General features: G+C 40.1%; 3 protein-coding genes across 3 annotated transcripts; all 3 read right to left on the minus strand.

The window, feature by feature from the left end:
• Positions 1–16,809: 16,809 nt before the first annotated feature.
• LOC148877275 (uncharacterized) lies at positions 16,810–17,838 on the minus strand. The gene has a single exon (XM_088984081.1). It carries the CDS (start codon positions 17,836–17,838, stop codon positions 17,629–17,631), a length of 210 nt encoding a protein of 69 aa, XP_088840207.1. The 3' UTR covers positions 16,810–17,628.
• On the minus strand, positions 16,810–19,321 carry LOC148877274 (carbohydrate esterase, putative (DUF303)). Its single transcript, XM_088984067.1, has 2 exons — positions 18,610–19,321; positions 16,810–18,451 (listed from the first exon to the last, which is right to left on the minus strand). The coding sequence occupies exons 1-2, from the start codon at positions 19,169–19,171 to the stop codon at positions 18,255–18,257; spliced, it is 759 nt and encodes a 252-aa protein (XP_088840193.1). The 5' UTR covers positions 19,172–19,321; the 3' UTR covers positions 16,810–18,254.
• Positions 19,322–34,939: 15,618 nt separating this feature from the next.
• EB1C (end binding protein 1C) lies at positions 34,940–37,605 on the minus strand. The gene is made up of 7 exons (XM_088984025.1): positions 37,403–37,605; positions 37,032–37,187; positions 36,817–36,920; positions 36,002–36,221; positions 35,811–35,924; positions 35,526–35,708; positions 34,940–35,454 (listed from the first exon to the last, which is right to left on the minus strand). Exons 1-7 carry the CDS (start codon positions 37,508–37,510, stop codon positions 35,335–35,337), a joined length of 1,005 nt encoding a protein of 334 aa, XP_088840151.1. The 5' UTR covers positions 37,511–37,605; the 3' UTR covers positions 34,940–35,334.
• Between the last annotated feature and the right edge of the window lie 13,318 nt (positions 37,606–50,923).

Here is a 50,923-nt window from a genome sequence, read left to right on the forward strand (position 1 = left end):
CTAACAGCTCGACCTCCATCCATTTTGTGAGGTAATCGACTACCACAACCAAGAACCTCCTTCGCCCTACCGTAGGTGGAAAGGGACCGAGAATATCAATCCTCCATTGTGCGAAAGGCCATCGGTTGGTAAGGTATCTCAGCTCGGTTGTGGGCTAGTGCAAGATGGTGTGCAGTTGACACTTATCACACTTGTGTACCAACTCGATTGCGTCCACTTTCAATGTGGGCCAATAGTAGCCTTGTTGTAGTGCCTTTTGGGCAAGTTTCTTGCCCCTAGGTGTTCTTCGTAGGGACCTCCGTGGATCTCACATAGCACCAGGTCCACTTTAGGTCGGCGTAGGCGGTGCAGATAGGGGAGCATGAATGACTTGCGATACAAGTGCTCGCCAATGATTACATAGTGAGCTGAACATCACTCTACCCTTTTGAGATGCACTACGTCCTTTTGGTAAGGTGTTATGGCACAGAAAATCGACGAGTGGGTCTATCCAACTTGGTTCTACCACTAGGGCAAGGGTAACCTCTTTTGCTACCCTTTCTATAGTAGGGCATGGCAGGTCTTCTATGTAGGCTGTCCTTTTTGTGGAGTATGTTGCATTGGCTAGCTTTGAGAGCGTGTTAGCCTTAGTGTTTTGGGACCTCAGAACCTACTAGATATACCAAGAGTGAAACTTAGGCAAGAGTTCTCTAACCTTGGCCAAATAGGCCAACATGGTAGGCTCTCGAGCCTGATACTGTCAATTCACTTGGTTAACGACTAGCTGGGAGACGCTACACACCACAAGATGCTTTGCGCCGACCTTCCTTGCTAGCGACAGTCGGACCATTATTGCCTCATATTTGGCTACATTATTCAATGCTCAGAACAAGAACCAAAGTGCATATTCTAGCTTTACCTCACTAGGTCCATAGAGGATCAGTCTAGCCCCGCTTCCGCTCGGGTTAGGTGAGTTGTCTGCATGAAGGATTTAGAGCTCCTTATCCCAAGCTGAAATTTCCTTGGCTGGGACGGGTGTCACACTGGCTGACGCCTTCGAAGTGGTCACTAGCTCGGAAACTTTAGGGGCTGGCATGCTAAACATACACTTAGCGACAAAGTCAGCCAAAACTTGCGCATTGATTGCTGGTCCCAACTCAAACCAGATTCGTATTCGCTGAGCTCAATTGCCCACTTTGTCAATCTACCTAAGAGCTCAAGCTTATGAAGAATCTACCTAAGAGGTTGGTTAGTTAAAGACCACGACAATGTGAGCTTGGAAATAAGGTCTTCATTTTTTAGCTGCTAACACTAGTGAGAAGGCCAGCTTTTCAATGTTTAGGTACTTAGCCTCAGTGATGTGTATGACTTTGCTCAGATAATATATGGGTCGTTGGATTTTTTCCACTTCTCTAATGAGGACCAAGCTGACTACCTCATCACTCGCAGAGAGGTAGAGTTTGAACTCATCCTTGGGTTCCAGCCTAGTCAACATTGAAGGTGAATTGAGGTACCTCTTGAGGTCGTCAAAGGCGAGCTGGCATTCTTCAATCCACTCAAAAGTCCTAAGTCTTTTCTATGGCCTCAAAGAATGGGAGATACCGTCCAATCGACTTAGACATAAATCGGTTTAGGGTGGTTACTCAGCCTGTTAAATTTTGTACTTCTTTAACTTATTTGGGTGATTCTATATCTAGGATGCCCTAGATTTTGTCTAGGTTGGCTTCAATGCCACACCGGTTAACTATGTACCTAAGGAACTTACCTGATGTGACACCGAAGACGCATTTGTCTGTGTTGAGTTTCATGTTATATTTCCTCAAAATGTTGAAAACATAGTTTAGGTTGGCAATTAGATAATTTGAAAACTCAATTTTTACAACCATGCCATCTACATAACATTCCATTTTATTTCCAATTAAGTCAGAGAAAATTTTGTTTGCAAGGCGTTGGAAGGTCACCCTAATGTTTTTTAGACCAAAGGGCATGACTTTGTTACATTATAAGCCTATCTCAATTACAAAAGCGATTTTTTCTTCGTCTGCCAAATTCATCGAGTTCTAGTTGTACCTAGAGTATTTATCCATGAAACTCAATAGTTTGAACCCTAAGGTTGCATCTGCCAGGCGATCAATTCTGGGAAGCAAAAAGCCATCCTTTGGGTAGGCTCTGTTAAGGTCTGTGTGATCAACGCACATGCGCCATTTGCCATTGGCCTTTTTGACGAGTATTGGGTTTGCAATCCAACTCGGGTATTGGACCTCTCTAACAAAGTCTGCCACAAAGAGCTTCCCTACTTCCTCATTTACCATCTTCCACTTTTCCTATGCGAGGTTCCTTTTCCTCTACCTGGCTGGTCTGACTAAGGGGTCAATGTTTAGTTTGTGAGTTATAATAGAAGGGTCTATGCTGGGCAATTCTAATGCTGACCAAGCAAAAACATCTAAATTTTCAATTAAAAACTTACCAAATTGGAGTGCAATGGTTCAGTAAGACGAGATCCGATCTGCACTATCTTCTCTACCTCGGCTTTTGAGATCGACACTAGGACAGTGTCTTCCATCGGGCGAGCTGCTCATCTGTGTTTTTCGGGGGCAGCTCCAAGTCGATGTCGATAGCTTGTTTACCTTTTCCCTTTAGTGCGACCACGCAACATTTACGAGCCTCAAGCTGATTGCCTCGCATGACTCTGACTCCGTTAGATGTTGAAAACTTTATCGCCAAATGATAGGTTGATACCATAGCTCAGAGTGCATGTAAGATAAGCCAACCCAGAATGGCGTTGTAGGGCAAGGGGGTCGTGACCACTAGGAAGTCGTGATCGAATCAAACTGAGTTGGGTGCTGAGCCCGCTACAACTAGGACCCTCACCTAGCCTAAGGGTCGAATTACTTCTCCATTGAAGCCAAACAAGGAGACATTGGTTGGCTATAAATCCTTCTTGGTGAGTTCCATTCGTTCATATGCATCAAAAAATATAATATCAGTCAAGCTGCCTAAATCGACCAGAATTCTTTTCACTTCAAAGACATTTATTGTTAGCTTTACCACAAGGGCGTCATCATGTGGGTATTCGATCCCGCAAGTGTCATCCTCGGTAAAGTAAATCACCTCTTCTCTTCGTGGGCACTTTGGGAGGTTCTCATTGTCATGCTCAAGGTTGCAGACTGAACTTCTACTTATTGAAGTGGTACATCCTACCACTATCAACCCAACCCACCTATGATCATGTTGATGACACCTTGAATGGGTCGCTTTGTTGGGGATGGATTTCTAAGAGGTTGGTCTCTATCTTGATCCCGACTCGACTATGGTGCGTCTCAAGGTAGCTCGGTAGGTCAGCCTCTGTCTTCTCTTTTGATGAACTGTCTTAGATAACCTCGACGGATCAACTCCTCGATCTCGTCATTTAGGTTTCTACAGTTCTTAGTTTCGTTGCCTATATCACGATGGAAATGGAAATATTTATTAGGGTTTCTATTGGCAGTGTCGCCTCTCATCCTAGGCGGCCATCTTACGTACTCTGTTGTTTTTATTTGCATTAAAAGTTCCCCTCTTGGTATTGAGGGTGGTGTAATTCCTCTAAACTAGTGGGATTCTATATCGTTAACCCAATCTAGATAGCTTTATTATGGGGTGGCTGGATTCTCTTCGATAACTTACTCCTTCATCGGTTCCTACTGCTCCCCGCTTCTTCTACTCGCTTTCTCTTTCTGGATAGATCTAACCGGGACCCTAGCGCCTCCTTTGCCTTTGTGAATTTGTTAGCCTGGGTGAGGAACTCCTCCGTAGAAGTTGGGGGGTTCAACTCAACTTCCCAATGTAAGTCGAGGTTGCGGAAACTGTTCACAACTATGGTAAGTTGTACTGCTAGGTCGAGGTTGGGAATTTGGAGACATTCTAGATTAAATCTTTTGATGTAGTCAGAGTGTTTCATTTAGCCATTGAACAACATGTAATAAGTAGGTCACGGTCACCTCGTACTAGTGGCGAATTGCGTGGTGAATAGGTTAGCAAATTGGTTCCAACTTCTTATGGAGCCTATGGCCAATTCCGAGTACCACATCTAAGTTGTGCCTCGAAAAGTCATCGGGAAGGCCATGCACAAACTCACGTCATTAGCCCCGTGTAACTACATTAAGGCTTGAAAACTGTCAATATGGTCAATGGGGTCCATTGTTCCATCGTAGGTTTCTAGACTAGGGGCCTTAAAATCTTTAGGCCATGGGGCTGCAAGGATCTCGGCAATGAGCAGTGAGGTGCAAGATACCTGTTGTGCTGGCAAGTTTCCAATCTAGCTTACCTCCTTCTCATGTTTCCTATCCACCTCGTTCACAAATGGGATGAGGTAACTATGTCTTAAAGCATAGTGTGTATGCCTACGACACCTCCTTCGGGATCCATTAGTCGAGCTAGTAGCTTTAGTTCCGATGGGCGTTGTAGCTCGGCTCTGTCCTTCCACCAAGGCCTAGTTCAAGTTTTGATCAGAAACTTGGTTAGTAACCTAGTTGGGAACCTGATTAGGAACCTAGTTAGGGTTTAGCCCGGTGTTCTGCTGTTATTGTTGTTGTTGCTACTGTTGTTGGTGCTATTGCTATTTTACCCCTTGCAAGGCGGAGAACCAATCTTCCCATGCTTGCATTTGCGAGTTCATTCCCCATACACATTGCACCAATTCATAGAAATGACACTCATCGATTCCAGTAGGAGCCAGCGAGGGCTCAACTATAGGAAGAGGCACGTTCACCTGAGGTGGTGGAAAAGTTGGGTTCGGCACAAGAGGAGCGCCTAGTGGAGTCATGGGCACAATGATTTATCCGATGGTCACTAAGGGGATTACATGTTGATCCTACCCCCCTGTGACCTGATTGTTGTTTGCAAGTTGGTTGCTTGATGAAGCCATTGTTACTATCGTGATGTTTGATGAAAAGGTGAGAACTTAGCTTTTTGTTCTGAATTCTCACAGACAGTGCCAATTGATGGTGCGCGATCTAGACGTTGCTCACTAGAAAGTGACTCGGATGTTGAGTTGGAGATTTCCCTATAAGAAGATGACTCAAAATCCAAGCTAAGTAGGATCGAGTTAGAGATAGCTCGGATGCCAAGCTATGTAGTGGCGAGTTATCTAGTCTTATTAGTAAACCTGCAAGGGAACAATATTAGAGTGCCAAGGTTACTTTACTCAGGGTGGGCACTCTGATACTTAAGTTAGTGATTTGGGAGCCTTTAGAGAGTATTGGAATGCTAGAAGCTTTGAGTATGCGAAAGCTAATTCATGTGTACCTTGTTTGAAGAGAATCATATCTTTATATAGGTGTAAGGGACTTGAGGTACCTCGTAACGAGTCTGAGATTCTCGGGAAGCCATTTTTTCTTAGCTAGGAGAGAATGCCTCTATCAGTTACATAATCCACGTAGAGAGTTGAGGTCCATCTAATTGACTCTGATGCGGGTGATGCAGGTAGGCAGACTCAACGACCAAGTGTCGTTACCTCGAAGAACTCAACCATAATAGTGGAGCTATGGGTAGGTTAGCGAGCATGCCTTGTAGGTTGCCACTTGTACCCATGCTAGCTTGGTTGGTCCCTGGAGGAGGTTGCTCCTTATTCGCAAGTACCTTAGCTCAACCAAGTTGAAGTACTTTAGGTCGACCTTAGACAAAGTGCTATTAGCCGATCTATCGAGGTTATCTACTTACTCAACGTTGAGGTGTCGTCTAATTGTCTGATGCTGCCGCGTGTCATGACATTATTGGGAGAACCAAATTATCCCTCATCACACTCCATCCAAATGCCAACAAAACCAAATCGACATAAACTTTTACATCATTATTGATTTACACCAATTCCAAAACCGGAAAAAAAAGAAAAAAAAAATTCAAGCCAATAAAGCCAAAGGACCACGCACATAACAAAAGAGAAACCATGCCTACATGCTTGGAAAATCTAGCCAATTTCAAATTCATCTAACCACCACAACCAATAATCTCAACGAGCCCATTAAGTATATGATGGATTTAATTAATTGAGCTTAGCCTGAGATTGTTAATTCAGGGGTATTTTCGACCTTAGAGTAGTTAAATTGTGTCTTTTTCCTAGTTAATTTCAATGTTGTGACCTTTGAGGGTTCTTGTGCAAATTTTGTGCAAAATTGGGAAGTTTTCATGGCTGAAATGCAGATTTTGGGAAGCGAGTGTGAAGTCCAGCTGAGAGAGGGGGTGTTTTTGTAAAAAATTGAAAGTAGGAAGTGCCTCCTAGCTGCTAAACCCAGTTTGGCACCCCTCCTACTGTATTAGCATGCTCCCCACGCCTTAGCAAACCCTAGGGCGCCTTTTATCCCATTCTTTTCACTCTTAACAAACCCTAGCCACCCCTAACTACTAAATCCTCACCTTCCATCCCTTCTAATCTCCACCATCCATTCTAGGGCACCCTCTTTTTAGCATTCCAACCTTAGGAACCACCTAACTTCTAATCCTCATCATTCAACTCCCCACCATTAAATCTCAGCCATTCCTTCCATCTTATATCCTAACCATTCAATCTTTGGCACCACCTAATATTTTAATCTTATCCCTTCAACCCTAGATGTTCTGATCTACACCCTCCATTTTTGGGCGCCCAAATCTTAGCCCTACATAATATTGGGTGCCTTCTCTTTTTATTTTCAATCATAGGATCACCCTAAAACCATCTTAGCCATCCATTAGAAACCCTAGGGCACCCATATTTTTGCTAAAACCCAGCTATTTTCCCCTCTTTCTCTCTAATTCTAGTTATATCCACCATTCTCAATAAAAAGAACCCCTAAGGCCCTAGAGAAGGGGTTAGTCAATTCACCCATTTAACAAGGCTAAAGTTTCTTGAGGAGTTCAAGGGTTGTAGAAGGGGATGACGTCCAGTTCTTGTTAGGAGGGGTGCCCCCAAGTTGTTCAACCATTCTGCAATTACCGCCACTAGATCTGATCAACCATTCTTTTCTTTTCTTTTCTGTTATTTTTATTTATGCAATCTTTTAGATTTAATTCTTATTCGTTTCTCTATTTTGCAGATCTGAATTCGTTCAGTTCAAGGCTAAGGTGTCTCGAGGGGTTTGAGGGTTGTAGAAAGAACATACGCTCGGTTCTTATCAGGAGGGATTTCTATAAGTTGTTTGGCTGATCTGCAACTACCGCTATTGGATCCGGATTCTAGATCATTTTTTTTATTTCTTTTATTTTCCTTGTTGATTCCCATACTTTATTAAATTTTGATTTTTATTTATTGTCTTATTTAAATTCGAAACATTTAATTTCAGCAATAATAGATTTTATTTTTGTATTTTCTACCATTCCCGATTGCATTCTCTTATCCAGATCTAAGTATATATATATATATATATATATATATATATATTAATTTTTCACTTGCTTCCCTGTGGATATGACCCGTTCTCACCCATTTACTACGTTAGTAGTTGTTTGAGAAATGGAAAAAATTACAAATAATTAAACTAGTGTTTCGAAGTGCTTAACGACACGCTTTCGGACACACTAGTGAGCCCAATGGCATCCCTGAGTTGAGCTGGGCAAAACTAAGCAACCAGCCACCTGGGTTAGTCTCGATTGCACCCTTTATTAGATGATCCAGTGAGAATATCATGAAAGGTTGAGCATAATGTATGAAAAGGGGTTTTTAAACTGCAAACGAGTCATTAAGAAATCTGAAAGATTTGGGGATCACCAGCGTGGCAATACATAAGGTGAGATAAGGTATATTTGGATTGAACCGGTCAACTCTTGTTGTCAAGTAGGACTAGTATTTTAGTCCATGTGGATTGTGGCCATGGCGGGGCCTGAATGTTTTTCGCATAGCAATTTTTTTAGAAACTTGAAGTATATTATTATAGAAGCCTACAACACTTGTAATTGGCAATATATAGGAATTGGGTGGTGATTCACAAAATTGGGATCTGAGTACATTGACCAAACGTGAAAAGGCTGCAACTTGGGCTGGGTTGGCCCAAACCCAACCCCAAACCAACCTATCGAATTGATGTTTGGGTTAGGGTTAGGGTTTAAATTTAGGAATTCAACTTTACTTTGGGTTGGGTTAGGGTTGACCGCTTGGGCAACCCGAACCCAACCCAAACTCAACTCTATAGTACATGTTGTATATAAATATATATCCCCCATTACATGCTATCTTGTCTTTCTTTTAAGATAATCACTTCACTTAGTTATAATAAAAAATACTAAAAACTTAATAACATAATTTTTGTTTTTTGAATATTTTATTCTATCTCTTCTCTATTTTTTTTCACTGATAACTTGCTGCCCATAAAAGATCTATCATAAGTCACAACTCATAATAAACTAAAGTCATTTCAAACACTTATTTTTCTGAATTTTGTAATAAAAGAACCAATAAAAACATCAACAAACAAATACTAATAAAACATAGGATTAATATATGTAATAAAAGTTGAGCTAAGATATGAGAATGAGATTGAGAAGTTTTACAAGATTTTAAGAGATGGGAAGAAGGTTGGGTTGGACCCAACCCAAGCCTAGTCCAACCCAAAGTTGACTTTCGGGTTGAGTTGGGTTAGGGTTAGGGTTAGGGTTAAAGGAATTTAGTTAGGGTTAGAGTTAGGTTGGGCAGGTCGGGTTGAAGGTTGGGTTGGGGTTGGGCTAGGGTTTGCCTCAGCCCAACCTAACCCGGCCCACTTGCAGCCCTAAAACATAAGAACTTGGGTGATAGAATAGAATATTGGAATTAAGGGTGGAAATTTCCAAACCAACCCATTGAACCCGTCCATTTATTAATGGGTGGGGTTGTATCTTTTTATGTTGGGTCAGTAGCGAGTTGGTTAACCAAATAAAATGAGAATTAATGGATTGGGTGAGTTGGGTCACGGGTATCCAATGGGTATCCATTAAGAAATTAAGAATTCGTTTTTTTATTTTCTTATTTTTTCCTTCTTTTCTGCTTCTTTTTCGTTCACCCCCCCCCCCTCTCTCTCTCTCTCTCCTCTTGGAACCCTCATCCATTGTTGAAGATCTCAACGAGTGGTTTTCTAACCCTACCTCTCTCTCTCTCTCTCTCCAAATCCAAACCCTAACCGATGCTAACTCAGCAGTGGTGATCCCTCCATACGTGAAACAAAGCTACTACAACAATGACACAGAGCTCGTTCATTTATTTCTGTTATGCTCTGTTTCACATTTTATAGCTTCGTTCAACTGCAACAATATGGACAAGGGAGTGCAGAGTTTGCCATAGTTTATCAAAAGCAAAAGGGGGTCCCCAAACAGAGTGTGATGTGCTTCAAACATACGGAAGCTATTACTTTTTAACCTGCAAATTAATGTTTGGATTAATTTTACAAAGTAGTCATGAACTCACAAAACTACCTGCAAGGCATCCTTCCATGAATCTAGAGTTATTTCTTCAAGTTCACCGGCAAAACCAAAGGTGATGTCATGACATTAGTTGGCGCTAGCTAGTAAAAGAAGATAGTCATTTTCAATGATGCTAATAAAATCCAGAAGACCAGAGCCCATCGTTTCTCTATGCATATTTCATAATCCCTTTCTAAATGTAATAAAAGTTCTATCTTTCTATAATTTCTGTTATATTTTAATATTGTTTATACTTTCTTATAATTTTTTTTTAATTTTTTGTAATTTTTATATATTCTGAAATTTATATATACACTTTTGTAATTTCCTTTTTTTTCTTTGTTTTTCTATAATTTTTGTTATATTTTCTTTTGCAACTTCTGTTATCTATTGTGCTGAAATGTTTTGCAGTAAATTTTGTAATTTTTTCACATTTCTATGTTTTCTCTATAATTTTTTTTTTCTTTATACAATTTATGTTATTTTAGTGGATTTCTATATTTTCTGTAATTTTTATAATTTTCTTCATTTTTCATGTTTCTACAATTTATGTTTTCTGGTTTTTCTTTATGTTTTGGTAATTTATATTGATTTTTTTTCTTTTTTTTGTGTTTTTTGTAATTCTAACTATATTTTTTTGCAATTTTAATTATCTTCCATATTTATATTCTCCTGATTTTTTTTTGCATGTTCTATGTTTTTTAATTTCTGTATTTTCTACAATTTATGCTTGTGTTGTTTAATAAGTAAAAGATTCATGGGTTGGGTCAGTTGGGTTGGGTTAAGGCGGGTTTGGGTTCAACCCAACCCATTTAGTTTTACACAAATGGTCATTAATGGGTAGGGTGAGCATTCAGTTTATTCGGTGAACCAAATAAACTGAAATTTTTAAAACCAAAATAACTGAACCAAATTTTTTGTTTCGGTTTTCAATTATTTCGGTAAAACCAAATTTAATTAATATATATAATATTATAAATTATAACCTATAATATATTATTATTATTATTATTATTATTATTATTATTATTATGAAATTTAATTTCATTATAATACATTATATATAATATATTAATATATAAATATATAGTATACTATACATTAAATGTTATATATTGTATATTATATAATGAATTTTATTTAATTCGGTTTTTTTTTGTTAACCAAATTTTTAAATCTAAAAACCGAAACCGAAAACCAAAATTGATAAAAACCAAAATAACCCAACTGAATTACATAAAAACCAAAAAAACTGAAACCAAAATTTTCGATTCGGTATTTCAATTTTAACTAAATAATGCTCACCCCTATTAATGGGTTGGCAGGTTAGATGAATTGGGTTGAAGCTTGACCCAAACCCAACTCACCCAAACCCATCCGATTGCCACCCCTAATTGTAATTGTACATGAAGACAATAATTATATTGTATATCTAAAGCAGCATACCATTTTTACAAGGCCCATTTAATCGGTCCCAAACACACCATGAAAGATGAGTACTGGTGATAGGGATTAGGGATGGGTCCTGGCAAAGTTTTATGAAAGGCTTCAGAAAATTCTTGTAAGTTCCCCAAGCCCTTTAGAGTAAGTATATTGCACCCATTAGGTGGGCTGGTGGAGACCCAATTATGTAAATGACTTGGGCCTACTTCCGCATAACTTAGATATTTGTTTCTTTAGCTGTTTTTTACCTCCAAGGAACTCGTGTGCAGCAATAAAAACTTCTCCGTGTAAAAGCCGGAATCAGAATCATATATAGCTTAAGGGTCTATTTGGTTTACAGCCAAATCGAAATCGAAATTCTCTATTCCTTTCATCTATTTAGTTCAGATTGTAATTAGAATTGGCTGGAATGGATTCTTATTCCCAGGGGAGGGAGAGGGAATGGCCCATTCTCTCAAATGAGAGAATGTCATTCCACCAAAAAGGGGAATAAAAATCTGATTCCACCCAACCAAACAGTTGGAATCACAGAATGGACCCTTCTAATTTTAATTCCAAACCCCTATTCCTGCAAACCAAATGGACCCTAAACATTTATGGATTAATAAACATCATATTTCACCGCCTTGACCCTTTGAGGAACATAAACCTACCTCCAAATGTGGAAAAAGAGATTTGGTTAGGTGTTGTCTATGGCTGTCTATACTGGTAAGGGAAACATTGTTATATCAACACAAATCAAGTGATTTGAGTTTAAGCATCAATTTTCCATTTGATGAGACTGTTTTGAGTTAAAACAGTCATAAAACGTTTCTACTAGAAACATAAAGAAGGGGGCATTGGAATTTGGAAGAAATGTCGAATTGATCTTTCCTTCAATGGTTGTCTGTTTTAAGAAATAGTCGAATAACCTCATTCTTAATTGGCATCTTACATGGGCCAGCAGTGTAGAAATATATTCTATGCATGACATATCAGCAAAGATGGATGTAAACCATAAAATACACGTAAACCCAATCTCCAAAACAAGAGATATAAAGGACGTAATTGACTGAAATCAACATTCGATTAGATATTTAGATTTCAAAGAACTTGAAGAATAACTTGACTTTAGAGAACTGAAACAAGTTTGAGAGAAACTCCATTATTCGATTAGATATTTAGATTTCAAAGAACTTGAAGAATAACTTGACTTTAGAGAACTGAAACAAGTTTGAGAGAAACTCCACTATACCAATACACCTGTGGACTCGTATATCATTAATATTTTATATATGTACAGAATGAGAGGATAAGCTTCAACGGTATACACGTGGCATTACAGATAAAGACTAAGAATAGGGATCGACATGAAGAGCTCTTATCGTGATTCGCCCCTCAAGTCGAGGGTGTGAGAGCCAACTCTCAACTTGCCACGTAAGCAGGTGAAGCGAGGGCCAGTCAGGAACTTGGTGAAAATGTCAACTACCTGGTCTTTGGTGGAAACAAACGGAACGGCTAAGTTCTGAAGCTGGATATGATGTCTAACAAAGTGGACATGTACCTCAATGTGTTTGGAGCGCTACTGGGTTAGAGGAAAGGTATGTCGCACCACAGAACTGGTGAGGAGGAGAGAGAAACGTGTAACTCATGGAAGAGAGATCGGAGCCATAAAAGTTCAGAAGCAGCAAAAGTAATGGTGATATATTCAGCCTCCAGAACACGACACAATTGGGTGCTTTATGGAAGACCAAGAGATGATATTCGGACCCATAAACACACAACAGCCACCATGTAACTTCTTGTCATCTGGGCAATCTGCCCAATCAGCGTCAGAGAACGTAGAGAGAGAGAGATCAACAAACTTGTTGATTGTGAGACCAAACAGTAGGGTGTGCTTAAGATAGCGCAATATGCGCTTAACGTGGGCCAGTGGGATATGGTTGGGTTGTGCATAAATTGGCAAGGTTTAGCCACAACGAACGAGAGGTCGGGTCGAGCAAGTAAGATGTATTGTAGAGCTGCAACCACTCGACGGTATTCATGAGGGTCTGCAAGGAGAGTACCCTCATTTTGAGAGAGGTGGATTCCTAAAGGAAGTGGGGTAGAAGCGGGCTTTTCACCGTCCATATAACAAGTCAGTGATATATTTCTTTTGAGTAAGAAAAAGGCCCAATCTTGTGGGAAGAACTTCAATGCAGAGGGCCTAAATCCTTAGTAGTAAATTGAGAACCAAGGGACTGAATCAGAGTATGTACATCTTGCGAGTTGCGAGGAAGAATCTGTAATATCATCTACGTATATGAGAACAAACAGAGTTGGGCCCAATCATGTTTTTGAAGAGGAGAGATGAATTATATTACGATGTAGTAAATCTAATTAGATAGAAGAAAGCTAGCTAGTGAGCTTATGATACCAAGCTCGTGGTGCCTGTTTGAGGCCATAGATTAACTTTTGAAGAAGGCAAACATGATCTGGATGAGAGGTATCCTTGAAAATTGAAACCCGGTGGCTATGCCATATAGACAGTTTCTTGAAGATCCCCGTGAAGAAAAATGTATGGTGGTGGACTGGGCTTAATCACGGGGTTGAATGTCTTAGTGTAATCAACACCAACCCGTTGAGTGAAGCCCTTAGCAACTAAATGGGCTTTTTGTAGCGCTCAATGGACTCATCAGTGTGCCTCTTCAACTTAAAATTCCACTTCCAACCAACAGGAACAACCCTACCAATGTCCACGTGTCATTTTTGACTAATGCATTGAACTCAGAATCCATAGCAAAATGCCAAGAAGGATCACTGTTGGCCTGAGTGAAAGAGTGTGGTTTAGTTGGTTCAATTGGTAACAGATGCTTGGTCGTTGAAAATGTGCCTTCTCTAAACCAGTATTTTCGAAATTCACTTTCTCTCTCTCAGTCCGATCTGCTACAGTCTCATAGAAGGTTTCTCTGGAGATTCTTCAACTTTGTTGGTTGTAGATTCTCGCCCGAGGCTCTGTTGTATCATGGGAACGAATTTTCTTATAATCCAATAGCAAACTCAATGAAACTGAGTGGGGGCAAATAACATTCTAAAGACAGTATCTTCAGACGCACCTCAAAGCTTCTCCTCCAAAGTTACAATGACCCCATTTTCCAACAATTGAGGGCACTAAGTTTTAGGTCACTGATTGTCAGAGAGAGAGTAGGCTTCCTTTTGTTCTTATCACATCATTGTTGAGGTGGAATAGGACATTTTCCCATGTTGATGTCTTTAGCTGCAATGTTAGCAGTCATAACAAATTTTGAATTATCTAACCTGATCTCATGGTTGAGAAGTAAGGTACAAACTTCATCAAAGGTGTATAGTCGGCTGCTCTCACAGTGATTGTAGTGGTAAGTGCATCATAGTCAGGGCCGAGTCCTCCGAGAGAGACGAGAATGAGATCTATATCTAATACCGATTGATCAACTACTGCTAGTGCATCAACCTGGTTATAACCTTTCGGTAGGTATTCGTTCATGGACATTATTCCTTTTTGAATGTGAAGTATATCTCGTACCTAAGTTGCAGGATTCGAGCACTTGACTTAGAGGCAAGGATACGAGACAGAGAATCCCAGCATTCCTTGGAGGTGGTGGCTCCCACAACCTGTGCCAATATTCCTTCAATGAGTGAAGCCAGGAGCCAACCAAGGATCAGTTAGTCCTGTTGCTCCAACTCTAAATATGTTGAACTGATGATAATCTTTTCCTTGTTAGAATCAGATGCAAATCTGGGTGGACAAGGAAAGGAACCGGTAACACAACGAAAGAGTTTAGCACCTCGTAGTGTTGTTGTCATTTGGGATCGCCACGGTATGAAATTGTGGCAGTCTAACTTAACTGAGACAAACTGATTAATATTGAACATAATACTAATATTGAATGCAGAGGAAGTTGCAGAACAATCAGAAGCCATTGGCTCTAATACCATGAAAGAACTTGAAGAATAACTTAACTTTAGAGAACTAAAACAAGTAGTTTGAGAGAAACTCCACTATACCAATACACCTGTGGAGTCCTATATCATTAATATTTATATATGTATAGAATGAGAGGATAAGCTACAACAGTACACACATGGCATTATAGATAAACATCAAGAACAAGAATTAACATGAACAGCCCTTATCGTGATCTACCTTATCTAGATTGGTGGGAGTCCTCCTGTGGCAGGGGCGATGACATCGCTAACAAGATCCTAAAACTCTCCTTATGGTGGATTGCATGCCCCATGCCTATAAAGGTCACCCAGGGTAGAATGGGATCACTCAAGCTAAGGTTGCAGCTACGTCGAATTAGGTTTTGCTCTAAGCTAGTTTCAATACTTGAAAGATTGAAAATAGATGCATAATCCACAAACACAGTTTGGGTTTCCGTTAGGTGGGTCGGAAATATCAGCCTAAGCCCAAAGCAAATTGCCAACCCAATTTGTTGTCTCATTCCTAAAATTGTTGGATCTAGACTCTAATATCAAGTACTTTAGGATGTAACCTCTAATAATTGTTTTGGTAAGCAAATGGCACGCAATCTTGCTTCCGAGTTCTGACTTGGGTCAAATCTGTAATATAGCAAAGAAAGCAATCTGCTAGGCCCCATTTGGGAGGGTTTCTGCATTTGAGTCTGATAGAAAGAAGTTGCTCATGTTCAACATCAGGGTTATCAATAACCTATTTAGAGTAGCTTTACTTTTAAGTTTCTCAAATGGCATTTGGACCACTGATGTGGACTTTCCGAATTTTCATCAAACTAGTAAACATGCATCTCCACTGTACATAACATTAATAATTTCAATATACTTATTAAAACCATTAAAAAAGGATAAGTAAAAACCTAGGCCAACCCTTTGCATTGGACCTAAGGTTTTAAACCAATGTCAAGTCTAATCTGTTCAACTTGAGCCCAACTTCCAACCTCATTGAAAATTCATACAGTTGGGTTAATCTTGGACTTAGGTCTATCAATAAACCCCATCATAAAATTTGTCATAAAATGTATGCGTATAATTGTATATACATGCATGTATACAAATATGTGCTATATATATTTATGATTGTATGTATATAATCAGACTTGACTTTATCTACCTAAGGGCAGACTTGGCCCAGCCAAAGAATAAAAAAGCCCAAACTTTTGAACCTAAGCCTACGTCCAAGTCGATGACTGAAAATCAAACCTAGCCTATCTCAAATTATGAGCTAGATTGATTTGATCTCAAGTTAAACCCACCTAATTTGCCTCCCTATGGTATGGACCATTGGCCATTAATTAGATACAAAAGCGGTTTTCTTTTTAAGTTAGTTTAGTTTTTAATACTATTTCTATCATTAATAAAAGTAATGATTATCTATCATGCTTATTTTTGTTTAATATGATGAATAGATAATATTAAAGATGCACATATGCACCCAAATGTTTTTTTTACAAAATTTTTATGCTTATAATAATTTTTGTCTCTATCATTTTTTTTTATTTTTATTATTTATTTATGATATCACGGGTTGATCCATTTGACATAAAAGGTTGAATCATTGACATGCCACTTGAATAGGAAAATGGTTTCATTTTTGAGTTAGTTTTAAATCTTGTATTTTATTTCCATTGAATAAAAAATAATTTTATTTAGCATGTTTAATATTATTTAATATGATAAATAGATAATAATAGAGATGTGCCTAAATACTTTTATTCACTTGCCACTTAGACAAAAGGGTGGTTTATTTAATTATTTTTTATATTGGTTTTGAACATAAGTTTTAAATTATTAAAAATATTAGGTATAGATTTACTTTGTAGAATTTATTGGTGAGAAACAAAATTACTTAATAAAAAGTATTTAAGGAGAGAGAGAGAGAGTGAGAGTGAGAGTGAGAGTGAGTGAATGAGATTCCAATGCAAGGCCATAAAGGCTGTTTGAACAAGCCTCGTAGTGACTGAAGCCCACTTTGTTGGAATGGGCTACCCGGTTGTGTAGAAATTCAAAAGAAATCCGAAAAAAATAAGGATTATAGCTGATAAGAGCAAATTTTGGGTGTTATTATCAATAAATATAATTTTTCAAATAATTTCTAAAACAAACTAACTTTAAAAAAAATATCAAAAAAGAGTAAAAATATTGTTCATCTTCTTCCTTTCGAGACCACCAAACACTAGCCTCTACCTTTCTCTTTCCTCTTCCTCCTCCTTCTTCTTCTTCTTCTTTTCTGTATCTGAGTTTCGAGCAGAGTTGCGATGAAAGAGGAGAACGAAAGAGTTTGGTCCGCCTTCGTCCTCCCCTCTAGTCGTCCCCTTTGCCTTCTTTTCTCCACCTCTAGTCATCCCCTCTGCCTTCTTATTTTCTTCTTTGAAAGATCTTCGTCCGCCATCGTCCTCCCCTCTGGTCATCCCCTCTGCCTTCTTCTTTTATTCTTCTTTGAAAGAGCTTCATCTGCCTTCGTCCTCCTCCTCCTCCAGGTAGTGCTCGACGAGGAAAAACAAATGTCGTGCATTCCATTAAAGTGGTCTGAAGGTGGAAGGCAGACGAAGCTCTTTCATGGCGATCTTGACGATGGTCATCGAAACTCTTCTGGGCAGTGTTGAGCTTTGGACGCAGAGCATACTCATCTCTCAAAGTTAGGGCTCAGGAGGGTGCGGTTGAGGGGTAAAGACAGAAGCAGTGAATTGATTGGACTCTCCTCGAATCTGAATCTGGGACTCTCGAGATGGTAAAAGAATTCCTTGGAAGTTGGAATCGACACAAAATGAAACGAAGCTAACCGAACGATGGTTAACCGAATGAAGCTAATCGAAAGAGTCCATCGAAAGAAGAAGAAGAAAAGAGTGGTGGTTAACCGGTGTAGATGTGAACACCGATGGCGATGAGGAAGATGGTGATGAGACCGAAATAGATGATGGCATGCACCAGAATGGATACACCACTTGTTTGCATGTTCCCGAACTCTACTATTCTGTTCCTTCCCGGTAGCTGGAACAATAGCCCCGGCATCGACAGCACGAACAACACCACCGCTATAACCACCAAACCCCAATCCGCCATTTTCTCTCTCTAATATCTCTCTTCTTCGTACAAGCAATAGAGAGCTACAGCTAACGATCAAAAATAAAGACAATGAAATGGACGGACAGAGCAGACAAGGACAGACTACAAAAAAGGGAGGGGAGAAAATCTCATGTCCGGTCGGGGCCGGATAACACGAGGAACAAAACTCCTCTTCTTCTTTTGCTCGACGATGAAGCTGTTTTATGGCCATCGAAAGGAGGAAGAAGGGGAAAGAGAAAGAGACCGGAGGTGAGGAGATTTATTCGATGGTCTAAATGAAGAAGAAAATTATCAGTGTTTTTACCTTTTTGGTATTTTTTTAAAAATTTACCCTATCCTATAAATTATTTTAAAAAGATTATTTTACAATAAGGTCCATCAAAATGTTACATTACGGATACGTTCCAAAATCTTCATAGAGTAGGTGTATGAATGAGATACGCATCAGCTAACATGCTCCCCAGCTGGATCTGGGCCTCTGTAGTGAGGTGGAGATTATCCTCTTTGAGCGCCAATCCTTTTGCATCAACGCAATAGACATTAGGGAGCTTGATTCCCATTTGCGCTTCTCTGATTTTCCCTAGGAATTGCTCGTTCCCGGATGCGATCGCTACCCATAATCACCATTGATGAATTGACCATTAGAGTTTATACATCTGTTTTGGGCCTGTCTGAGTCTGAGCTAATTATGATACGAAACAAACAAATGTTTTTCCAAGATTTCTGCCGAGTCACAACACAAGATAGATGCAGATTGATAATTGATACCTACTTGGATGATTGGAAGTGAAGGAGAGTGAAGATCGGCACGGACGTCCTGGATGAATCTCTCCATGTTGGATTTGTAAGAGTTGGCATCGTCTAGAGAGAACGTATCACTCTCTCCCTGATACCAAAGCAGGGCCTTGATCTGGCCGCCCGCCTTGAGCGATTCTCTGGCCCTTCTCACCATGTTGTCGTAGAGATCCTTCCCTCGTTCCCACTCCTTGATCGCCGTTCCTCCCACCGCGCAAGGCACCAGACCCACCACCCCCAAGCTCGAGTTACGCGCCCGGATCGCATTTGCGAAGGACATCCCAGGTCCTATGCCACACGTCTTCTTCGTGTCGATATCGGCGTGGAGGGGCTCCTGGGCCTCCTCCCACTGCAATTTTGCGTTTAATCGAATGACACTGGGATCAGGGCAGCAATCCGAGGGAACGATCCCATCCCATATCTTCTCTTGTGTTACTCCCCCTCGTCCGGCCATATTGCTCTGTCCCGATAAGATGAAAATGTGTTTGTTCCCCACGAAACCTTCATTGTTCTGCTTCGAGCCACCGATCTCCATCTACTTCCCTCTTCCCCAGATCTGGTATAATTTTGGAAGGAGAGTTGGGGCTTTAAGGCTTAGGCAAGAGCTTTAGTAAGATAAAGATAATAGCTTTAAAAAATCCGTACAAATAAAAGGAAAACTAAAATTAAAATCAGTATGCTCGCTGCTAACTTATTTCATCTGGGAAGCCCAAAATCAAGACCATCACAACACATCATGTCGGTATCACACACCTACTCCATCACTCATGATTCAACATTGGTGGCTCTGCTCTTTTCATCTAATCACATGTAATGTCGAAGGAGGGTTCATCCTCCACATTCCCATTAACAACATTTTCAAGCCAAATAGGAGCCAATGTTAGGACAGCTACGATGCTAAAATCCAACCAAAAATATATATTATTATAGTATTTTCTCATAGCTATATTCTATTAAAATATGTCAGTTTTTTTTTTTCTTCTTTGGGATTACCCCAACCTAGTCACCACCGAGGTGGAAACTTCAAATGTATTGGAAAGGCAATTTTAAGAGATGTATCGGGATATGTATGCGTATAAGAGAAAAACTAAGATATGCATAGATATGCTTGAAAGCACTATAAATACTTTAATAAATCATAAAAATATATCAACAATACTAAATATAAGACCTCAATGAGGTGTATTTACATTAAATTAATATATTTTTGTGGTTTTATGAAGAAATATATTATATCTAATTATAATTTCATTTAAAATCCTATCTTAACTATAATTTATAAATTACAATTCTTAAGTTTTAATGTTTTATGGGATGAAAAAAACCCAACCCCCTATCCATAAAACCTGCTTTGGCACAACTTCTATGGGAAAATATAATTAATAATTATTTATTATTCATTTCCAAAATTTATAAAAATAAATAAACATTATATAATATATTCAAAAAATAGTTATTAAAGAAGAAATTTCAATTGCTTTGTGGATATAATTGATCATCCATAGAATTATAATATATTCAATCCTCGTAATCAAATGATAAAATATAATTAATTAATTATTTATTTTTTATTTCTAAAAATATAAAAAAAAATCATTATTAAAGAAGAAATTTCAATTGATCTGTGGATATGGTAGATCATCAATAGAATTATAATATATTCAATTATTGTGATAAAATGATAAAATATAAATAATTATTTTTTTATTCTAAAAATAAAAAAAAATAAAAAATATATTAAAGAAGAAATTTCAATTGCTCTATAGATATGATAGATAAATCTATAGATGCAAAACATATTTAGTCTTTATAGGTAGAGAAAAATTATATTTTCAAATTTTTTGTTAATTTATATTTCCACAAATATCTTCATGAAATTTCCATAAATCTACTGATAACACAAAAAAAAAATTATGATTTTAAATGTAAGAAATGTAGAGCAACATAAATTTAAACATTCAAGAAAAAAAGAAATCACAAGATATTATAAAAGATTGAAAAAATTTACATATTTTTTCATATATTTTCAAATTTTGAAAATTCTTTAAAAAAAATAACGATTCATACTTGTTTCATGCAAACTTTTGCAAATCTAGCATTCTAGGAATGAAGTTTAGAGTTTTAGAATCATTTGGGGGTGAAAGAAGGCTTATTTCGAGGAAAAGAAGATTGCTTTCCCTCTTTAATTTTTTTTGTTTTTGGCCATATCTTTTTCATCAATACATTACCGATACACCCCCAATACCCCCCTGATAGGTGCCAAGCTTGCAACAAAAGTCTATTGGCATTATGCTTAGTAGAACGCAATCACCACGTGGCCCTGGAGGCAGAAGCGGCTGCAGAGCTGGTGGAAGACAGTGGTGGAGCTAGAAGGATCAATAGCGGAGCGGGTGCTAGCTACATTGGAATTGCTATGAACTGTCCCAGAGGGAGCTGTGGAGCTGAGGGCCCACGCTTTGGCCATTCCAATGCTGGTAGAGATGGTAACGAAAATGACGGGAAGAGGGAAAGAGCATGGGATAAGGGTTGTGGCAGTGATTTTTGGAGGGGGTGACTCCGCTAGAGGAGGTTGGTCGAGCAATGGTGCTAGCGCTGCAAGGAGAGTGCAACGCAAGGGCGAGGAGGTAGGGGGCCCAAATTCTCAAGGTGCTCCAAATACGTGTAATTGAATTCTATGGTTTTAAGTACAGCCAGTACCCAGTTCAATACATTTCTTTTTTGTTTGGAAAAATAGTCAAATAGGTCTTACGCGTTCTAAGATGAATTATTTCTCATCTGTTTTCCTCCCACATGCTTCTTTCTAAGCTTGCAAAATAGATAGTTTTATTTTTATGATAGATATAGAAAATTCAGGCTCCGATAGAAGTTTGGGTTTTAAAAATGAGCCCTTTATTTTGTGCTCTTGGGTTTTTGTCATGAAATGATGGTCTGGACTGTTGAGAGTTTGGGCTCTATTTCATTTTCTTGAGAAAGAAGATGATGAACAGTGTGTTTTATTTCCAAGGGTAATTTTAACATTTTCAAAAGCCTTAAATTGCATATGAAGTCACGTGATATACATAACTGATGGTTTACTAACGGTAGGTACTAGATTGTCGCATTTCGAAAGTTAAGATATTAGATTGTCACGTTTTAAAGTTTGGATAATAAATTGACACTCAGCCTAAAATACATGATACCTATCAGGAATTTTCCCATAAAAATATAGACATTACATTAGTGCCGAGAAAAACTGTATATACTCTTATACACGTAATAATGTTAAAGTTGAATTAACATAAACTTTTTGAGTTTGGGAAATACCATTTGGCAAAAGGAGGTAGTGAAATTCAGCCAACCCGAACCCAATCCAATGTCAACCCAACTCAAAATTTTAGGGTAAGGATAGGGTTAGGGTTGGGGATTCAAAAGCTCAGGTTGGGTTAGGTCTAACCTCAACATCACTTAATCAGGTCCGGCTTGTACCTCTCCTTGCAATGGTACTAATGTTTTCCCTTTTTCGTTTTGTCTATGTGATGCTTAATGGCATCGAGCTAGCTTAAATTATAAAAAACGTACCTAGAATCAACTATTCACTTTTCTCATTTTGAAGGTATAAACATCATCTTAGAAAAACCATAATACCAAACATGCCCTTAATTAAAGGAGATTAAAATAATTTAGTGTAAAATTCAAAGTAGATGTTAGTTTGGTTAAACTATAGGAAAGGTTAAAAGTTTCCCATATAAAATTAATGAAAGTTAAACACATAAAAATGACTTCTAGTATTTTATCCATTATTCTCAGATAATTATTTACAATGTTGGAGAAACCTTCAAACTTAGTCTATGTTCTCAATTTGGAATAGAACCAAAGTTACCAATCTATTCTAGCGTTGTCAACAGGTTAGGTTTAGGTTGGGACACGGTGGTCTCAGTCCCAAACCAATAATTAATCAGGACAGAACCATAGACCCAAAACCATTCAATATGATTATAAAACAAATTAAAAGGAAATGCATATTTGTACTTTCAATATGCACTTAAGAATACTTATTAGTTATTTGCAATATGTGAATGATTTGCATGAATTCACCTATATACATGTATAAATATACATATCATACATTTTATTGTAAATAAAATATATTTTCTTAATTATATTTACATGTATAAATATATAAAATATGTATATGAAAATTTACTAATGACATTTATACATTCAAACTGCTGCAAATCCAACCAACCCACCCAAGTCCAATTCGAGCCTGAACCCAACATGAGTTGTGTTGGGTTAGGTTCAGATTGGGCATGGGGTGTCAAATTCGAGATTGACCTCGAATTGGGCCAAGTCTGAGCCCAAGGTTTGAAGCTTAGGGTTGGACTTGGTTTGACCCTCAACTCAAACCAATCCATCAGAGTTGCATCCTAGTGGATTGCGAGATTTGGGGAGGCATGAATTAAATCATAATTATTTATTGTAAATTAATTAATTAATTAACAATTAAATCCATAATTAATTATACTTTAAACTAAATAAAGTTAATACTTTTAAATAAAAATGTTAAGTAAATTAAATACTATAAATTAAGTAAGTAATAATAATTAATCAATAATTATTGTTAATTAACAGCAAATTTACTGTTAATTATGATAGCATGGGTTTTTAAAAATTTAGAAGATTAAATGGTCCAAACCACCCAAAAGATCAACATGATCAAACATGTCAATTTGAATCAATCAAACTTGTAATTGAATTAACTAATATTACCTAATTTAACTTAACTGATTAAATATTTCATGCAATTTTGTAAACAGGTTGGCTTTTCATGAAATAGATATGGGTCAGGTCATCCAAACTCAAAGCAACTGTCTTTTACACCTGATTTGCTGCTACAGTGCTCTATTGAACCAGGGAGTATCACAACCTCAAAGTGCCTCTGATTGTCCTCCAAATATCACCAATATCACCAAATATATTTTTAGGACACCAACAACTCATTAGAGGCCAACATTAAAAGGTCGGATGTGTTAACTGTAGATACGACATGTTGTATAAAGGGAAAAAATCCAAATTAGTACTATGTATTTTGGGTCTAGTGCCACTTTGGTCCCCAAATTTTAAAATGCAACAATTCAGTACCCCAATTTTTAAAACATGACCATTCAGTGCTATTGCTAACCAACAGTAAGTGGCATTTGAAAAAGACACAAATGCCCTTTGAGTGTCATCTAATTTTCTTTATCAACCATTCAAACATTGACAAAAATTTAACGGTCTCAAATCTTTGCCTCTTCTATTCAAGAAAGTTGGAGTCACCAGAATGCCCACTCAAACATGACCCCAACCTTCTTGAATGTTAAAGGCAAAGATTTGGGACTGTTAATTTTTTGTCAATGTTTATATGGTTGATAAAAAAAATCTAAATAACATTTGAAAGGCATTTGTGTCTTTTTCAAATGCCACTTAACAACAGGTTAACGACTAGTTAACGGTAGGTACATGATTGTCACGTTTTAAAAGTTTGGGTACTGAATTATCGCATTTTAAAGTTCAGGGACCAAAGTGGCACTAGTCTCAAAGTACAAGGTACTAATCAGGAATTTTCTCTAAAAATAATCAATTCATTGTGTAGCAGAAAGTGTAGAAAATATAAGCTTTATGTCCAATTTAGTGTATTCCATTTTGTTTAGAAAAGAAAGTGGTTGTGACTCACTTCATAATGTAACAAAGAATCTAGAAAAACGACATTGAATCACTTCATCACGTAGCAAAAATGACAATGGTGTTTTTGTCAAATAAACAAAAGAAAAACAGTTGCAAAATTTAAAAAATACATTGACTCACCTAGTTTGGCAACTTAGCTAAACTCTATTTTCCACTTAGTTTGGGGATAAATGTAATTCACAATAGATAAGTCATGAAAAAAAAGCATAATTTCTCTATATAAAATGGGAAAAAAATATTGCGTCTATTTGGCATCGCTGCCGTTGCTCCAGAAAATGGCACCACATTGGAAAAAACGGTGCTCTAGGAAACGGGCATTTGTTTGGAACCGTTTTTTCATAAAAAATTGTGCTCCAAGCCACGCCTCCAAAATCGGGAAGGCATGGCTTGGAGCAATGCCAAATTTGGCATTTCCTGGAGTTGCAGCTCGTTGCTGCCAACAGGGATGTGAGGTAAAAGTGATGTGGCACTAGATAATGGGTACCAGTGCTAAAAACATTTCCTGAAACATTGGTACCAAATAGAAAAAGTTGTTATTGCTCCAGGAAGCATCCTACTGACAACAGTAATTCCAAACAAACAAAAAAAAAGACATGCCAAATGATGAATCAATTTTTTTTTTTTTTTGTACTAAGTATCAATTTTTTGTGCTAAGTACCTCATCATTTGGTCTGCTTCCAAGTGGTCGATGACTCAGAGGCCGAAGTAGAGCTGCCTGTGAGGTGTCGGGTTGCCTATGAGCTGCTTGTGAGGTGCCGAGCTGCCTAGGTGTCGGGTTGCCTATGAGCTGCCTGTGAGGTGCCGAGCTACCTAGGTGTCGGGTTGCCTGTGAAGTGGAGCTGCCTAGGTGTCGAGTACCTCTCATAGTAGACTGCGAGCTAAAAATCGCACAATATGAGAGCTAGAATTTTCTTACTTGCTTGTCCCCCTTGTCATTGGGGTTGGTGCCTTTATATAGGCCTTGTCACGTACCGCCCCCGAGATCTCCGAGAGGTCATGTCTAACTGGTCTGAGATCCTCGGAGGTAACTGCCATGCACGTTGACCATCTTCCAGAATGAGGCCAACCTCCAAGGATGGTGGGGAATGCATGTTGAGTTTGTCGACGAGCACGTGTCATGGGCGCGGGCGTAGGATCTCATCACGGGTCGATCCATGGGGAGAAAGCCCTGAGTTTGTCGACGAGCTGGATTGATGAGCTTTGTTGCTCTTTAGAGACCTGCAAGGAACCAAATGTTAGAGGACCCGGGGTGGCTAACTCGGCGAGGTCGCTCCGATACTTAAGTCAGTACTCTCATAGTAGACTACGAACTAAAAATCGCACAGTATGAGAACTAGAATTTTCTTACTTGCTTGCCCCCCCCCCCTTGTCATTGGGGTTGGTGCCTTTATATAGGCCTTGCTCACATACCACCCCCATGATCTTCAGGAGGTCGTGTCTAACTAGCCTGAGATCTTCGAAGGTAACTACCATGCATGTTGACCATCTTTCGGAGCGAGGGTCAACCTCCAAGAATTGTGGGGAATGCATGCTGAGTCTGTCGGCAAGCACGTCTCGCAGGTCGCCAGATCGGCGCATGTGCTAGACCGCCAGGTTGGATACCACCAACTTGACAAGTTGTTGCCTAAGTAGTTCCGAATGTCACCTATTTGTTCTGAGGTGCCATGTGTCACAATATCATTGGAGGGTCAAATCCACCCTCATCACCAAACATATACTTAAAATCGACTAAGCAACTGTTAATTGAGATTTCATTCTCAACCATAGTTAAACTTACATCTGGAATCTCACCCTAGTCCTCTTAATCTGCTGACCATGTCTTGTGATCGTCACCCCTGTTCAAAGGCAAGTAGTTGCAGTAAATCTAACCGAAATCTCCCTGTTGCTTTGCGTGAAGTCAGGTCAATATACAGTCCAGGTAAGTTCTGTTCTCACTATATCGTTCTTATTTTTTTTATTTTTTGTTCTTTTTTTTTCTATATTTCTACTGAATGATCGACATCGGGATGGTTGTCATTCCTCGGAGCCAGCGATGAAGTCACCACCAAACCAGCTTCTGAGAGGCAAAATCGGCTGCTTCCTTTTTTTTTAATTTGTTGTTTTTTCATTTTTCGAATAATGTTGTCGTTATTCTCCTATCAGCTACTCAATTGATCTGTTGAATGCTGCAGTTGTCACGAAGAAGACTGGTATTAGTATCTGATTTGCTTTACTTGTTTACTTGTCGATCTGCTGAGATTATTTTTTTTTTTTTTTTTTTTTTTTTTTTTTTTATGTCCCCTGTTTGTATTAGACTGAAGTAAATAGTCACCTGGTCTGATCTCTTAATACTGAAAGGAGAAGCATTGAAGAGATTTTAGGTCACCGGAGCTCATTACACGGATAAGATTAACACAGTGAGAAAAATAAAAAAGGGGAAGCAAATGATTATAAAGGAGGTGTAATGTAACAAAGGGTAATTCATCTGTTAGTAGATCAGGTTAGGATGAAACGTAAGGAAAGCCGGTTACAGAAAGCAAAACAAGTTTGAAATAAAAAAAAAAACAATATAAATAATAATAATAATAATAATAATAATAATAGGAAAGATAACACAAAATAAAAAGGAGGAGAAAAAAAAAAGAAATGAATAAATAAACTAATAGGATTTCATGAGGAAATAACAAAAAAGAAAACATAATTGATAAAAATAAAGAGAAGAGAGTAAATTAAAAATTACAAAAATAATAAAAATAGGGTAAATCTCTTAAACTACCCCTACTGTTTACATATTGTCTTAAGTTATCCTTAAGTTTTCTAACAATTGACATTGTAGTGCTAATGGAAGGAAATAAAATATCAAATTCGCTTTACATTATTCATCAAATTTTCAAAATAAAACCCAACTGATGAAAAAGGTTGCCAATTTTTCCAAAGCTTTGCTTGAAAAAAAAATTGTGCCTCTTTGTTCTGGAGTGGTTGTTCATCCTACACCTTGCCCAAAGTCAAAGTAATGGCAGATTTTTGGTAAAAGATAAAGAGCTGATGGGTAAGCGGGGTTTGCCGGGAAATGCAACAGTTCTTGCCTCAAATTCATGGGCAAAGAAGGAAGTCATCCATTCACGGGCAGAGAACAATCTAGTAACGGGCTTAGCCCACTCAGCCCTGTTTCTGTCGCTTCCAACACAGAGAGCACGGCTTTGGAGAAGCCGTCAATTTCGCCATATTTTCTCGCTCTCTGATACCGTGTGAAAAAAATTCCATGCAAGCTCATCTGCAAGACTTCAATCTTTCACGACGTTCATCTCTTCTGCTTTGTGTTGTCGTTGAAGAATCAAATCCTGGGATTACCAGTAGGGAAGTGGGCTATTATAGACTAACGATGTCTCTTCTACAAGACTTTAATCTCTCTGATACCGCATTGCTGTCTCACGACATTCGTCTCTTCCGCTACCATAGACAATAAGTTCTACATTCGTGCTTACACCCCAACAAGCTCAATCCACGAAGTGGGCTACTTTAATCTTGTCGTCAAGGTCTACTTCAAGGTTATGAACCCTAAATTCCCCAATGGAGGGCTCATGTCATAGTTCTTGGATTCTCTCTCCCTAGGCTCCACCATGGACGTTAAGGGTCCATTGGGACACATCGAGTACACCGGTTGCGGTAGCTTCACCGTACACAAAAAGCCCAACTTTGTGAAGCGGCTCACAATGCTGGCCAGAGGGACTGGAATAACACCCATCTATTAGGTGATCCAAGCAATCTTGAGAGACCCAAAAGATGTTACGGAGTTGTACATCGTTTATACGAATTGCACCGAAGATGATATATTGTTGAGAGAGGAGCTTGATGGGTGGGCGAATAAAACCATCTTCATATAAAATTAATGGGAGTTACGGAATGGGAGAGTCGTTCATTCTTCTTTTTTTCTTCTTCCTCTTAGTTCCTCTTCTTTTATTTTCTCGATCGACAGGTGTTAATGAACTCCGATGGTGTTACAATCGTCTATGGCTATGGCTTACGGGGACCAATGAAGTAAAAATGAAGGGAGTGACCTCTCCCATGGAGGTGAGATTCACACTATACAGGAGAGGGTGAAAGGGCGGTGGAGAGGGAGGGGAAGAGGTGGGATGGTGATGAAACAGGGTTCTCTTCTTCTCCTTCCTCCATCTTCATCTATGTTAATCTTCTTGACGGTGAATAGAGAACTACCACTATTTAAGGGCTTACTCATCTGAATTGAATGCCCGGAGATTAAGCACTATCATTGTCGCAAGTGACGGCGGCCACTGCAATTTCCAAGCAATAAGGGTATTTTAGGAATTTTAAAATAATTATCACTCACATGATGTCACACGTGAACAAAGTGTGACGGAAAATTAACATCAAAGGAGGTTTTAGACAACTGTCAGAAAACTTAAGAGTACCGCAAGACAATATCTAAACAATAAGGGTACATTTTGTCAATTTCGTGAACAGTAAGGTAGTTTAAGAGATTTACCCTAAAATAAAAAAATAATTAATTAAATCTGAAATAAAAACAATAAATAATAATAATAATAATAATAATAATAAAGTAGAGCAAAAATAAAAATAATAAATAATAGATAAGTAACAATAAGGAAGATTTTCTTTTATGTTGATTTGTTCTTTGTTTGTTATTAGTTAGTTTTTTATGGATTAAATCTTTGTTAATTGTGCTTCTGCTTGTTTGTTTGATTTACCATGTGGGCCCCACTTATTGGATCCGGGAGAAGGATGCCTAACCCCTTCCCTCTCCCATTTGAGTCTTATCCAAATTAGTTGGACCATTGCCTTGGGTCTTGGAGTCACTATTAGATCAAAATATCTTTTTGAAAATCATTCTCAAAAGTCCCATCACCTTCAATTCCTTCAAAGGATGAGTGGCGACTCCAAATCCAACCCAAGTGAGCCGTTTCCTGATGCTCACAATTGGCAAACTATATTGGTAATTCAAGAGTCTAGCCCTGCTTTGTAGGAGGACTTTAGCTTCTTCCTTTTTTTTTTAGGAAATTACAAATAGGTACATTATGCTTTGGTTATAGTGACACTTAAAAAGGCCTAAATTTTCAAGGTTGAAGTTTTACTACCCTAACTTTGGGTCAATGGGAGCTTGAAGAAATACCTTCAAATGGACCCAAGTATACCTAGTCAAACAATAGAGAGGAAATAGATAACATTAAGACCAAACTAGATAGAGGTCTTTGTAACACAAGTTGGAGGGAACTCTTTGCTGATGCAACAATTTTTTCCCAAACTTCTTATGGGTCAAATCATTTACCTATATATCTTAACACCTACCCTATTGAAATCAAAAGGAAAAAAACCCTTCAGATCTGAGGAAATGTGGTTCACTCATAGTAAATGTGAGGAAACCATTAGAGAGTGTTGGAGTGAAGGCAATAGGTATGTGAGTTGAAAGTGTAAAAACTGCAGGGTGCTGTGTAAGTGGAATAAAGAAGAATTTGGAAAAATGCAAAATGATATTGAAGAGGCAAAGTTGGCTCTGGCTAAGGAAAAAAAAGAAAGCAAGGCTTTGATTTTAGTTTCCCAACTATGAAAGAGGCAGAACAAAAAAGTTGGATATGCTTCTTTTGAGAGAAAAAATAATGTGGGCTCAAAAATCTAGAGTGAACTGGTTGATGTATGGGGACCAAAATACCAAATTTTTTCACAATACAACAATTAGGAGGAGAGCTAGAAACTGGGTGTTGAAGTTGAAAAATAACAATGGGGAGTGGTTAGAAGGTGAGGATCACATTAAAAAAAATCTTTATAGACTACTTTGAGGAAATTTTTGCCACTTCCATCCCATTGGAAGTGGATGATGCTATCAGCAATATCCAATCGAGTATATCTAAAGAGGATAATGAAGAGTTACAAAGATAGGTAACTAAGGAAGAAATTCACCAAGCCCTTTTCGAATGGCTCCTAGGAAAGCCCCAGGGCTAGATGGCTTCCCAATTTTTTTCTACCAAAAGTTTTGGAATCTAATTAAAGATGACTTTGTAAAAGAGATTGGGGAATTTTTCAAGGAAGGGAAGTTAAGTATTGAGATTAATACTACATTTATAACTTTAATTCCTAAAATAAAAAAAAATAAATAAATAAATATTGAGATTGTTGCTCACTTCAAGCCCATAAGCCTCTACAACACTATTTATAAGATAGTTGCTAAAATCTTAGCAAATAAGCTAAAAGGGAAATTAGAAAAGATCATCTTTGAGAACCAAAGTGCTTTTACCCCCGAGAGAGTGATTATAGATAATATCCTGCTTCCTCATGAGGTCTTATACTATATGAAGATTTCAAAATCCAAAAAATGTTGGATATCAATTAAATTGGATATGAGCAAGGCCTATGATAAGGTGGAATTGGGCTTCCTCCAAAAAGTTATGAAAAATATGGGCTTTAGGCAATTTTGGGCGAAATGGATCATGAAATGTGTCTCCTATGTTTCTTACCAAATTTTAGTCAATGGCTCCCTTTCAAAGAAAATTTGGCCACAAAGAGGACTAAGACAAGGGGTTCCTCTTTCCCCTTATCTTTTCCTATTATGCTCGGAAGTGTTCTCCTCTCTGTTAAATGGCTTAGTCAGAGCAGAAAAAGCTATATAGTGTCAAGATATGAAAACAAGCTCTAGTGATCTCTCATTTATTTTTTGTAGATGATAGTTACATATTCGCTAAGGTTGATTTAGATGAAGGAGGAACACTGTTGGAGGCAATTTCCTCTTATGAGAAAGCCTCTGGCCAACAGGTGAATTACTCTAAATCCAAAATTTTCTTTAGTCATAACATGCATCCTAGATTTCAGAGGTTATTGGCAACTACTCCATGTCAGGAAGGTAAACAAACCTTCAATTTATTTATGAACATTTCCCATGATAAATATAAGGAAGCATCAGCTTTTTGATTACTTGATTGTAAAAGATGCAAACAAGGCTAAGGGGTAAAGGAATGCTCTCCTCTCTCAAGCAAATGAGTATTACTAAAATCAATAATCACAGCTATTCCCACCTATTGCATGTCTTGTTTCCTTTTGCCAATGAAAACTTGTGAAAGCATTTGCAAGGCTCAAAAGAAGTTGTGGTGGGTGATGATGAGGATAAAAGAAAGGTGAGATGGGTATCATGAGATCAAACTTGTGAGAACAAGGGATTTGGGGGTCAAGGTTTCAGAGACCCGCATACTTTCAATGTTGCTCTCTTCTCAAAGTTAGCTTGGAGGTTGTGTTTTGACTCCTCTAGCCTATGGGCAAAAAACATAAAAGAAAAATACTTCCCAAATTAGTATCTCTTAAATTCCACGAGCAGAAGAGGACAATACTAGGGTGAAAAGAGTGTTTTGTAGGGAGGGAAGTGATTAGAAAATGGGCAATCTAGAAAATTAACAGGGGCTCTAATATAAGGAAGACCATTGGATCCTAGGGGTACTTGATTCAAAACTTGTTAGAAGAAGACCAGGGTCTGTCAGCCCTGAGTTGGTCTTTGGTTGAAAAAATTTAAGAAAATAGACCTTGTAGAAAATCAATGGGAAGACAAACTAGTTTGGTGTCAGAAGATGAAAGGCCTTTTCTCAGTCAAGTAAACCTATACAATTGCTTATGATATCATTGGTAAAGGAGGCTCTGTAAATCAACCTTCAAGAATCTCTCATGAAGGATGAAATGCTTTATGGAGGATTCCAATAGAGCCAAAAATTTTTAGATTTTTGTGGAAAAAATTACTCATCTCCTAGTTGTGAAAGATGCAATTTTCATTATGAATCCATTCTCCATGCATTAATTTACTATGATAAAGCTAGGTGCATTTGGTTAGGAGTAGGCATTGGCATTAACTTGCATCATCTTAGTCATGTGAACAATTTTGGTAGTTGGTTTATGATGTTGTTAAATGAGATTAGTGTACAAAATCAGATATCTTATCTAATTGTACTATTTGTTTATGGGAATTTTGGAAGGATCAAAGATATCTACTTTGAGAAAGTTAACTCTAATCCCTTAGATGTCATCTCCTCTATTAGCATATTTATAGTAGAGAGATCTCAAAACTTGCCTCTGAGATTGGAAAGCTCTTCATAGGTTGATATAAGCACTAAATCAAGTTCTATTTTTGGGCTCTACCGATAACAGAGGTTGTCAAAGCAAATGTGGATGATGGTTTTCAAGATTTCAAGTAAAGCTTCTTTTGGTTTTGTGTTCAGAGATTCTGCAGTGTTTGCCTTTTTGCAAAGGCAGGTCCAGTTCAAGCTTCATCCTCTTTGATTGCAGCAAAATCTTCTATTGCTTTTAACATGGAAAAAGTTGTTTTCATTGTTTGAAAAGGCTCTTGAGATGAGGCCAATGGCCTAAGCCTTGAGGCACGGCTATGAAAAAAGGCCTAGCCTCAATAGCCTTAGACCCCATCAGCAAGGCTTAGGCCTTGAGTTATTTGAGGCTTACGCCTTTGGGCCTTTGGCCTCAAAGTGTCCAAGGTTTAGGCCTTAACTATTCAATTTGCTAATGTGGAATATGAATGTTTACATAGGGGCAAAAATAAATTTAAGACAACAAAAAAAGCTTTATTTTGTATGTATTGGTGTAATGAGCAAATAAATAAGCATAATGTGTAAAAAAATAGTTTGCATTATTTTTCCTTCTTTATTCTTACCCATTTTATTGTTATTATTACTATTATTATTATTATTATTATTATTATTTTGGTAATTCCCATTTTTTCATTTATCTCATATTTGATATTCTATTTCTTATAAAGCGCATGCATCATATATATGGTCACTCTTCACTAACGCATATTAGTGCAAGAAGCGAAATAGGAATGCCTTGTTCTTAAAACAATGTTGGTTCATATCCCTAAATTGAAAAGTTGAATAAGAAAAACAGTAAAAAACTACTTGGCAAAGTTTTAACCAAAATCGTATTGTATATTTGGGGTACCAATACCCCTATTTAAGGTATTTTAAAAAATACTAATTAAAAATTAGATAATATAAAACTAACCTTGTAAAATTAAAAAAATGAAAAAAAAATATGCATGGTTCAAAGTGTCGATAATCAATATATACCTTTCAACATATTGGGGTGTACAAATACTTTGCACCATGAATCCATGTCTAACATATTATACAAGCCATATAAGATCCCAATTTTGTATTTTTATGTCTTTATTGTTTATGGATTATATCTTTTTCTTTTTTTTTTTCTAAAAGTTTACGCATCACCCCTATGAAACACAATCACCTCACCTCTACCTTTAGCCTTTTAAAACCTTGAAGAAAATTGTCATTGTGATTTACTTTTATTTTGTCTGGATTTAAGGAAAATGATCCATGGCAGATCCTTTGAGTATCATTGGGTGCCTCACTCTCCAAATGGGGTGGCTCATAAACTAGCTACTCATGGGATTTCCTCACATGAATGTTTTGTTGAAGCTATGCCTAAATGGATTAATTTCGGACCCAGTGCGCGATCTTTCTAATCATGTGGTGCAGTAGTGGTTATTTTTTTCTGTTGTTTTTCTTTTCTTTTCTCTCTTTTATGTGTTCTTAGTTTATTGGTTTTCTTTGCTCTTCTTTTTCCTGGTGCGTGCTATTAGGTGAGTCTTGCTCTGTCTTTGCATTAGCGTAGGTCTATGTAGTCTCAGTCTTGAGTTCTGTTCTGGTTATGTTTTTGCTTCTAGTTTCTGAATGAATATGTTATTTACCAAAAAAAAAAACTTTGGAAAATCTACACCAGTCATTGGCATTTGGCACTCAGTTTATCTTGAACATGTGATGTCATGTGACCCGTTATAGAATTAATAAATTGAACTAAAAATGACTTTAATGTTATGTTTTATAATAATAAAACATCATATGCCACTTGACCACAAATTTTGGCACCAGAGAAGTTAATGATCCCTTTCATACATCCATCCTTGCATATATGTGGCTACACACAAAAGTCAAAACAATAAGCGCAAAACGAGGGCTATTTACCTACGTAGTCACGGGCCAGAACTGTTAACTGTGTATCCATGTAAATTAAATAGTCATTACCTAATTTTTGGAAGGAAAAGAATATATATTGATATAACCATCACTACATATATTAATCATATTTTTTATTAGTACAAAATTCAGAAAAATAAGTGTTTGATGAGTTATGGGTGACAAACAACAAAAGAGGAGGTGAAAAATAAAATATTAAGAAAGCATAAAATATGTTATTAAAAGTTTTAGCTTTTCAAATTAGCATTAAGTGATTATCTTAAAAAGAAAAGACATGATAATATATAGTGTGGGTTATTCAACTATCATGCATCTAAACAAATCAATATATATTAGAGTGAGGTATGGATTGCCTGAGGGATCAACCTAACCCAACCTTAAATAAAGCCAGATTTATGAATTTCAATCCTAACTCTAACCCAAACATCAACCCGACCCGACCCAAGGCTAACCCAGCTCAAGTTGCAGCGAAACTTAAAACCTCAATAGTGAGATTCGAACTCATCACAATACATGTGCATTCTCGCAAAATGCTTGAAACAAGGATTAAACCTTGGATGTGGAACCAAAATTGATAAGCTAACCATCTAGCCAGCACGCTCAAATGAATTATAACTTACATAAAATATAATATATATTAAATATGAAACTTGCGGTCAAACTATTTCACCTGCAACCTAGCAAGAATTCCGGTTTTTTGTCCGGTCTGAGTCTTACAACATTTGTTCGGAGAAATCCATCTCGTTCAAGTCTGATGTACTTACAAGATGAACTACAAGTAGTATATAGCTGGAAACCAAGCAGTATCCAAGCGTATACAAGCAATCGGATCATGTAACCAACAGCTATTTGGTCCTCATGAAGGAAAAAGGAAAATATATAGATTAGTGGTGAAACATGGGAATGAAAGGATGACCTCAGGGATTGATCCTATGATGCTGAACATTTAGAACACCATACAAACAAACAATTGGATTGGGTGCTGATGGTTCAGTATCTGCTACTTCATATCAGGAATAGAAACAAGATCAAGGAGGGAGAGGTAATCCACTTGCCAACCCGATACAATCAACATCCTCCACACAAGCAGAATTATCAGCAACTGATAAGGGGAGATCCACTGCAATGAACATCAGAGGCATCAGAAATCTTTTGTTTGGGAGACAATGTTGAATTGGCAACAGCATCAACCTCAAGAGTCGATATATTTTTTCTCTTCTGAGTCTCCATCCTTGGCTTGTCATTTGTTGCCTCAGGATTAAGACTCAAGGGCTCTAATTGCTTCTGGTGCTGGGACAGCATGGCTTGAACTTCTGCCACCACTGAGGCATTGTTATCAGTGGAGTAGAGTATCCTCTGGATTATACCAACAATCTGAAAGGAAATAGGAAATATTGTTTTTTAATCAAACAGAATTATTTAAACCATACTAAATCATTTTAATAGGAGCACACATGAACAAGAATAGAATAGTACAGGTAAATGTTCAATCTCAGGACATTGGCACAAGAGTTCAATATCCCTCAGCTTTGCAAAGTAGAAGTCTCGTTCCTTCTCAAGGCTATCTACTGACAACTTAAGCTCAGTGATCTGCATCAGTTTCAGATTGGTATATTCAGTTTCAATGTTAAATCGATTTTTTTCCCTTCTTTATTGAGGAAAATCACCTGTTTATCATAAGAAAGATCTCCACTGGAAGCAGGTCTAGCAATCTTAATCGATGGATTTGCGGCATTGACAGTGGAAAGATCACTTCTCCGGTTGTTGTGAGAGGACTGACTTTTGGGAGCACCAGTTGAGGACTTGGCCAAAGCTTGCATGGGTGCAGTTCTTTTGTTGGCATCTTTCCCTCCTTTGCAAGATTCTCTTCTTTCTAACGGATTGTAGCTGAAATAGAAAATCATGAATCAAAACCAAGAAGAAAATTAAATCCTAAAATATTTTTGCTGGTTCTGAAACTAAAAATGGTTCCGTCTAAATTTCCTTAGAGGTTACAGCTGCATGGAAAATCCAAATGTATAAGAAACGAACCAAGAGAAAATTTCTATCTCAGCTCCGACTTTTTTTGGAATGCAGAAAGCACTTGTTACAATTTAAAAACGCTTTGACATTCAGTTGGTATAAAAATCTCTATAGTCATGGTATCTTTGCCATTTTTATACGAGCCCCCAGGCAAGAAGCCATGTTTAGAACAATTTGGTACCTAAATAGCATCTTTTGAATTAGAATATTACTAATTGAACAGTTGAAGGAACATGGAAAATTATTTTAAGCAATCAATATAACTATACTGTAGATTAGAACTGCTAGCACTCTAAGATATTGCAATCACAAATCTTGATAGTTATAACCATAGGGAACAAGCAATAAAACGAGAATTCATAACCTACTGGAAAAAAAGAAAAGAATATAATAACATAAATGAGGACGACTGAACTTTCAAACATGTGATAGAACACAAAATTTAAAGAGGAAAAGTTACTTGTTCAGCAGTCCATTGACAGAGTCACAATATCTCTTCATCCACTGCATGAATTCGAGATTATCAAGCGGCCTTCCTTTGACAAGCTTGTTTACCTCAATATGCTAATATGCAGATATTTAAGAGCACAAACCAGAGAGAACAATTAATCATCGACGAAGCCCTAAAACCTTAAACGTCCGAGATTAAAAGTAATGAGAGAGAAGGTGACGCACCTTCGTAATCTTAAGTTTATTGAAGACATCTTGAAGGACCTTGTAGTTCTGTATCATCTCGTATTCGTTCTTGGCCTCAAAGTTGACCTTGTGCATTGGCACAATCCCTGGATGGACGGCGTCCATCAGTTGACACTGAATCGCACCAGATGCAGCCTGCGTGGATGGATTCCAATGAGTGAGGGAAAAAAAAAAAAAAAAAGGTTTCTTTTAAAGCTGAATGAGATTTGGACTTCTGAAGAAAACGCATGTGTTATTTAGTAAAAATGAAAAGAAAAAAAAAATCAGATCTGAATTTGCATATGCTTTTGAATAAGTAGGAGACGGAGTTAACCAGTTAGTATTAGAGGGGAAAGAAGAGAAAATAAGACCTCTTCAACTTTGGAAAGATTGAGTTGGAGGGTAGAGTTCATCCAAGCAAGGATCTCCGATCTTCCGACGAAGTATGCAGAATCCATCATTCCGATACTCGTCGTCATTATTTCACAAGGTGTCACTCTGCGATTTCCGTTCTCCTCTTTGGTTCTTTTTTCCCTTCAAGGTGAAGTGGGGAAAGTTCAAAGTGGGAGTGAGCGGGATTCTGATTTCTTTATTTAAATTCAAATACAGAGAGAGAGGAACCGGAACCACCGAACCAATGAATGCAGTTTGGTTAAAGTAAAAAGGTTGGGGCCGTTCGGCTGCTTTAAAAAAACTTGTCAGAGAAAGGTGCTTCCACTTTCACATATCACAATCACAGATAGGAATGGCAACGGGGCGGGACAAGGCCGGGTTTTGCCTGCCCCGCACCCGACCCCGAATTCAAATTTCCCACCCCGAACCACGACAGGAAAGGCCATGTTTGGAAGTGTTTAAAAATAAGTGTTTGTTTGGGTCATTAAACACTAATTGGTATTTGGGAAATAAGTTCGAAATAAGTGCTTATTTTTTAAGTCCAAAATTTCCAGCTTTTTTTCTTTCAAAATTATCCCTAGTTGAATTTTAAAATATCACTTACAAAATTATCCCCAGTTGAATTTTATAAAAACACTTTTGTAAAAGTAGTTTTACAAAGAACTTTTAAGAAAGTACTTTTATAAAAGCATTTTTATAAAAACACTTTTATAAAAGTATAAGAGTATAAAAGTAAAAAGCACTTTTATGAAAGCACTTTTATGAATTTTATAGTACTTTCACGAAAGCACTTTCGTAAAAGTAATTTTGTAGGGGTGCTTTCTTAAATGTGCTTTCGTATAAGTACTTTTATAAAAATGCATTCGTAAAAGTGCTTTTATAAAAGTGCTTTCATAAAGGTGCTTTCTTAAAAGTACTTTTATAAAAGCACTTTCGTAAAAGTGCTTTATAAAATACTTTCATAAAAGCATTTTTATAAAAATAATTTAATAAAAGTGCTTTCAAAGGGTATATTTTGAAAAATTGAAAGAAAATGAAGGACAAAAAATAGTCACGAATGCTTATTTAAGTACTTCTTAGAGAAAAAGACTATCAAACATCCAATATAAAATAAGTGATTATTTAAAAAAAAAATAAGCACTTGAAAAAGTTGGGTGCCAAATGCAAATGAATAAGCACTTATTTTTAATTTATGCACTCCCAAACATGACCTAAAAATCCTAACCCCATCCTCAACTTTGCCCCGCCCTGCCTAGTTATTATTACTTGTATATTTATTAATTCTTTTTATTATTTTTTTTTAAACCAACCTAGAACTATTTTATATTATGTAATATAATAGAGTAGGGACAGGGTCGGGGTCAGGGTTGACGTGGGGTGGACAAATACCATGCCTGAACCAAGAGTTTTGGGTTTTCCCTGAATCACAATCAGTAGTCAAAAAACCCATCATGATTGGGGGCACATAGATACGGGTCAAATTTCCATCTCTATTCACAAGTTGTTTGGAGTTTGAAATGGGATTGGGTTTGACGAACTCTCCTTTGATGTGTTGCAAACAATAGTTTATTAGGTACGTAGAAATGTCACGATCACGTTAGACATGCTTCGCATGCCCATTCATTCTTTTAGGGGGTAGCCCATCCTGGTGGTGATGGGATTAAATCCTAGGTCTCCAAAACAATGAAGTCGCACTCTTACGGCCTACCAACTGGACCATCAACCAGTTTGTGCTCTTTGAATTCACATCCTATGAACCCATGGGTTCACGAGAAGCATGAGCCTACCAACTAGAAATGCCCACATCAATATATTCAAAATTCACCAATTTAATGGCACTTTGCCTATTAGCTAAAGCTATATTTGATTTAAAGGAAAAAGTAGGGAGAGGAAAGGAAAGTTAGGGAATTCTTCATAAATCTTGTATACATTTCCTTACCTTTCCTTTCCCTACTTTTTCCTTCAAACCAAACATAGCCTAAAGGTGTCTACTTGAACAAAAAGACAAAAAAAACATAAAACACACCAACAATTACATGGGATTATCGACTTCCCTTACGTTTTGTGCTCTTCCTCCACAAAAGGACAAAAAAAACATAAAACACACCAACAATTACATGGGATTATCCACTAGTGATATCACTGAACACGGAAGGCACCGGCAATGACACAAAATCAACATGTGGTCATCATCATGTTTTTTACTATGTTGTGATGGATAACCATCTAGAAAGGAGATTCAATCGTTCAAGAATCTCAACACAGTTCGCCTCTAGGGCCTAACCATCTAGAGAGGAGATACATCATTAACTTTGGTTTTAGTTCGACGAAAATCCATCTAAAATTGGAAATTATGGGAAAGTGTGTCAAGCTATGGTGAGGTTTATCATCAGAGACGGCAAACACGTTTTGTTGAGAAACCACATCCAATTGAGGAGGGCTCGCATGTGATTGGGAGATGTTATGGATCAAATTTGCATGAGAGTGTGCCCAATTAACAAGACAAAGGGAGATATTAACCGGAACGAGGGAGTTGCTGAAACAAGTGAGATTATCATGGTCTTGCGAATGATTAAACGCCTTGCCGGTTCCGCCAAAAACTGATGTGGTCTCTGATCATACATCCACTTGTGCTCCATATGATCAACATACCTAGAAAGACAACCCCTATTAAAATCGGAAAACGCTTTTGTAACCACCCAACCGGTCAAAAAATGCATACGAGATTTAATCCTTTTTCCAACGTCTATAAAAGCAGAGAAGATAGATAAATAACAAATGGATAAATTTTCACAAACTTACTCTAATTTTTATGGTCTAGAGTAAGTTTTGAAATTGTGCGACCTGTGCACGGCCTTGGACCAGCCTAGCGCATGATCCAGCCTGCGCGAACTGTGCACGATCTGGTCAAGGCGCGTGGCCCTGCGCGAACTGTGCACGGCCTGTGCGACCTGGCCGACTTGGACCAGCCTAACGCATTATCCGGCCAAGGCGCCAGCTTGACGACCTGATCTAGACACTGACCCGCCGACTAACACAGGCGCCAGCTTGACGACCTGATCTAGCCACTGTCCCGCCGACTGACACAGGCGCCGACCTGACGACCTGGCCTAAACACTGACCCGCCGACTGACGCAGGCACCCCTCTGACAACCCGGCCCAGGCGCCGACCTGGCCGCCTGATACAAGCGCCAGCCTGACGACCTTGAGGAGTTCACCACCGTACCCCGGTTCTGACCGGATGCGACGAGTCTTACCATTTGGAGGCTTTTCACCCACCTAACCCGCGAAGACTCCGGTATATAAAAACCTCACCCCCCAAAGGGGAAGGGGATGGAAAAGAAAGGGAAGTAACCCTGCTCTCTAGCTCTCTCATATTATCTTCAAAGCTCTCTACAATAAGAGTGCTAACTTAAGCATCGGAGAGCCCCCACCAGGAAAGTACTCCCGGGACCTCTGATTCAGTTCTCGCAGGTCCTTCAGCTCCCGCCGCCTACGAAGAGGAGGAAAAGATGCGGTTCTCGGAAGTTCCTCAGCTTCCCCCACCTACAAGGAGGAAGAGACGGAGTTCTCGGAGGTCCCTCAACTCCCGCCACCTACAAGGAGGAGGAAAAGATGGAGTTCTCGGAGGTCCCTTAGCTCCCGCCACCAACAAAGAGGAGGAAAAAATGGAGTTCTCACAGGTCTATTAGCTCCCGCCACCTACAAAGAGGAGGAAAAGATGAAGTTCTCGCAGGTCCCTCATCTCCCGCAGCCTACAAAGGAAAGAAGACCGCCTCATGCTGAGGGCAGTCGAATTGCGCCGCACCAGGGAGCTCCAACATTCTCTAAGGCAGTTCGCCACCAGGGAGTTCGCCACCAGGCAGTTCGCCCCTAGGCAGTTCGCCACCAGGGAGTTCGCCACCAGCCAGTTCGCCCCCAGGCAGTTCGCCACCAGGGAATTCGCCACCAGGCAGTTCGCACCCAGGCAGTTCGCCACCAAGGAGTTCGCCACCAGGCAGTTCGCCCCCAGGCAGTTCGCCACCAGGGAGTTCGCCACCAGCCAGTTTGCCCCCAGGCAGTTCGCCACCAGGGAGTTCGCCACCAGGCAGTTCGCCCCCAGGCAGTTAGCCACCAGGGGGTTCGCCACCAGCCAGTTCGCCCCCAAGCAGTTCGCCACCAAGGAGTTCGCCACCAGGCAGTTCGCCCCCAGGCAGTTCGCCACCAGCCAGTTCGCCCCCAGGCAGTTCGCCACCAGGCAGTTCGCCACCAGGCAGTTCGCCACCAGGCAGTTCGCCCCCAGGCAGTTCGCCACCAGGGAGTTTGCCACCAGGGAGTTTGCCACCAGGCAGTTCGCCACCAGGGAGTTAGCCTCCAAGGGAGTTCGCCACCAGGCAGTTCGCCCCCAGGCAGTTCGCCACCAGGGAGTTCACCACCAGGCAATTCGCCACCAGGAAGTACGCCACCAGGCAGTTCACCCCCAAGCAGTTCGCCACCAGGGAGTTCGCCTCCAAGGCAGTTCGCCACCAGGGAGTTAGCCTCCAAGGCAGTTCGCCACCAGGGAGTTCGCCACCAGGGAGTTCGCCACCAGGCAGTTCACCCCCAGGCAGTTCGCCACCAGGGAGTTAGCCTCCAAGGCAGTTCGCAACCAGGCAGTTCGCCACCAGGCAGTTCACCCCCAGGCAGTTCGCCACCAGGGAGTTCGCCACCAGGGAGTTCGCCACCAGGCAGTTCGCCCCCAGGCAGTTCACCACCAAGGCAGTTCGCCCCCAGGCAGTTTGCCACCAGGGAGTTCGCCACCAGGCAGTTCGCCCCCAGGCAGTTCGCCACCAAGTAGCTCGTCACTAAGGTACGCCACCACCGAGTCGAATAACGAGGTACTTTGCCAAAAAATTTTACATCACAAAACATTGGTACATGGCCGAAAATGGCTACATCAATTGGCGCCGTCTGTGGGAACCCGCTACAAAAAGCTAAGTTCTCATCCTACCAAAGCTAAGTTCTCATCTTGCCAAAACTAAGTCCTCACTTTTTAGAAATTGATACTATCGCTTTATAGTTTACATTTTTTATGAACTCTGAGACTATGCAGGGAGCTAACAGACTAAGTAGCTCTACCAACCTTACTTTCAATTCAGATAATGCCACATCAGTCCTCTCCGCAAGGTCCCCCTACAAAGATGAGCTCTTCGTGGCTTCCGCGGAAGTTGGCGGCCAACTGATTACATAGGCGCCCTTACTGGTCGAGCCTTCCAAGGCTCCCGTGTGAGCTGGCAACCTAAAGTTAATGGTGTTGCCCACGAAGGTCGAGCCCCTAGTAGCTTCTTGTAGGAGTAGGTGATCGGCATTACGAAGCTGATGTGGGCCAAGCCTACGGGCCACCTCACTACTTAAGACTCTGTTGCCTCTCCGACACGGGCAAAAGTCAAAAAAGAGTAGACTACGAGTCGCTCCCAAAAGCCTACGGGTGACATTACTGCTTAAGACCCAGTCGCCTCTCCGGCACGGGCAAAAGTCAAAAAAGAGTAGACTACGAGTCGCTCCCAAAAGCCTACGGGCCACATTACTGCTTAAGACCCGGTCGCCTCTCCAGCACGGGCAAAAGTCAAAAAAGAGTAGACTACGAGTCACTCCCAAAATCCTACGGGCCACATTACTGCTTAAGACCCGGTCACCTCTCCGGCACGGGCAAAAGTCAAAAAAGAGTAGACTACGAGTCACTCCCAAAAGCCTACGGGCCACATTACTGCTTAAGACCCGGTAAACTCTCCGGCACGGGCAAAAGTGAAAAAAGAGTAGACTACGAGTCGCTCCCAAAAGCCTACGGGCCACATTACTGCTTAAGACCCGGTCGCCTCTCCGACACGGGCAAAAGTCAAAAAAAAAAAGAGAATAGACTATGAGTCGCTCCCAAAAACCTACGGGCCACATTACTGCTCAAGACCCGGTCATCTCTCCGGCACGGGCAAAGTCAAAAAAAAAAAGAAGACTACGAATCGCTCCCAAAGCCTATGGGCCATACTAGTAATTGGATCAGCACTTACTAGCTCATCGACTTACGGGCCCAAACAAATCTACTCCCTTCGCTGAGTTACTATCAGCTCGGGAGTGGGGGGCTATTGATGAGGGCAGATTTGGCCCTCCAGTAAAATTTTGACACGTGGCACCTCGTGACAACTAGGAAAACACCCAGCCAACAAACTTACGAAGTTGGTGACCCACCCGGGCACCTGTCTGGCCGGCATGGCACGACCTGCGCACGGCCTGACGCGCGCCTGCGCGACCTGCGCAAACTGCGTGACCTGCGCGCGGCCTGACGCGCGCCTGCGCGGCACGCACGAACTGCACGGTGCGCGCGCGGCCTGCGCGGCCTAGCCGCGGCCTGCGCGAACTGCGCGCAGCCTAGCGCGCGACCTGCGCGAACTGTGCACGGCCTGCGCGACCTGGGCGACCTAGACCAGCCTAGCGCATGATCCGGCCAAGGCGCCAGCTTGACGACCTGATCTAGACACTGACCCGCCGACTGACACAGGCGCCAGCTTGACGACCTGATCTAGGCACTGTCCCACCGACTGACACAGGTGCCGACCTGACGACCTGGCCTAAACACTGACCCGCCGACTGACGCAGGCACCCCTCTAAAAACCCGGCCCAGGTGCCGACCTGGCCGCCTAACACAAGCGCCAGCCTGACGACCTTGAGGAGTTCACAACCGTACCCCGGTTCTGACCGGATGCGACGAGTCTTACCGTTTGGAGGCTTTTCACCCACCTAACCCGCAAAGACTTCGGGATATAAAGACCTCACCCCCCAAAGGGGAAGGGGATGGAAAAGAAAGGGAAGTAACCCTGCTCTCTAGCTCTCTCATATTATCTTCAAAGCTCTCTACTATAAGAGTGCTAACTTAAGCATCGGAGAGCCCCCACCGGAAAAGTACCCCCGGGACCTCTGATTCAGTTCTCGCAGGTCCTTCAGCTCCCGCCGCCTACAAAGAGGAGGAAAAGATGCGGTTCTCGGAAGTCCCTCAGCTTCCCCCACCTACAAGGAGGAAGAGACGGAGTTCTCGGAGGTCCCTCAACTCCCGCCACCTACAAGGAGGAGGAAAAGATGGAGTTCTCGGAGGTCCCTTAGCTCCCGCCACCAACAAAGAGGAGGAAAAGATGGAGTTCTCGCAGGTCTCTCAGCTCCCGCCACCTACAAAGAGGAGGAAAAGATGAAGTTCTCGCAGGTCTCTCAACTCCCGCAGCCTACAAAGGAAAGAAGACCGCCTCATGTTGAGGGCAGTCGGATTGCGCCGCACCAGGGAGCTCCAACATTCTCTAAGGCAGTTCGCCACCAGGGAGTTCGCCACCAGGCAGTTCGCCCCCAGGCAGTTCGCCACCAGGGAGTTCGCCACTAGGCAGTTCGCCCCCAGGCAGTTCGCCACCAGGCAGTTCGCCACCAAGCAGTTCGCCCCCAGGCAGTTCGCCACCAGGGAGTTTGCCACCAGGCAGTTCGCCCCCAGGCAGTTCGCCACTAGGCAGTTCGCCCCCAGGCAGTTCGCCACCAGGGAGTTAGCCTCCAAGGGAGTTCGCCACCAGGTAGTTCGCCCCCAGGCAGTTCGCCACCAGGGAGTTCGCCACCAGGCAATTCGCCCCCAGGCAGTTCGCCACCAGGAAGTTCGCCACCAGGCAGTTCGCCCCCAAGCAGTTCGCCACCAGGGAGTTCGCCTCCAAGGCAGTTCGCCCCCAGGCAGTTCGCCACCGAGGAGTTAACCTCCAAGGCAGTTCGCCACCAGGGAGTTAGCCTCCAAGGCAGTTCGCCACCAGGCAGTTCGCCCCCAGGCAGTTCGCCACCAGGGAGTTCGCCACCAGAGAGTTCGCCACCAGGCAGTTTGCCACCAGGCAGTTCGCCACCAAGGCAGTTCGCCCCCAGGCAGTTCGCCCCCAGGCAGTTCGCCACCAGGCAGTTCGCCACCAGGCAGTTCGCCACCAAGTAGCTCGTCACTAAGGTACGCCACCACCGGGTCGAATAACGAGATACTTTGCCAAAAAATTTTACATCAAAAAACATTGGTACGTGGCCGAAAACGGCTACATCACCTATTATCTCTCCAAGGAAAAAAAGTACCAAACTCTGAATCTCATGGGAACAAATTATAGAAAAACTACATATGCAAAACTTACTTTCCAATATCTAAGTTTTCTAGGGACTTTTTAAAATAGGGCAAATTTCTTAAACTACCATTATGGTTTAACTAATTGACTAACTATATCCTTATTATTTAACTATTGTCTTTGCACCACCCCTACTATTTCTAACAATTGTCATCGTCATTAAATTCTAACAGAAATGATGAAAAGTCAATTTTACCCTTCCATTAAATCTCATCCATCTTTCCTCAAACGAAACCTCCTTCCCGATTCCATGTCCATCATCTTCACTGTAACCCAGATCAAGTCATCAAAATGCTTGAAACAGTAAAAAAACTCCTCGATTCTGTTGGAACGATTATTATCTCCCCAATTTCATAGTTCAACAACAACTACATTCCCTATTATTTTTCTAAGGAAAAAAGTACCTAACTCTGAATCTCATGGGAACAAATTATAGAAGAACTACATATGCCAAATTACTTTCCAATATCTGAGTTTTCTAGGGACTTTTTAAAATAGGGCAAATTTCTTAAACTATCATTATGGTTTAGCTAATTGACTAACTATATCCTTATTATTTAACTATTGTCTTGCACCACCCCTACAATTTCTTGTCATCATCATTAAATTCTAATAGAAATGATGAAAAGTCAATTTTACCCTTCCGTTAAATTTCATCATTCCTCAAATGGAACCTCCTTCTCGATTCCATGCCCATCATCTTCACTGTAACCCAGATCAAGTCATCGAAATGCTTGGAACACTTAAAAAACTCCTCGATTCTGTTGGCACAAGCAACTTCAGCTCCAAGTCGATGACCGATCAAGAGAAGCTCCACCAATATGTCACCGAACTACCACAGTTACTGTTCTTCCACACCGTTGGTTCTTGAGTACAAAAATTTGTACAATTTCACTAGTTATGAAACTAGTTGGTTCTAAAACCAATCGACGAGGACATGAAAGAAGGATTTTTAGTTGCAAAATATCCAAACTTGTGTTTCTTGGACCATCGATGTCCCAATAGTTTCGTTCGTGAGTATAGAGAATGGATTTCGTTCAAGAGGAAGAGCGTCGACATTCCGTCAGCAACTCTAGAGTGGCGAAGAATCCCAACATTGGCGCCGCCACCAAATAAGGAGAAAGAGTACATGAAGAGTCTTCATCCTTTAGTCTGGTTAACGGATCACTTTCTGTTGAAGATGGAAGAGCTTCTCCGTTCATCTTCTCCAATCAACGCAACCAATGTCTCTTCTGCAAACCTGAACGATCATGAGCCTAGAACCCAACTCGATGAGTGCAAATCTACTGAAGAGAGAAGAGCTTCTCTATTCATCTTCTCCAATCGACACAACCAGCGTCTCTTCTGAAAACCTGAACGATTAGGAGCCACAAACCCAACTCGATGAGTGCAGATCTGCTAAAGACAGAAGAGCTTCTCCAATCAACAAAACCAACGTCTATTCTGCAAACCTGAATGATCAGGAGCCTCAAACCAAACTCGATGAGTGCAGATCTATTGAAGACAGAAGAGCTTCTCTGTTCATCTTCTCCAATCAGCACAACCAACATCTCTCTTGCAAACCTAAACGATTAGGAGCCTCAAACCCAACTCGATGAGCATAGATTTGCTAAAGATGGAAGAGCTTCTTCGTTCATCTTCGCCAATCGACAAAAAAGCCTCTAACCTAACTTGATTTCTTCTCATTTCTCTTTTTCCTCTCCCTTTCTATCCATGGTTTAAAATATCTCTAATTTCCCTAATATTTCCACAACATACTTCCATTTCCATGGGTAGCGACATGAAATTTTATCAAAATCAACATTTCCCCAATGAAGACTACCAATACTACATCGAGTACAAGAGATATTTTCCATGACATATTTACATTTCCACTTCTATGGGTAGCAACATGAAATTCTACTAGAATTGATATATTCGCTAGTGAACACTACCAATACTATATAGAGTACAAGAGATGGTATTACAAGTATAACATAAGTTGGTAACAAAATATTGTAGGTATGTGATTTGGAACAAGATAATAATTTAAAAAGTTGTCTATGCTTCTTTTATCATTTCATAAAATAACATTCTATATTCTGCATATTTTACTATATTTCCATCATGTATATAATTTTTATAATATTTCCATATGATATTTTTGATATTTTCAACATGTTTTTTTATATTTGCATTACTCACATTTCCACCAACATCCACATTTTTAACCTTCTCTCTCTCTCTCTCTCTCTCTCTCTCTCTCTCTCTCTCTCATCCTACTCTTCTTATTCTTCATCACCCCATCGACCTCATCTCCCCTATTTTAGTGTAAGACCACATCGCCACCATTGTGACTTCTAGTAGCGAGGGTGGTCTCTCTCTCTCTCTTCTTTCCACCCTCCTCTTTCCTCCCAGTTAACTTTACCGAGACCTTACCGTTGTCGCTGCAACTACCTCTAACCCTCCCATCTACAACCGGTTGAACAGAGCCATTGTCCAAATAAAAAGTATAGGCATGCTACTTCGGATATCAAAGAATCTGCTAATGGTGACCCAAAGGTATAGTCGTGCTGCTCCTACTTCAGTCGATGGGCTTTTTTTCTGGCTAATATTTACTCCCTAATTCGGTGGTGAAACCTCTTCACAATATCGGCTTTGTTCTAGCTCAGTAGAAAGGGATCCGTGAGACTAGAATATGGCCTGAGCGATAGAGCTTCTCTGATTTGAACTTTTGCTCTATTCTGGCTCTGGTATTGTCGAGGCCTTGAAATCTTTTGGTGGCCACGATCCAACGGCCACGATCGTCTAATTAAGATTAATGGTAGGGAGGGAGTATGGAGCACTATATGGCCAGAGAGGAAAAGATGAAGAGGGTAATATTGGGTTTTAAAAAAAATATGTCATGTGGTGTCATGTGTATATGGATTTTTATGGACTATTAGCGGATATTAACAGTAGGGGTAGAGCTAGTCAATTATCATAAACAATAGGGTGGTGCAAGACAATAATTAAACAGTAAGAATATAGTTAGTCGATTAGCTAAATAATAGGGATAGTTTAGCAAATTTGCCCTTTAAAATATTGGCACCGACAGATCTAAGCTTGTAGTAAACAAGTAAGGGGTGAAATAGATATCTATTCTCTATTAGCTCACATTTACTTCACTTATTTGAAAGCCCAATTCTTCAAATATAGGGCTCTAATGAAAAAGAGTTATCCTCCCCTTGAATCTACAACTGCAAATGACGATGATGACCGCCAGTCGAATCTCCTCTCTAGATGGTTATCCATCACAGCATAGGTAAAAATACAATGATGACTATCAGTTGATTTCGTGCCGCCATTAGTGGTTTCAGCGCTCAATGAGATCACCCCAAATACTTTGCTAAGGCTTAGTGGAGCAGAGTAAAAAAATATGAGAGAGGTAAAAAATCCCATGTAATTGTTGATGTATTTTAATTTTTTGTACTTTTGTGTTCGGTTCAACTGGATTTCTTCAGCTAACGGTACATGGCATTTAATATTAGTGAATTTTGAATAGGATAGATTTCTTAAACTACCCTTATGGTTTAGTTAATTGACTAAGTGTGCCTTTGCTGTTAGAAAATTTACTAACACTACCCCTACTATTTCTAACAATTGACATACTCTACCCTTATCGTTAGGTTCTGTTACTATTCCGTCAAAACACATAGGCACATGACATATCATTTTTTAAAAACCCAATTTTACCCTCCACCTCCAACCTCCCCATCTTTCATTTTACCCTCCACACCCAACCTCCCCCTCTTTCTCTCTCCTTTCCCCATCGACCTCCCCTCTTTCTCTCCTTTACCATAAACAGGGGAGATCCATCGTTGCTCTCCGCCAGTTAGTCTAGCTAAAACACATAGGAAAAAAAGTAGAACAGGGGAGATCCGATGCTACTCTCTGTCGGTGGTTGTCGTTGTTGCTGCTATTGCAGTTTCCATCTGCACATCAACAAACAGGAAAAAAAAGGATAACATGGAAGAGCCACCACTGCTCTCCTCCGCTTGGTCCAGCTAAAATACACAGGAAAAAAAAAAGGAGAACAGGGGAGATTTGTTGTTGCTCCCCGCCGCTTGGTCTGACTAAAACATAGGAAAAAAAAAGGAGAATAGGGGAGATCCACCATTGCACTCTACCAATGGTTGCCGATGTTGCCACTATTGCAGTTCCGATAGTTCCGACGAAGAGAATGAGAGGGAGGGAGAGATCCGATTAAGGAACCTATATCTAAGTATCTTTCATATTCTCAAATCTGCAAGGAACCTAGATATGAGATCTAAGAGATACTCAGATATGAGATCCGGTCATCATCCGCCGTTTCAACAGTTCTAGTGAAGAGAATGAGAAGGAGAGGGAGAGATCTGAGTAAGGTACCTATATATGAGATCTTAGAGATACTCAAATCTGAGATCCGGTCATCATCCGTCGTTCTGGTAGTTCCGCAAAGAGAATGAGAGGGAGAAGGAGAGATCCAAGTAAGGAACACATATTTGAGATTTGAGAAATACTCATATATGAGATCTGGTTATCATCCGCCGTTCCGGAAGTTCCGACGAAGAGAATGAGAGGGAGAGGGAGAGATCTGAGTAAGGAACCTAGATTTGAGATCTGAGATCCAGTAATCATCTGTCATTTTGGCAGTTTCGACGAAGAGAATGAGAGGGAGATGGAGAGATCCGAGTAAGGAACCTAGATATGAGATCTGAGAGATACTCAGATATTAGATATGAGAGATACTCAGATCTGAGATCTAGTCATCATCCGCCGTTTTGGCAGTTCTGACGAAGAGAATGAGAGGGAGAGGGGAAGGGACAGATCCGAGTAAGGAACCTAGATCTAAGATCTAAGAGATACTCAGATATGAGATCCTGTCATCATTCGTCATTCCGACAGTTCCAACGAAGAGAATGAGAAGGGAGAGAGAGAGATCCGAGTAAGGAACCTGATGAGGGCAGATTTGGCCCTCCAGTGAAATTGGGACACATGGCACCTCGTGACAACTAGGCAAACACCCAGGCAACAACTTACCAAGTTGGTGCCCCCCCCCTCGGGCACCGGTTTGGCTGGCCTGGAGCGACCTGCACGCGGCCTACGGGCGGCCTAACGCGGCCTGCGCGCGGCTTGCGCACGACCTGCGTGCGACCTGGCGCGGCCTGCGCGTGACCTGCGCGCGGCCTGCGCGACCTAGCCGGATCAGCCTGCCACAGGTGCCGACCTGGCAACCTGGCCCGGACACAGGCGCCAACCTAGCAACCTGGCCCGGACACAGGCGCCGACCTGACAACCTGGCCCGGACACAAGCATCAACCTGGCAACCTGGCCCGGACACCGACCCACCGACAGTCACAAGCG

The sequence above is a fragment of the Nelumbo lutea genome, chromosome 1, assembly GCF_056320005.1.
Source record: "Nelumbo lutea isolate HS-2025 chromosome 1, American lotus-T2T, whole genome shotgun sequence".
Classification (NCBI taxonomy): Eukaryota; Viridiplantae; Streptophyta; class Magnoliopsida; order Proteales; family Nelumbonaceae; genus Nelumbo; species Nelumbo lutea.

What these genes read in the sequence shown, in the direction of transcription:
- LOC148877275 (XM_088984081.1), bottom strand. Translation starts at nt 17,838, where the DNA reads ATGGCGGATTGGGGTTTGGTGGTTATAGCGGTGGTGTTGTTCGTGCTG.
- LOC148877274 (XM_088984067.1), bottom strand. Translation starts at nt 19,171, where the DNA reads ATGGAGATCGGTGGCTCGAAGCAGAACAATGAAGGTTTCGTGGGGAAC. An exon ending in ACTTCCAATCATCCAAGTAG is followed by an intron (nt 18,452 to 18,609) that starts GTATCAATTATC and finishes GATTATGGGTAG; the next exon opens with CGATCGCATCCGGGAACGAG.
- EB1C (XM_088984025.1), bottom strand. Translation starts at nt 37,510, where the DNA reads ATGACGACGAGTATCGGAATGATGGATTCTGCATACTTCGTCGGAAGA. An exon ending in GTCAATGGACTGCTGAACAA is followed by an intron (nt 36,222 to 36,816) that starts GTAACTTTTCCT and finishes TTTCTATTTCAG; the next exon opens with CTACAATCCGTTAGAAAGAA. An exon ending in AAAATATATCGACTCTTGAG is followed by an intron (nt 35,455 to 35,525) that starts GTTGATGCTGTT and finishes TGTTCATTGCAG; the next exon opens with TGGATCTCCCCTTATCAGTT.